This window comes from Phragmites australis, chromosome 1, assembly GCF_958298935.1.
Source record: "Phragmites australis chromosome 1, lpPhrAust1.1, whole genome shotgun sequence".
Taxonomy (NCBI): Eukaryota; Viridiplantae; Streptophyta; class Magnoliopsida; order Poales; family Poaceae; genus Phragmites; species Phragmites australis.
In genome coordinates this window covers 46,766,406-46,836,592 of record NC_084921.1, presented here as the reverse complement: position 1 = coordinate 46,836,592, position 70,187 = coordinate 46,766,406, and the positions used below count along the sequence as shown (strand labels likewise).

General features: G+C 43.5%; 7 protein-coding genes and 1 pseudogene across 7 annotated transcripts; 5 read left to right on the top strand and 3 right to left on the bottom strand.

Moving 5' to 3' along the window:
• Positions 1-6,730: 6,730 nt before the first annotated feature.
• On the top strand, positions 6,731-8,192 carry LOC133923101 (NAC domain-containing protein 68-like). Its single transcript, XM_062368552.1, has 3 exons — positions 6,731-7,062; positions 7,212-7,495; positions 7,595-8,192. Exons 1-3 carry the CDS (start codon positions 6,864-6,866, stop codon positions 8,036-8,038), a joined length of 927 nt encoding a protein of 308 aa, XP_062224536.1. The 5' UTR covers positions 6,731-6,863; the 3' UTR covers positions 8,039-8,192.
• Positions 8,193-9,347: 1,155 nt separating this feature from the next.
• On the bottom strand, positions 9,348-11,577 carry LOC133923092 (pentatricopeptide repeat-containing protein At5g15010, mitochondrial). Its single transcript, XM_062368546.1, has one exon. It carries the CDS (start codon positions 11,138-11,140, stop codon positions 9,590-9,592), a length of 1,551 nt encoding a protein of 516 aa, XP_062224530.1. The 5' UTR covers positions 11,141-11,577; the 3' UTR covers positions 9,348-9,589.
• A 1,330-nt stretch (positions 11,578-12,907) lies between these two features.
• On the top strand, positions 12,908-16,077 carry LOC133885404 (pentatricopeptide repeat-containing protein At5g08510-like; annotated as a pseudogene).
• Positions 16,078-16,383: 306 nt separating this feature from the next.
• Positions 16,384-20,249, bottom strand: LOC133923110 (large ribosomal subunit protein eL24-like). Its single transcript, XM_062368557.1, has 6 exons — positions 20,147-20,249; positions 19,124-19,169; positions 18,902-18,977; positions 18,716-18,817; positions 18,064-18,212; positions 16,384-16,768 (listed from the first exon to the last, which is right to left on the bottom strand). The coding sequence occupies exons 2-6, from the start codon at positions 19,132-19,134 to the stop codon at positions 16,618-16,620; spliced, it is 489 nt and encodes a 162-aa protein (XP_062224541.1). The 5' UTR covers positions 19,135-19,169; positions 20,147-20,249; the 3' UTR covers positions 16,384-16,617.
• Positions 20,250-20,596: 347 nt separating this feature from the next.
• LOC133923082 (zinc finger protein VAR3, chloroplastic-like) lies at positions 20,597-25,656 on the bottom strand. The gene is made up of 5 exons (XM_062368537.1): positions 25,188-25,656; positions 24,980-25,097; positions 23,819-24,093; positions 23,018-23,116; positions 20,597-22,844 (listed from the first exon to the last, which is right to left on the bottom strand). Exons 1-5 carry the CDS (start codon positions 25,601-25,603, stop codon positions 20,897-20,899), a joined length of 2,856 nt encoding a protein of 951 aa, XP_062224521.1. The 5' UTR covers positions 25,604-25,656; the 3' UTR covers positions 20,597-20,896.
• Positions 25,657-27,210: 1,554 nt separating this feature from the next.
• LOC133923073 (uncharacterized) lies at positions 27,211-28,829 on the top strand. The gene is made up of 3 exons (XM_062368529.1): positions 27,211-27,382; positions 27,496-27,545; positions 28,355-28,829. The coding sequence occupies exons 1-3, from the start codon at positions 27,289-27,291 to the stop codon at positions 28,484-28,486; spliced, it is 276 nt and encodes a 91-aa protein (XP_062224513.1). The 5' UTR covers positions 27,211-27,288; the 3' UTR covers positions 28,487-28,829.
• A 14,770-nt stretch (positions 28,830-43,599) lies between these two features.
• LOC133923063 (uncharacterized protein At5g19025-like) lies at positions 43,600-44,901 on the top strand. The gene has a single exon (XM_062368520.1). It carries the CDS (start codon positions 44,030-44,032, stop codon positions 44,678-44,680), a length of 651 nt encoding a protein of 216 aa, XP_062224504.1. The 5' UTR covers positions 43,600-44,029; the 3' UTR covers positions 44,681-44,901.
• Positions 44,902-56,546: 11,645 nt separating this feature from the next.
• On the top strand, positions 56,547-60,543 carry LOC133923054 (NADH--cytochrome b5 reductase 1-like). The gene is made up of 9 exons (XM_062368515.1): positions 56,547-56,771; positions 57,700-57,841; positions 57,929-58,019; positions 58,166-58,243; positions 58,361-58,441; positions 58,545-58,634; positions 59,348-59,413; positions 59,915-60,001; positions 60,135-60,543. Exons 1-9 carry the CDS (start codon positions 56,663-56,665, stop codon positions 60,225-60,227), a joined length of 837 nt encoding a protein of 278 aa, XP_062224499.1. The 5' UTR covers positions 56,547-56,662; the 3' UTR covers positions 60,228-60,543.
• Positions 60,544-70,187: the final 9,644 nt, after the last annotated feature.

Genomic DNA, 70,187 nt, shown 5'->3' with positions numbered 1-70,187 from the left:
AATATAAGATGCATAAAAGGTAGATTGAGGTGCATAGCCTTTTGGTTGCTTGGCTTGTGTGGTGAGATCATTTTGCTTGCCTCTCCTGATGAACTTGAGGCACTTCTTGTCATTTATCACTACACGCTCACTAGGCTTACTTATGTGCATCTCAAATCCAAGCCCTCTATCAAATCCACACGCTCACTAGCCTCACTAGGAATTGGATATTTAGAATGTTTAGAGTACAGTGGTTGAATTCGATTAAGTAGAAATATAGGATTACAATATTTAGAGGATTTTGGAAAATTATAGAAGAATATTTATAGTAGTAATTAGATTTATATGACAAATTATTGGTACAAAATTTAGAGAATATAAAAAATCTACGATATATTTAAAATTGGACTTGTTGGTTAGAATATTTAGAAACCTAATAAAAGAATAGTTAGCGTTTTATAGTGATATTAGAATAATTAGTGAGGTCATTAGAGTTATTTTAGCTAACGGAATATTAGTATTATATGTTGAATTAGGGATGTCGACTGTTGTGGGGTTCAAGGTTTGCCTCAATAGCATAAACATCTGTTATGCAGGTGTGGCAACCAAGCTCGGATGTCTACCACTTTCGATGTCTAGACTTTTGGAAGATGGTTCTTCATATGTTCTGACCTTATGACGATTTTATGATACATTCATCTTTTTCACTTTGTTCTCACAACACAAGCCTATGATACATTCATCTTTTTCACTTCGTTCTCACAACACAAGCCTTTAATACAAACAACTATCATAATGCCTTCGAGTTTTCTGTGGTGGCTACCACAGCCAGGTACTCACATATTACAAAACTAAATCATAATTCTCTTCTTTGCTAGTCTCCGCCACCACTATATAACTTCATACAGTGGATCGATATTGAGCAGAGTCAAGCAGATGTTGTCGGAGGGTGAACTCCTCAAGCGGGGATCCGGAGGGACCCCCTTTGAGATTCGGTCGGGGGATGATTCTGAATCCGCCTCCTATGTGAAATAAATGGAAGTAAATGAGATGCAGGTGGAGTGGATGATCGGATGCAGGAGGAACTAAATGCTCAGAGGATTTTTAGACAGGTTCGGGCCGCACTGAGCGTAATATCTTACTCCTGTGTGTATGCTATAAATGCTTTAAGGATGTCTCTCTAAGGATTTGCTGTGTTACAAGAATGTTTGTCTAAGTCTAGAGCTTCGTGCTTCTTCCGTCGTCGTCGTCCAGAGTTCGTCGGATGTGCCCCGGTGTTCTCAGAGCTCAGTCTCAGTGTTCTAAAAAAACCCCTTATCCGGGGAGCCCGCCCTTCTTTTATACCAGGTCAGGGCGGGTGACGTGCCCAGAAAGGATTGGCGCAAGTTCCAAGGCACCATAAATAGAAAGCAACCATCATGGACTGCTATGTGAGGTGACGGAGAGGGTTGAAAATGCGCCCTCGTCCGGTCTTCGTCGTCATCATTCCGCTTTCCAGCGGGCGCAACGGGGAGGGCCCGCCGGGCAGCCACCGAGCAGCCCCACGTGCCCGCCCGGTCAGAGCGTGCCGGACACATCAGGGCGGTAGGCATTGCACCTCGAGCCCTGCGACGTTATCCCGAGGTGCGCCGGATGACGCGCGATGGGACCCGCGTATTAAATGTCCCAACGCCTCTCTGTCAGGCCGTGGCAGGGACTGACAGCAAGCGTAGAGGGAATGGTTGTAAGTAACAGGCCACGCGCCCTCTTAAATGCAGCATCGAGTCTCTCACCAGTTGAGACCTCACCATGGAGCCCCTGTGGGGACCACCGGCGAAGGACTTCTCAGGCCCTCGGGGAACTGTGAGTGCTCGGGGACTACTGTTCATAGCCCCGAGTACTCTCTCCTGAATATGCCCTCTCTTGGTCCTCGTGGAACTCGGGTGCTCGGAGGCCACTGTTCACGGTCCTGAGCACTCTCTCCCGGAACTGACTTCTCTTGTCATCGGGGAACTCGGGTGCTCGGGGACCACTGTTCATGACCCCAAGCACCCTCTCCCAGAACTCGGCCTTTTCGGGTCATCGGGAAACTCGGGTACTCGGGGGCCACTGTTCATAGCCCCGAGCACTCTCTTCTGGGACTTGGTCTTCTCGGACCTCGGGAAGATAATCCCCGAGAAAGGGCGCCACGTGGCACTCTACTGTCCTGATCTCGGGACTCGGGGACCCCTGATTCTTATGTCACCGACAGATGTGTTCCTCCTGCACACGCAGCACCAAACGACATGGAGACGATTACATTAAAATGGAAGCCGATGAGAGGAGAGAGGCTACCCGCAAACGCTTACAGGAGGAGACGCATGAGGCAGATACGGAGCAGAAGTGTGAGAGAGCATGTTGGGCTCATGAAGCTAGACCTAAGGTGGTGAGGAAGGAAAAGTATCCATGCTGCACCCAGTAGAGTGCCCGTAGTAATCGGCTACTTTCAATTTCCTAAGTCATATTAGGATTAGAATCAGTACATGGTCGTTATTACAATTTGTATGTGCCTTCTTTAAATTCCGTAAGGCATGTTAGGTTCGTCATCGATATATGCCTATTGTAGCTTAAATGGTTCCATTAGGTCATGATTGTGATTTTGATTATTAATGATAACATAGTCAATGAGACTAACATGTTTGTCAAGAATATATGTTAGCAGGTCTAATGGATGCAATACATGAAGAAGTCACCGTTAACAGGACAAAATTGGACTGAATTGGAGAAGTCCTAGGAAGATTTGCCACACCGGATGGTTCGGTACTCCGGGTGTTTGAACTCACCAGAGTATATTTGTCAAATGGGAGAGAGGCCTGGAGACCTCACCGGAAGGTCCAGTGTTTGAGCAAAGTGCTCACCGGAGCAATTCCTTCAGAGAAGGTGCTGTGCTGAAGAATATGCCTCACCGTATAGTCCAGTGATGAGTGGGAGTTGCACCAATGCGTTATTACCAAAGAAGGATGCAACCGCTGAAGATCGAAGGTTCAACCCATCGGATAGTCTGGTGTAAATGGAATGAACACCGGATAATACACCGAACAATGAACGGTGCAAAGAAACAGAACGAAGTTCAACCCAACGGATGGTCCAGTGATGAAGGCTGTGAAACACCATAGCATTATTTTTAGAGAGAGTTGAATTGGCTCGGTTGACTGAAGATAACTCACCGGATAGTCCGATGATGAAGTGATGTGCACTGGATACATACACCAGAGTAATTTACACAGAAAAGAAGCAAAAGCTCAGATGGCTAAGGATAACTCACCGAATAGTCTGGTGATGGAGATAAAGTATATATCGTTGTGTCCGGTATTCACAGAGGTTTGAGTGGGGTTCCAACGGCTAGTTTATGATAGTGTAATCATCGGATAATCCGGTGTTAACAACTTTTCAGAGCCGTTGGGTTAACAGCTAGTGCGCGTGTTTGAGGCTATAAATACCCCTCCACTCAGTCATTTGAAGGTGTGGTGTGCTGCTGGAGTTTAGAGAAGTTCGTATACACCTGAGAAGACATCCAAGCCACCAAAGTGTTTAAAGTGACCATTCAAAACGATTAAGCACACCATTAGAGGGTAATTAGTACTTATAGACCTAGAGATAGTGTTGCTAGGTGATTGCTGCCTAGAGAGTGGATCAAAAAGTGATCTAACCTTGTATCAAGTGGTACGTCGACATCTTGAAGTCTTGGTGATTCACCGATAAGCTTGTTGACCATCCGACTTAGTGTGGTGCGGTGGTAAAGCAATTGTGTGGGAACGCGGAGGTGAGTGGTTGCAAGTTCGACTCTCATGAACAATATGTTCATGTTTCAGCTCGAAAAATCGCATAGGGGACTGATCTAGGTGGAAAAAAAATTAAAAAAATTTCAGCACTGAAGATATAGAATTTATGGACCAATTATCATTGCCGGTTCCAACGATTATCACTGTCGAGTTTGCAGTGCCGGTTCAAAAACTGATGGTGATGTTAATTATAAACTGATACTTATGAGATTTTCCTAGTAATATCCGTTGCTAAGCTTTATTAGATATTATAACTACATTTTAATAAAAAATAATGATCAAAATTGTGTCGAAGACTTAAAAAATAAAAACTTGATGTATTTTTAACGGAAGAAAGTATACTCTTTTTTTTCCAGACGGACAAGACAAGCATAGTGGGAATCGCTTTCTGGCCCTGTTTTACCTAGAAGCAGTCTGCACTCGGTCCTTTTCAGCTGCGATTTCATAGTGGCGTTGTCCACCACCGGAGGAACGAGAACATCGGGTGTCGTGGACGAACCCGCGGAGGATTTGTTCGCCACCGTTGCGGCTCGCAAGCACGCCGGCAAGGTTCAACGCATCCAGGCCATGTGTAGAAGGGGAACCTTTTTTTTCACTGACACGAGGAGATGAACCTACCCGTCGTCTACTGGCTGTCTGCCTGTCTGTTGCAATTAAGTGGACGGGGGCGATCGGTATGAACGGTCCACGATAGCTTGGAAAGTATGTATGCTTGTGAATCTTAAATATTCCAAGCATATCCTTTGTTGTCGGCACCTAAGCCTGTGCCTGTATAATCCGTGGAAACAGTTCATTGACACTTGGCTTGCATCACTCATCTTCAAGGCTAGCTGCCCATCGGGAAATTAGAGGATAGTCAGGCGTCGACTGGAAAGTGGTAATTCCTCACGAGAAACTAAGAAAACACTGTCACCTTTATGGCTTTATGGCATGGAGCGTGCATGATCTCAACTCGCAAGTGTCCATGCGAAATTTCTGGGTTGTCTTCAATTTCTTCCATAGACAAATCCAACGTACTGCCAAATATCCAGCTGGAAAGTACCCTGAAAATCTCAGATGACCTGCACATGACCAGACTAGAGCTCAGGATCTCCTTGAACGCCTGCCATGAGCACCAAACACATGCATGAACTCGATCCGCACGTGGTGCAAACCATAGTCCGGGTCAGGCGCGAAGCTAGGGTGCGGTACCTGGTGACTGCACCAGGTTAAATAAGATTTTATTAGTAATATTTATTGAGCTATGGAACTAATAGTTACCTTAGAGATTATGTACTTCCTCTGTTTTCATTTATTTGACAACTTTGACCATGACAAAAAAAACCAAAGCAATCATTGTTTTTACATGGAGCGACCAAAATGCCCCTGATAAAAAAGAGTACAAAACTATTAGTATTATATTATTTATAACATAAAACTATAAGTATTGTGTCTAGTGATATAAACTACAAGTATTATGCACTAATTTAACACAAAAACTAATTTTAATTAGATTTACCAAAAAATACTCTTATGTTTCTCCAAAAATCCTAGAAATTTTTATATGTGTTCCATAATCCATATGCAATCCATTTTAATTAGATTCACCTAAAAAATTATGTGTAAAATTTAAACTAAAATTCTTCAAAAAGGCTACTTTTATAACTCCTACTAATTGTTAAAATCATTAATATTCTTCTTCTTATATGATGGACTAATTTCTAAAGTTAATTCTAGCCCTATATTATATGGTAAAAAAGTGAGTTCCCTTTAAGTATATAAATAGAGCATTACAAATGAACTCACTTTTTCACCATATAATCTAAGGATAAAAATAATTTTATAAATCCGTCTATCATATAAGAAGAATATTAGTAAATTTTACTATATTTTGGGATTTTATTTGAGGTCATAACAACTGTTAGGAATTATAAAAGTAGTATTTTTGGAGAATTTTAGTTTAAATTATACATAGGATTTTTGAATGAGTCAAATTAAAATGGGTTGCACATGGATTATGGAATAAAAACAAAACATTTAGGATTATTGAGAAATATAAGACCATATTTTTAGTGAATCTAATTAAAATTGAATTTTATGTGAAATTAGTACACAATACCGGTAGTTTTGTGTTACTATTTATAATACTTTTAATTTTATATTACAAATAGTACGATATTTATAGTTTTGTGTAATTCACTCATAAAAAAATTGTCAAAGGTTGAAGCTGATGAAAATAATTCGTCCTGATACCAGAAATGGACCTTGTTGTGCTACTTTGATGCTACGTTGGGTTGTCCTAAAACGTTCTAGTCTTCACCATGAGCCTTCACAAAAAATAAAATCTCCTTTTATGCCCTTTTTCTTAATCAGGTCCTTGGATTTTTCTATCTATGTACTGCATGGCATAGTAGTTTGGGCCCACACAAATGAATGGAGAAGGGTAAAAATGGAAATGAAATCTCATGAAACCTAGAGATGACAAGTATTTGCAAATAAGAAAAATGGTCAAAGTTGCAAAATAAACGCAAACGGAGGGAGTATTTGATATCACCATCAATTGAATTCTAGCTTCGGCCGAGTACTGACTACTGAGTCGAGTGAGTCGACAAGGCATCAAACAACCGGAGGAGCGGCTCAGCTCCTCGCGCGCGGGCGCCGTGCAAACCAGTAAAAAACGTAGAGTTTCCACGGCGACCTTGGCGGCGTAGGCCGCGGACGCATCGCGTCCTGTTCGCCGAGATCGCAAAAAAAAACTACGTGGAAATTTCTCGAGTCCCGCGAACCTTTTTGACCCTTCTACTAGGTTGTTGCAGCCGTCGTCGGCCCTCGCCCGCATACCAACAGGTCCGACCCTTTTCCACGCGCGAACCTTCGGCGCAGCCACGCACGTCCTCATCCGAAGCCCACGAGGCGGGGAGGGGACAGCCCAAGCCGCGCAGGGCGCAGCGCAGCCCATATATACGCGCCGCGAGCGCTCACCCAACTTGGTCGCCAAGGAAACAGCTCAGCGGCAACGAGGCAGCGACGGGTTTCTCTGGAAGCTGGTCGAGCGTCCATCCAGCCGCTGGGGTCTTTAGGGTTGCTTTGAGGAGGAGCACGAGGATGGCAATGGTGGCGGCGGAGAGGAGCGGGCGGAGAGACGCGGAGGCGGACCTGAACCTGCCGCCGGGGTTCCGGTTCCACCCGACGGACGAGGAGCTGGTGGTGTACTACCTCTGCCGGCAGGTGGCACGGCAGCAGCTGCCGGTGCCCATCATCGCCGAGGTCGATCTTTACAAGTTCGATCCATGGGATCTGCCCGGTGCGTGCCCCTCGCCCTCCCCTGCTTCTTGCTTGCTCTGTCTTCCTCTGTTTTTCTCCTCTCTTTTTTTGGCATGACTCATGGCTTGAAAATCTGGTTCTTCTGCTCATGAATGGCGTTGCTGACCTCGCTGTGTTCTGTTCGTGCAGAGAAGGCGCTGTTCGGGCGCAAGGAGTGGTACTTCTTCACGCCGCGCGACCGTAAGTACCCGAACGGCTCGCGCCCCAACCGCGGCGCCGGGACGGGGTACTGGAAGGCCACCGGCGCCGACAAGCCGATCGTGCCCAAGGGCAGCGGCAGGACGGCGGGCATCAAGAAGGCGCTGGTGTTCTACTCCGGCAAGGCGCCGAGGAGCGTCAAGACCGACTGGATCATGCATGAGTATCGCCTCGCCAACCCCGACCGCGCCCCGGGCAAGAAGGGATCCCACAAGGTGTGCGACAGAGCATTCCGCCGGTCACATTCGATGGTCCAGTTCGCGCGCCGCGCAATCTGAGATGATACTGACGTTTCGTTTCTTGCATGCTTGCAGTTGGACGAGTGGGTGCTGTGCCGGCTGTACAACAAGAAGAACAACTGGGAAAAGGTGAAGGTGGAGGAGCAGGATGCGGCAGCGCACCACCACCGGCAGAACGGGGAGATCATGGACGCGCTTGTCGACACCATGTCCGACAGCTTCCAGACGCACGACTCGGACATCGACAACGCCTCGGGCATGCAGAACAACTTCGGTGGCATGGCGCAGGGGCAGGCCATGAGGAACGGTATTGGCAACGTGACGGTGAAGGAGGACAACGACTGGTTCACCGACCTGAATCTGGACGAGCTGCAGGCTTCTTACGTGAACCTGAGCCAGATGGTGAATCCAAACCTGGGACAGACGGTGAATCTGGCAGCTGGGCAAGACCATGACTACTTGCAGTCGATGAGCTCGCCGCAGATGAAGATGTGGCAGACAATCTTACCACCATTCTGAGAATTGAGATTGAGATGGAAGAGGAAAGAGATGTAAATAAGGGGGGAAGAGGAGTGACTAGACAGGACTAGACGGAACAAGTTTGAAATTTGGAGGATATGATTCTGCGACTGTTGCTGTAGGCTTGTAATGCTTAATTCTTTTGTTGGATCTATGCATTTAGTAACCTGCAAATTACCAAAAAAAAAAAATTCTCCCTTTGACCTTCTCGAGGAAACTGTAAACTTACTGTTGTCATATGGTCAGTCTGAACTGAAATTAGGGTACAGAGCATGCGTTTTTTTATCTGATATTGGAACAGCGGGGATGGTAACATGGTACACCACTCAGTGCAGGGATAAACAGATTGTAGTGTTTGAAATCTACATCAGGTCATCCTATGATTTCACAGTGGGATGACCTCATCTCTCATTTTTCTAATTGGCCAACCAATTCCGTTTCCCAAACGAGGAGTTAGGATCGGATTGTCCATTCACTGTTCCACTCCTCGAACCCAACACGCCTAATGCTAGTCTGGTCAATCGTCACCATGTCATGACCCGTATGAGTTAGTGACACTTGCAGCTAGATTAGACAGATACCATGACAATGGCACTGAACACAAAGTATGGCATATGCCTGTGAGTTGCACACAGAAAGTGGACCAATTTTCTCCAGAGATGCGTCTGTATCTATATCTATATTCCACATAGTTTAAAGCAACTTGCATCTGGTTGCGAGATAACGCCAATTCCTGGAGTACATATCAGAAGAGTTTAGGCGTGCGAGAAGATATTCAAATTAACGAGCCACTTGCAATTAGCATCGGTCCATCCTTCAGAATATGATAAAAAGGTCTTCAGACCGTACAAGGACCTAGAAGGTGGTATCGTAGTGTGATCTAAGGCACTAGCTCCTAGGCATTATTGAAGCCACAAGGTAGCAACGAAAAAGGGTACCTGATAGATTGGATTTGTTTAGACATCAGGTGAGCTATCGTCAGAACGAACTGATGCATAATCGCCATTGATTAATAGCAGGCTGGCGGCAACCAGTATTTGCAGCTTTGCTTTGAATACCCAGGAAACTAGAAATGGCAAAATCTGCAGATCAGAAAGTTATACCATATTGTCAATCTGTTGTTTGTTTTTCCCATCTCCTTTTCCCTGATTTCCTTTTGCAAAATCACCTGTACTGCCTCCTTGGATATTAATGGAAGTGTCAGGTGGGCGTAAGCCCTCCATGGCCCGGCAAAAATTTGTGCACCACTAACTGAACATGTAGTCAGTACAAACAATAAGGCTACAAGCTAGGAGTACATATGAAGAAATACAGCAAACCATGCGCATCCACCTATGTTTCAACAAGTTAAACATGGGTTGGCACTGTAAGATCTCTTAACTTATAAATCAAGTGACAAATAACTAGGCAAAAAATACAGTAGCCTCCATGTTCTGTGCAGCCAAAACGTGCCTCTTCAAAATTTTAGCAGTTGTTCAGGAATAACAATAAGCACCCTCCTGTCCTGTTTCATTTGTTTTTATGGATCGCCTTTCAGAGGTAACCTTAACCCTATCGGTTTCTGGGAAGTCTGAGAGACACTGAACCACCCTTAGAGCGAGCAGAAGCGGATACCTTGGCGAGCTCTCTGCCTGCGAGCCAAGCCTGTATCATTGCTTCAGTCTTTTGCTCTGGTGAAAAGCTCTTAGCTTTCATCTCTTCATAATACTTTGCAGCCTCCTCTAGTCTCCCATTTAGGAATAACCCATGTATCAAAACAATGTACGCACTCCGATCAGGGCTCAGCCCATTTGCTGGCATTGCACTCCACAGCTTCTCCACACTCTCATGCTGTCTCCACCGGCAGAATTTCCTGATCAACATAATGTAAGTGTCCATCTCTGGCTCACACCGCAACGCCTTCATCTTATCCAACAGATCAAACACCTCAACAGGGCTCCTAGCCACATTAAGCAACGCATGGAAGGTCCTTACTGACGGAGATAGCCCCCTCCCTAACATAGCATCAAACATTTCCATTGCCTCCTGAACCTGACGAGCCTTGCAGAGAGGCCCAATGAGGGAGTTAAAAGTGGCTGTGTCAGGGGCAGCCCCCTTGTCCTCCATACTCTGGACAAGCGCCTTTGCCTCGTCCACACACCGTCCTTTGGCGAGCGCATACACAATTGCATTGTACACCTTCCGGTCTGGTGCAATGCCAGCCTCCTTCATGCGGTTAAAGAGCTTCATGACAGAGTCCAAGCTCCCAGCTTTTGAGAAGCATGAGATCATGCTCCCATACGACACAACGTCCCTCTCAATACCCTTACTCTCCATGGCCTTCCAAAACCTCTTTGCCTCCCGCACGCTGCAGACAATGTTGCACCACCCGTTGAGCACAATGTTGAAGCTCTTGGTCTCGAAGGGGAACTCCGTCTGGCTGGACAGCAGCAATTGCTCCGCGTCCTGTACGTTCTTGTAGCGGCAAAGCGCGCTCAGGAGGCCGTGGAACTCAGCCATGCCAGGACGGAAGCCAAAGCTCGGGAGCGCGCGGAACGCGGCGACGGCGCCCGCGACGTCGCGTGCGGCGCAGTAGCGCCGGATGAGGAGGAGCACAGCAGCCGGGGACGCAGTCGACGCGCGGCGCATTTCGTCGAGCAGGGCGCGCGCGGCGTCGAAGCGGCGGTGCTTGGCTAGGATGGCGAGCATGGAGTGGCACGCGCGCCGCCCGGGCGCGTACCCGGGCTGCGCCGCGGCCCACCGGAACGCGGCGTGCGCGGCCGCGCAACTGTTGCGGAGGCGCGAGAGCGCGGACACCACGAGCGGCTCAGACGCCTTGGCGCCGCACCGCTCCAGGAGGCCCCCCGCCCGCGCCGCGTCCGCGGGGGAAGCCTCGACCGCCGCGACGACGGCGTCCACCCCTCGGGCGACGTCGGGCGGAAGCTGCTGCTGGTGCTCGTCCGGGAAGAAGAAGGGATCATCCTCGCCGCCGCCATCGGCGTCGGGGCCTCGGCAAGAGGTGGCGAGACGCGAGGCCTCGAGGAGGATAGCGCCTGGCGTTTTGGGGAACCCGGAGGCCGAGGGGGGGAGCGGGATCGCTCTCGCGAGGACTCTGCGCAACATGGAGGAGGAGCTGGGTGGCGAGTCGCGTTGGTCAGGGTCAGGCTACTGTTAGGTAGGAGTAGGTCGTCCCTAGCGAGAAGCAGAAACTCAAACTAACATTTGTTTCGTCTCTGGAGAAGGAAAGCTAATGGCGACCTCGAGTCTCTACACACCTTCAGCTTCAAGCCAAGGTACGCTTTGACATTGCTCTCTCAGGTGTCACCCTATGGTTTTGTAGAAGGGTAGATGACAACAGGTAGAGAGTATTATTGATAGGGGTTAGGGTTGGGGAAGCAGCTTTAAGGACTACTACCTCCATGACATGGTTCTATCCCTAACACTTCTTGGAGCAACGAAGCCCACCATTCCGTCCGGCCACCGGCCCTCACCACCTCCACCATCTAGTCGCCCTCGCCTTGAGGCACCAAAACAGGAGGCGCCGGCTCCTCCAAATCCACTCCCAGCTCGTTGCCCACCAGGTGTTCGACCAAAGTTCAAACCATGGCGTGCCCACCTCAAGGCCTACTCCTACGGTCCTTTCCTCCAGGAGGCCCTGCACCTCTTCAAGCACGCGCGTTGGCACCTGGCTGATGACAAATCGCCTTCGTGTTCGCACTCAAGGCTTGCGCGGGTCTAGGGTGGCCACGAGCCGGCGCACAGCTCCACGGGCTTGTGGTACGGGAGGGATTCGAGTTCCATGCCTACGTGCACACTGCCCTTGTCAACGAGTACGTTGTGTGCTGGCTATTGTTGGAAGCACGGACTGCGTTCTATGAGATGCCTGCGAAGAATGCCGTTTCCTGGAATGTGATGGTCACTGGCTTCGCCGGATGGGGTGAGGTCGCGTGTGCGAGGCTTTTGTTTGAGCGGATGCCCAGCAGGAATGTTGTCTCGTGGACCGGGCTGATTGATGGATATACGCGCGTGTCTTTATGCGGAGGCTGTTGCTCTTTTCCGCTGCATCATGGCAGGAGGTATTAGCCCGAGCGAGATAACTGTGTTAGCAGTCGCTCCTGCAATATCCAATCTTGGAGGGATCCTTACGGGTGAGATGCTGCATGGCTAGTGTGAGAAGAAGGGTCTTGTGTCAGATGTCCGGGTTGGGAATTCGCTCATAGACTTGTATGCTGAGATTGGCTCTATCCAAAGCTCGCTAAAGGTACTCAATGAAATGCTGGATAGAAGAAATTTGGTATCATGGACATCTATAATTTCAGCTTTTGCAATACATGGGTTTGCACGATATAACTACCATGTATGTAGTATGGACATCTAAACATTAAACCGATGAATTTGCACGATATAACTACCATGCTATTTCTTTTTAAAAAAAAATACCTTTATACTACATATATTCCTCTCATATACTACTCATACTACCTCTAAATAATGGGTAGTATTATAACTAATCTAGACCATCCGATCTAAAAATAGATAGCTCAAGTTCCTTCGAGACCACTGTAAAAATTTTCTTCAATTGAGGCAGTTGAGCTGTTTGCAGAGATGAGAAGAGCAGGGATTAGGCCCAATAGAATCAGCTTTCTGAGTGGCCTTAATGCTTGCAGCCATGGGGGACTGGTGGAGAAAGGATTAGCGGTTTTCAAAAGCATGGTTTATGAGTATAATATGAAGCCAGAGGTGAAGCATTTTGGGTGTATCATAGACATGCTAGGCAGAGCTGGACGGTTGTGTGCGGCTGAGCAAATAATAGGAGGGTTGCCTATGGCAGTTAATGTATTTGTATGGAGGATACTGTTGGGTTGCTGCAGTGAGTATGGAGAGGTTGAGATGGGGCAGAGGGCGATAAAGAAGATTCTAGACTTCGAAAGAGAATCAGGGGGTGATTTCGCAGTGTTATCCAATATGCTTAATGAGCTTGGTAGGTTCAGTGATGCTGAACAAGCACGAAAGCTAGTAGATGAGAGCAAAAGTGTTAAGGTTCCTGGGCTTGCTTTGGTTGGTGAGACTTTCTAGCTAACATCAATTGTTATGCCTGATAAGAACCAAATCTTGTGAAGAAGTTCTCTCAAACCTTATAATTCTCTCCGTGTAGTATACCAACTTTGATAAGATCTCCAGACTTAATGGTGGGTTATTGCACTCTTTTACCTTTTTATCTTGCATGCAACGAAACAAAATTAAAAGGTTCATTTCTTTCTTGTCTACTAAATTTATTGTACTCTTTTTACTTTTTTAAAGGAAAGGATGAAAGGAGGCAAGGTAATAAAGACCTATTAAGGTGTGAAGATGTCTTGGAGACATAGCGATAGTATGGCTAACTAACTCTTCAACCTAATTTTTTAGTTAAACAAGATGTCTGAAAAATGGAGAAGTATATTAGTACCAATCTTCAAGAATAAGGGAGACATTCAAAGTTGCACTAATTATCGTGGAATTTAGTTGATGAGCCATACCATGAAACTATGGGAGAGAGTTATTGAATATTGCCTAAGAAAAATGATAGGCATTACGAAAAACCAATTTGATTTTATGCCTGGGAAGTTACTATGGAAGCGATTTTCTTGATAAGGTAACTTATAGAGAGATATATGGAATAAAAGAAGGACTTGTATATGGTATTCATTGATTTGGAGAAAGCTTATGATAAAATGCCGAGAAATGTCATATGGTGGGTCTTAGAAACACAAAATCCCAATAAAGTATATTACCCTCATCAAGGATATGTACAATAACGTTGTGATAAATGTTCGGATAAGTGAATGTGTCACTGATGATTTTTCTTTTAAAATAGGACTACATCAAGGATCAATTTTGAGCTCTTATTTATTTGTTTTGGTGATGGATGAGGTCACAAGGGACATTCAGGGAGATCCTTTGGTGTATACTCTTTGCTGACGACGCGGTGCTAGTTGACGAGAGTATGATATGAGTTAATAAAAAAATTAGAATTATGGAGATATACTCTAGAATAGAAAGATTTTAGACTTAGTAGGACCAAAACCAAGTATATGAAGTGTGATTTGGTGCTACTAGGCATAAGGGAGAAGATATTAGTCTTGCTGGAGAGGTGGTTCCCAAGAAAGGCACCTTTCAATATTTAGGATCGATGCTATAGAAGAATGGTGATATCGATGAAGATGATAGTCATAGAATCAAAGTCGGATTGATAAAATAGCGTCAAACTTCTGACATCCTCTGTGAAAAGGAGATGTCATAAAAGTTGAAAGGTAAGTTTTATAAGATGACGATTCGATCTGTGATGTTGTATGGTGACGAATGTTGGCCTACTAAAAAGCGACATGTCTGAGATGCGTATGTTACGATGGATTTGTGGTTATACAAGAAAGTATCGGATCCGAAATAATGATATACATGATATGGTAAGGGTATCGTCAATTGAAAAAAAAAGCTTATCCAACATCGGTTGAGATAGTTTGGACGTATCAAATAGAGGTCTGCAAAGTCACCAGTGCATAGTAGGATACTGATGCATACTGATAATATGAAGAGAGGCAGGAGTCAACCAAACCTAACATAGAAGGAGTCTGTAAAAAGAGACTTGAATGAATGGAATATCTCTAAAGAACTATCAGCGGATAGAAGCGTGTAGAAGTTAGTACTCCACGTGACAGAACCATAACTTATGCATCAATCTTCTTATACCGTTATTACTTTTATTTTATTTTTACTATTATTAGCACCTTTATTATCATTATTATTTTCACATAATCTTTTTAGTTAAATCTTGTGGTTTTTATCTCTAGCCTATCTCAACTTACTTGGGATAAATGTTGTTGTTGTTGTTTGAATAGTACAAATCATAACTCAGTAATTACTCGTGAGCATTTGTTGCGTATACGGTGTTGACGGATAATCTTATAGTACAATTGATCTAGTACCTTTATTATCATTATTATTTTCTTATTATCTTTTTAGTTGAATTTTATGGGTTTTATCTCTAGTCTACCTAACTTGTTTGGGATAAAGACTTTGTTGTTGTTGTAATATGGCCTCAATATTTAAACTCAGTCCTCTCCTTGACACTGAATACAATGATCACCACATATGCAAAAGGAAGAGATCTGGTCTCAGCAAGGAAAATATTCAATCAGACTCCTAACAAAAATCTGATTTCATGGAGTTCTATGATATGCGGATACTCACTGGCTAGTCACTTCTCTGATGCTCTGGAGATCTTCAGGCAGATGCAAAGAGCCAAAGTGAAACCAGATGCCGTTGTGATTGCCAGTGTACTTTCTGCTTGCGCGCACTTGGGCGTACTTGATCTTGGTAAGTGGATTTATGACACTATGTGAAGAGAAACAAGATCAAAGCTGATATCATTATGGAGAACTCCCTGATTGGCATGTATTCAAAGTGTGGGAGTGCACAGGAAGCATTACGAGTGTTCAAAGAAATGAAAGAGAAGGACACCTTGTCATGGAACTCGATTATAATAGGACTAGCAAACAATGGGTTTGAAGATGCTGCTCTCAACATTTTCCGCGCTATGCTCGCAGAAGGTTTCGGACCAAACGAGGTTACATTCCTTGGCGTGCTGATCGCTTGCGCTAACAGGCAACTTATTCAGGGAGGGCTTGACCACTTTGAAAGCATGAAACCAATTCACAACTTAGAACCGCAAGTGAAGCACTATGGATGTGTCGTTGATCTGCTTGGCCGTGCTGGTCAGTTGGAGAAGGCATTGAGATTCATCACTGAGATGCCCATAGCTCCTGACCCTGTGGTTTGGAGGATACCGCTGGGAGCATGCAAGACACATGGTAATGTGGCTATTGCCGGCGTGGGCACCAAGAAGCTCAGTGACCTGGACCCTGGTAACAGCGGGGAGCTACTCGCTGCTAAGCAACACGTACGCTAGTGCTGATAAATGGAGCCACGCGCTTGCATTGGTATTGTTGATCCAGCTAGTTCGAGGAATAGTTCGGTGGCATCATATCGTCATGCTTATAAAATTATCAGGCCCAGTTTTGTGATAATCTCGCGATTGCCGTCCCAGTTACTCAGTAAAGGTTTAAGGATCATAATTCATAACTATGTGAATACATAGCATTGTCCCGAACTCGTCAACTTTTCTGATAGAATTTTCAAAATATTTCGTCCACTTCCAGTAATTCATCCGTTGCATACCATCAGTGATTACACACAGGCGTGGATGCGATATCTGATACCAGTTTTGCAACCAAAACAAAACGAAATGTCACAACGATTTCAGCATGAGAAAGCCATGATCGGTTGAAACAAGACATGTCATGCAGAAACATTTGCTACTCAAACAAAACGAGCTATTGTTGCCTGTCGGCAATCCATTCCATTGGTCATGAAAGAAAACTTGCTAAACAATAATAGACAGATAAGTGCCAATGTAAATCAACTCACGAAATAATCCAAAACATTCAGGACATGCCAATCTCATTGGGAAGGTGAAAATTCAAGACGACAGACTAACTTGACAAAGATAGGATCGGAGAGAACGCTAGATGGCAGAACTATATCTCTAAAGATGCAAACAACATTCAGCGCTTCCCACCACCGCCACCAATCTTAGGGCCTTTGGCTCCCTTAGGTGCAGCACCCCCCTTCGTTTGTGACTTCTGAGATTTCACCACCTCTGCCTTCTTTGCCTTTTTCTCATCCTTGGTTTTCTTGATGCGTTCCTTGATCTCACTGCAAATGTAGACACATCACATAAATGCCTTAGCATGGACATAACAGAAAAAAGGTGCAAATTACAGTAAGCTGGTTAGGGGCTGTTTGGATGTTACAGTTTTAAAAAACTACAGTATTTTGTAGTTTTATTAGCAAAAACCATGAAGTGTGTGATACTCAGTGTTTGATACAATATTTTTATTCAAAATATATGGGAAGCTCTGCAGTATGAGAATGCTTGCTAGCTGGGAATCAGCATGGATCTGTCATATTTTTTTTGTTCTTGTATTTTTTATGAGCCTAGTTTTCACATACATTGGCTAACACATTTATCAACTCAAAGAATTGGAGGATCAATTCTTTACAGCTCTAATTTCTTAACATATCTGAATTCATAATTTTATTTTTATGCATTAGCACTTGCTCATACCGGACACAAGCACTGCAGTATATGAGAATGTCACGATCAGAAGAAGCATGGATCCATATTTAAACAAACAAAACAACTGAAACATTGACCTCGTATAACACATGCAGTCAATGGTAATGAGAAGGCTACTGGCAGCATGCAATTAGACAGCGAAACAGATGCAGCCAGAAGCTTTGCATGGCCGTGCAGGAAAGCATTCTGTGTGATCAATTGGGCAATGGGGATTTGGGGAAGATCATGCATGTCTGTGCGGAACAGCAGCACTACGTGGTAAGGATAGCAGAGGAACATATATGAGGACCGTCATACAAATGGGAGATGGGGATGAGAGCACGCAGTCTCTCGGTTTCAGAAAAAAGAGGTCTGGAGTAGATTTTTAAAAACTCCAGAAATATCATGGTATTAGGCATACTATGGTTTTTGAAACCACTGTTTTTTTCACACCCAAAGGCCTTGCAGTTTTTAATATCATAGTATTTTTACAAAACCACAGTATTCTCTAAAAACAACAACAAAGCCTTTGTCCCAAGCAAGTTGGGGTAGGTAGAGATGAAACCCACAGGATCCAACTAAAAAGATGATGAGAAAACAATAATATTTTGTATTCAAATAGGCCCTTAGCTTTTGTGCACAATAGGCATAAGATATGGTAATAGATGTATTCACTAAACAAAACACGGAACAATCAAGTTCTGAAGCATTCAGCGAAAAGCGACCAGATAAAAAAAATCAATAAGACAACATAGCGAAAAGACAACAATTACAACTAAATTGATATATTTGTGCATACCAGCAATATCAGCTTTACCAATACAAATATTCCACATTAAAATTATGATATAAACTTGTACGGTATAGCTCTGTAGAAAGATGGAAAATTTACCGCAGAGCAGCCTCTCTAGCAGCATCACGAACTTCAGGCTTCTCACTTCTCTTCTTTTGGATAACTTCCAAAGTGGCACCAACAATTGACCGTGAGTATGGTTTCTTGGTGGTGCGACGCCTCTTCCTGACAGCTTCAGCATGAATGTCCTGCAGTTACACATTTAATTACAGCCTCGTAAGGAATAAAACAGCATGGTACAAATAAATCAATAATGGATATAAAAGGAGGTTTAGTGTGCCCATGGCAGCTAACTCGGCTAATTGCATATTGATGTGCCCGAGACCAACAAGATGGGTGAATTATAGCACAGGCATCAAATAAAAGTTAACCTGACCAAACTTCATATCTAAGTTAGTAACAAAAAATATATTTCACCTCATTTTTGACAATCAAATACATGTTTACTGGTAATCAACTATCTTTTTAAAACAGGGGAAACACCATATGATAAATGCTCAAACACTGTTTATATTGCCTATGAAGCTTACATTCTTTTGCTTCACACACAGAATAACTAATATCTCGACAAAATCATTATCTAAATGGTATTCCAGGAGTATAAATTGTACAACCAATTATCTTGCTAAATATACATGGGAAGTGAGTACGGCATGTACTAATGTAGAACTTGACAACTAAAATTAAATACCTTCTTGTGCTGCTTCCGGTACATAGCTGTCCAGGTAAGCTTTGCAGGCTTCAGGCGATTGTGGAAATAACGCTTGCATTTTGAGTTAGCGAAAAGGAAAACCTGCAGAGGGAAAAATCTAAATCTGTTAGATACACTTCCAAGTACTACTTGTATTAATGATCTCCAACATCAGAAGGGGATTACCTGGGAATCGGAACGAATGAACCTAATACCCTTCCCTGGATATATCTTCTGGCCACTAAAACGGCAAAGTTCAGTCCTGCAAACCAAGAAGGGAGCGTCTTGAGATCATCGGGTTCAAGTTGAGCAATACTATAATTAACATCAGGTACAAAAAAAAGGTGTTTAATTCACAAAAAGCATCAACAACACATTGCAACAACATAATCACATAAATTAACTTACTTCAGAACCATCTTGTCAGTCTTAGGGAACTTTCACAAGCTCCTGCCTGGATGCCATAAGCAAAAGACAACAGAGTAAATATGAGAAGCATGTTCGATCTTTAAACAACATAGTGAAAACACAAAAACATACAACAACCAAGACAATTAAGAAACCAACTAAAAGGACACAAAGTAGTGCTCAAATTGTTGTGAAGGCCATATAATTTTATATAAACAAAAGCATACAAATTGCAATCCTACATCAGCTGAACCATCACCAAATTCAGGATACAGACAGGTGAATGTTGGGCGACTACTGGCAGCAGAAACATGAATCAAATCTCTGCTGCAAAGCGGGTTCCCTTGTCATTCTAGCACACCAAGAAAATAGGCTACTATGCAATCCAAATAGCCATAGCGCCTCAGTACTTGTGCTATGATTTAAATAAGCCTAAAATAACTCAAAAAAAATCGTGATGACTATTCACGCAATAACATGAACCGCCTCAAGCCCATAAACTGGGTGACTGTTGGGTAACTACTGGCAGCTGAAACACGACGAAGCCACTGCTGCAAACTGCGTACCCATGTCTCTCTTGCACAACAATGATTAGACCAGCAAAGAATAGATCTCTATGTGGCGCCTCAGTAGTTGTGCAAGAGATCATGTACAGCGTACAGTCAGCTACAATTTCCCATATGGCGCTCTTCTGCTTAAGATCAGCAGCACATTTAGATCATGAAAAAACAAAAGCGCTACTCCAACAGTATAAGATTCATTGCAACAAACGAACGGCCTCATGCAAGTTAGCGTTTTTGGCTTGAAGGAACGCATCCCAATCAGAGAGAAATGCAACACGAACGTGTTAGCTGTGCAAGTTACCCGAACTACGATTCAAGAAACACGGTTGCTTAGCAGCAGATTAAACTAACAAGAAACTCACAGAAATAGCGGTAGGAGGAGATCGACTGGAACACTAACTAATCTACGAGCTCACGAAAGATGAGCGAGAGGGAGAGAACGAGAGCTAGAGGGAGATACCTTCAAGCGACGAGGTGGCGGCGGCGGCGGCTGGGGTGGGGAAGGATGGGTGCCGCTAGGGGTAGGGTTTTGATGCCCTCGCAAGTGGGCTGGGCGTGGAGCTTTTGGGCTAGTGGGCTGTCCGTGTCCGATAACAGGTTGAAGCCCACGGTTACTGAATTGGCCTGGCCTATAATTTTTTTAGGGTTTCTATTTAATTTGTTTGAGCCTTTTTTTATTTATCGCATAATGTTTTTTTTTTCAAACGCGATCAATAAGCCAATAACCTTATGCAGAGTTGCAGACTGCCAATCGTTTTTTCGTTCATCAAAGTACAGACCACTAAACGGTAAACAAGGCCAACTCAAGTAAAAAGGTGGGCATACGTTTCTGATTTTTTCCAAACAAAAGGCGTGGATTATAAGAGTATCTGAATTTGACGAACAAATTCTTTGTACGAATACAGGTACATATGAAAACTCAGACAAGCCCAAACTTTGATTATGTAATGAACGCCTTCAGTATTGAAGGTTTTAGGTTACAACACATTCGTACACTGGTACACGTAACAAGTGAAATCCAGCAAACCCCTGATCGTTGAGAACAAAATTTTACCACGCAGAAAACTGTCGTGGCATGTTATTTCTGACGATGTGAAAATTCCGGGTGCTAGGTTATTGTCACAATCTGGATTCAAGAATGCCCTTGCCTAGAACCGCATAGTTGAACAGCAGCGATGATTGTGCTTTGATCGCAGTCATGCCTCTGTTTTCAGCTTGCATCTTTCTCCGGTTCAGAACTTATAATTGGCAGGTTCCTTCTGTACTGCGGAGATGTTAATCTCCTCTCCAGTGGCGTCTTCCTCTTGCTGACGACAAATCTGTTCACCCCCTTCCTCATCGGCATTATCTCAGGAAAATCCTCGTCTGGAATGTTGGCAAGCTCAGAGATGTCCTTTATCTGGGCTGCCCTCCTAAACCATCTCTCAGCTTTAGCTTCCTCAGACATGTCCAGAGGATCAGGATCCTTCACAGCAGATCCTTCTAAACCCTTTCCAGTATAACCTCTATTTGAGCTTCCTCCAAAACTTGAGTTGCGAACTGTCTGATCAGAGTTCATGGTACCGCTGCTACTAGAGGCACTGCTGTTATCAGCAAATGAGCCACTCTGATTATTGCTGCTGTAGCTGCTCCATGCATCATTGTTATTGTTGCTATCGTTGCTCCAAGTATTGTTGTTATAGCGGCTATTGCCCTTCAAGGTACTGTTGTTATTGTAGGTATTGTTACTGTTCCAAGCATTATTGTTGTTATGATTGCTGTTGCTGCTCCAAGCATTCTTGCTGTTACTGTTGCCACTGCTCCAAGAATTATCACTGTTGTTATGACCCGATGTATAAGGTGGCTGGCGAGAATAGTTAGTTACATTGTAAGTAGATCCACCTCTGCTCTCATTTAAGGTCCCTTGAGAGTAGTCTGTGTTCCATGTGCCTGTATTTGAAGTACTGCTAGAGCGAGAGGGCACCTCATGAGATTGTGGTTGATGCTGACAGCTGTTCCTATCATCATAAGCATAACCACCCGAACTAGAGTTTTGCTGAGAGTAATTTCTGTTCCAGTTCTCATTTTCCATGTTGCATTTTGGCTGACTACCCACCATCTGTGAGGTGTTTGAGCTATTTCCTGGTTTTCCTGATGAAGCATTTGTTTCCGGATGCTTTTCAGCTCCTGGAGACCCTTCTGACACAATTCCTGCATCTGGAGTACTCTCCGTCGGCTTATCTTTCTTGGCAAAGTAACCAGGAGGAAATGGAACAAATGGGACAAGATTGGAATCATCTGCCTGCTCAACCACACTGCGCCTTTTGTATTGCGGTGAAGTCAGTGAACGGTCTTTCTTCTTACTAATAACAAATCGATTTTCACCTTTCCTCATTGGCATAATCTCAGGAAAGTTTTCGTCAGAAATCGCACTTGGGAGGTCCTTTACATTGCCAAGGTCAGATACTTTGTTGGACCATTTCTCTGCAGTATCTAATAATTCATTGCCATCTCGCCTCTTAGGTAGGGGCATTGGGCTATTCGTTGTGGAACTGTTAGCTTCTGTTTGTATTTGGCCATTCTCATTTGTCTGTCCATTACTACTATGTGGCTTAGAAAATATATCTGCAGACAGTGGCACAAATGGAACAGGATCAGTGCCACCACGATGGTCCATTGATTTCTTTGGAGCCTCCGTTTTTGCAGCTTCAGCACCAGATTGATTGTTTGGGGCTGCAGTAGATGTCGAACGCCCAAGTATCCTGTCCAAAGTTTGGCTGATCTTTGAGTCAGATGATGCAGCTTGAGGGCTATTGTTACTGATGTACTGTGCATTTGCCAATCTTCTCTCCAGAGATGTCTTGCGTGTGCTAACCACAAATTTATTCACCCCCTTGCGCATAGGCATAATCTCAGGGAAGTCCTCATCTTCAGCTAGACTACTTAAATCAGCAGAATCGTCAAGTTGAGATACTTTGCTCAACCATCTTTCTGCCTTCTCATCATTTTCGGCAAGTTTTCTCTCAATTTCAGATTTGCCAACGTCGGTTACATTGAGAAGCCGTGCCACACCACCTAAACCAGCACCAGCAGATGCAGGATTTGGTGGGATTGTTGCTGGTCTTTTGCAAGTACATCGTAAGCATTCCATGTTCCTTCCATAATTATAGAATTCACACCTTAGCAAAAGGACAAAATAAAGTCAGCTATGTCAAAAGTTTGCAATAAAAAAACAAAGCCGTCATGCCCCAAGCAAGTTGGGGTAGGCTCAAGAGCCACTAACAAAAAGGATGTCAAAAGCATACGGTAGAACAAAAAAAAAAATCTTAGAAGTTAGCATATCAGATCTTACTGAGGGCACTCCCACTCTCCACCAGTCAACATCTTCTTTGGCCGATGCTCATTGCACTCAAGGCACCTCACATTTCTTGCGAAGTTCATGAAGCTACATCTGCAAGTTGCAGAGAAAATATTCACTAAAAAATGCGGAAATGGCACATAAGGAAGTGTTTTGAATGAGGGGGATTGCTCTAGGATTTTAATTTGAACTAAATCTAAGGATTTGGATACTAATCCCAGAACAAATACTTCACTGATACTGGTTTTTTGAATAACAACATATCATGTTTAGTCAATTTTTTATTAAAATTGTAGTTGAAAAATAACATATTAAGGCAGAAAAGTCAAAGTTGTAAGTTTGTTTGACAGCAGTGGCAGGGTACAAAAAGAAACACAGTTGATCATATAGATGCCAACTTGTGGAGGCAACTTAGCAGCAATGGAAGGAAACATCTGAGTACACTTTTCGGTAAGTACATCTAGCAATAACTAAATAACTACTCCCTCTGGTCACAGAAACTTGTCGTTTAGGACATACATCCAGTCAAACTTTTGAAATTTTGACTATTGATATAGTTTTAACTATGTAGGCTGGAAACATGATAATCATACGCGTAGATTTGTCTCAAATGATACTTTCATAGTATTATAATTGTACTGAGTTTCATAAATATATCATAGTAGAAATTAGTTGTCTTTTGGAGACTGTGTCACTGTTAAAAACAGCAACTATTTGTGACCAGAGGGGGTAATAGGTAGTTGATGCTTTAAAGCAACGCACAATCTGGAATTGAGGATTTCAGAATTAACATACCTTGTGCAAATCCAGTCACCTCGCTTCATTTCAATAGTTTGTCCTGGAGGCCTAGAAATTCGCTCATGTTGACTCGAGGAAGTTTGCCTGGGTGTTGATTCCACAAAACTGGAAGATTGGGAAAGGCCACTAAAACTTACTAACTCAGCCAAGATATTTCTCACAGCTGAATCAGTAAGTTCCTTATCTTCTGAATTGCTGTCTGAAGAACTGTATATGTAACTTAACATATATCGAACAATATCAACAGTTTCAGCTCTCTCTGAAACAATATCCTGGCAAAATTTTCATATATTCAGTGTGTTGACCAATACTTTCTAGTCTCTATTAATAAATTAGATTGGACATCGTAGGCACTAAACATAAGTAGTTAACCATTTATATATAAAGTAAATTATTGGGCCCATTGTACTTGCATTAGCCGGTAAAGATCTCCATACTGTTATTAAATATGTGGCAAGCTCTAGGTCCCTTTAAACTAGACTTCAATTTGGTTGGTTGGCTGTAATGATAGATATACCAATAGCCCGATTAAAATATACTCTAGTTTGCATGTCTTCAACTTGCAAAATTAAGTGTATGAAGCAAAATGTTATTTCACCCTTGCAATCTGGTCGGCTGAGTAGCCCTAATGGACTGACGATAGCAGCTTAACTAAGTTTGCTTTCTAGACAAGGAACAAAGAAGAGAAAAAAGGAATTCTATTTCGGGACCAGGCAGAACTGGATTGCTGTACCACTTAATTTGAAAGCCATATTTTGACCCAGACAATTTCAACGCTATTGAAGCTCGAACAGAAGTAAAAATAGCATCTTAGTGCCTTCACCTAACAGAAGAACAAGGTGCAACAAAAATGCAGCAAAAACATGAGAAATAGAAAAGCAAAGAAACTTTTCTCCAAGATTTTTCTTTCGACTATGTCCAGGGTCTGTCCGAGAATGTATGAACTGAACATGCATCTCAGTGTCTCACTGGTAACGTAGTGCTGGCGACACAAACTATACCTCCAGCAGCTCATAAGCAGCAGGTTAGGTAGTTACTTGAGCTCAGCAAGATCATAATATTTCTGATAAATGAGCACGTTGATGATTGAAATAAGATTTACTACACCCAACCAACCATGAAGCAATGCAACCAACTTACGAAAGAGAAATAACTCACATCGCTTTCTTCCCCGGCAAGGTACCGCAGCAGGCGCTGCGCTGATGCCTCCCCGTCTTTGAACAGAGCCGGCGCCGCGTTGGCCACCAAGACCTCCACATCCTTCCTCGGAAGCGACCTGGAATCCCACTCTTAATCAATCAGCAACGCATAGACCTTCCATTTCGACGAAACCCAATCAACCAGCCGGCCAAGCGATTCACTTCACCTGAGGAGGTCGGGCCGGTCGCGCGCGAAGGCGAGGCAGGAGAAGACAGCGGCCTCCGCCCCGTCCGACAGGCCGCATCCGGAGGCGAGGGCGAGCTCGTCGGAGGGGCAGAGCGCGCGGGAGGCGTACCCGGCGGCGGCGAGGCGGTCAACGAAGCGGGACCACTCGGGGAAAGGAGCTCGGGGCGGTGGCGCCGGGGAGGCGTAGCTGGAGCCGTGCGGAAGGGAGGAGGCGGCAGCGGCGGATGATGAGGTGGAGAGGGTGCGAAGTGGGGAGGGGGAGGAGAGCAGGAGCAGGCGGCGGGAGGCCGCGGTGGGCGGGGAGAGGAAGAGCGCGGCGGCGGCGGCGGAGGGGCGGAGGCGGAGCGGGGAGGATGTGAGGAGGATGGAGGAGAGCAGCTTGGAGGCGCCGCCCATGGCTCGAGAAGGTTTTGCGTTGCGCCTCCGGTCCTGGCAGGCTTCGGGATGGGGTGCAGCGAACGGCCGGGTTTAGCCGAGCGGCGTAGTTATCGCGAAGTGATCGGACGGCTAGGATTCTGCGCTCGCCGCTCACTGGACGGCCAAACTGTGTAGATGGGCTTGGCCTGTAGGCTTTGCGGTACAGGTGCAAATTAGTGAACTAAAAATACTTATTAAATCTTTTTAAATTAATTAATTACACTGGTTTTTTATAAATTTGCTCAGCTTAAAAAATAATATTATCAATTAAACTAAAGAAAATCGGTAGCTTTAGATTTACTACTAATTTGCACCCCTCTTTGCGGTGAGGTTTTGAAAGGTGTAGGCCATTGCAAGTCTATTGGGCTTGGTATGGACGGCCCATACACATACGTTCGAGTAATTTTTTACAGGCTTACAGCCCATCTACTTTGTTTGTGAGCCAGGCCTGTTATTCGGAAATGGACTAATGCTTCACGGACCACCCTTTACGAGCATTCTAACAGGTCGATGGTACAACGATTGGTGCATGGATACAAAGCTGGCTACTCATGGCGCTGTCAACGACGAGCCTCTGAATGCCGGTGCGATGTGTGGGTAGGCTAACAGATTCTTTCAGCGAGGCAAAGGGACGTCGATGCCGCATTGCACCTTCTGGCGAAACGAGGTCAGCAGTCGTGCCAAAAGACCGAAAGGATCCCCGTTTCCGTCTCGTTTTCAGATAGCCTTTGCTGCAATGGCCAATCAGAAACCGCTCGCCAGGATTCGGGATGACCGAGCATCCACCAGACCACCACGACCAAGAGAAGGTGCGGTCCGCGCCTCCGAGGTGTCGGACGGGCTCCGTCGGCAACCGCGCGCACGCGTCAGTCGTCGTCCACTCGTCGCCGCAACCCACTCGAGGCCTCGTGCCGTGCTGGCGTACCGTCCTGCCCGTACGCCAGCCGAGTTCGACGGAACTCGGCAGATGTCAGGTCGCCGAGGTGCCAGGACACCATGATCGTACTGGCAGTACTTGTAGTACGTAATCGCTTTGAAGGGGCTTTCATCGAACTCGAACGTCGCTGTTCGTTCTTTCTGCCCAAAAAATGCTACGGTTCAACATGTGACTGATCTCACAGCTTGTGCGCCTAGCGGCGAAAAGAATATTCCTTCCCAACCACAGTGTTGGAGAGCTCGGTTAGGTGCGTGCACTGCGCCGCCCGGGATAAAAGGAAGTGGAATTCCGCAGTGGATAACACGATCTTCTTCCGTGTTCACTCTCATTTCCATCTCCTTTTCCCCGTGCTCACCGGCGAGCGTATATGCTTGCAGTCCAATTGATCCTTATTTTCGAGTGGCATGCACCCAGATACCTAACTAAGCCAACGGTTGCGTCACAGCTGGTTCCCAGTGCACAACGCCGTCCTTCGTGTCCATCGAGTTGTTCAAATTGCCAAAAGACAAACTACGTACATACTCAGATTTCCACCATGTTCGTTTTGAAAAAAGAAGAAGATTCCCTCCAGTGTCAAGTTGACTTTGAGAGAGAGAGAGAGAGAGAGAGAGAGAGCATATCCTAGCTCGACCGTATAAAACCCCCCACCACCGGACCACCCAAGGCCATTGGTCATTCCGCTGCATGTCTATCAGATTGGCGCGAGGGTATTAGCCAGTTTGCGGTGATGATGAAGCATACTTCGAAGAGGAAGCCTCTTCTTGTAGTCCTCATGTTATCTTGCCTTCTTCTTCCCCTGGTTTCCTCTGTGCCTCTGTCCAGTAAGCCATCAATCCTTGCCTTTCGAGTTCTTCGTCTTCCTTCTTGGCTATCTATTCCATGCATGTGTTCCTAGCTGCTCGCATTCATCAGTGTTCTTGTTCTTGTTTTGTAGGAAGCCTGTCCTTGAGGAACCACCGGCAGACGTCCGACTCTGGTCTGGAGGTGCCTCCCTCCCTCCCTCCCCCCCCCCCCCCCTCTCTCTCTCTCTCTCTCTCTCTCTCTCTCTCTCTCTCTCACACACACACACACACACACACACACACACACACACACACATACACATACACACACACCACTCTGCCGTATGACATGTGTTGTCAGTTTGATGGGTTTCATCACATACCCGACATATCACCATGCAAGATTGTGCCTCTAAACTATGAAGCACGAACAGCTTGCTTTGTTCGTGGTGATCTCTCAAAGCTAGCTAGCTGCCGCGTCCGATGTGCCATTTAACTATGCGCACTCGCAGTCTGAGTGCTCTCCCTGTAGCTGCCGTCCAGTCCATACTCCATACCACTCGGCGCTCATCACATACCAGGGCTACTGCGCATGCGCACGGCTGGTGACCTGAGTACTCACCCAACGACATAAACCATCCGCAGGTTTACAAGCTTCTAGGCTCTAACAGCTTTACCCACACAACTGCATGTGAGTTGGACTTTTTGGATGCGGCAAGAGCAGAGCAGGTCAGCAGAAGATGCTGGTTGCAGCTGGGCGCTGGGGCACCTCCACTCACATGCGCGGCTATTTAGCTAGGCCGGCCATAGTGCAGCTCACATAGTCACATGCATGGCCACTTGTACAGTTGCATTGCCCCCACTAACGACGCCGTTTCCCAAAGGACAAAAAGCTCGATCGATTACATCGTTCGTGCAGAGCGCGTTCTCAATTTTACTAAGTTGTCAGTTGTTTTCATACATAAACTTCGACGCACTTGCAACTCGTAAAACTTTGCAAATTCTATACAGGGTGTGGTAGGCGCTGCGGATCAAGGGCGAAACCTCGGCGAGGTGGCGGCGAGGATGGCCATCGAGGTCAATGACTACCCTGGATCCGGCGCCAACAACCGCCATGAACCAAAGAGCCCTGGGAGAGCATGACGTCTCTGCAGCTCGGAGGAAAGGATCAGGGCGTCAAGTCTTCAGAACCTTTGTAGGAGAGTGTCGTTACTCGTTAGGTATAAATTGTAGAGACTAATGAGTCTTGTCTAGTACTTACGTAATCGTCGTCAGTGGCGGTCCAGCCTAAGCTAGCATATTAGGGTCATCACCTACGCACTGTCGGATCGATCGAGTGGACGTACGAGCTACCATAGCTGCTACCTGCACCGGCCTCTCGATTAAAAAGAAAGAAGCTTTTCAAGCCTTTTCTATATGTATGTCAAGTCAATATCTGTAACTCGGTTCCCCCCATACATTTTAATTTCGTACTACGCAATGTCAACAGCAGATCTACTGCAGTTAGCTTTAAGCCTTTTTGATCTAGCTACATTAGAATAGTTGTGTCAAGAACGCTTGATTGTTCGTCTGTTGTTTTCAACATTGACTGTGCTGACAACCTCGCTATCCGATATCTGCTCAGTTATCATACTGTCCCTGGCCGAGTCGCATTCTCCAGCATTGAACTCGACCGAGATCTTGTGTCGCGTGTGCCGATTTGGCGCGCGCGTTAGCACTTGACACTGCAAGATGGTGTCTTGTTAACAGCCCCTGCTGTCGCCCTATGGTAGAAAGCACGGGAAGCAGTCTCTATAGTTCCACGCAGGGCGCGAAGCCAGCGTCTTACACAGGGGGTGTAGGGCTTTTACTGTTCATCAGAGCTACAGTATTTTACTGTTTATCAAAACTAATTTTAGTAGCATTTTTGATAGGAGGGGTGCATGTGCACCCATGCTTCGTAACCTAAGTTTCGTCCCTAGTTACACAGCAGCTAGGACATCACTGTTACTCTGTTTGGGCAGTTTTTTTGGTTTTTTTCTTAAAAAACTAGAAGCTATCTAAATGGTTAGTTTTTATCTCGATTTTTAATGGTTTTGGCTGATTGGAAAAATGACTGTTGTTGAAATAAATTAAAAGCTGAAAAATAGATTTTGGCTGATTTTTTTAACTTTTAGTGTGCTAAGAAGCTAAAAATTATTATAAAAATCAGCAACTAAAAGTGAATAATCATATCTCCTACCTTAGGTAGCCAGAAGTTTTAAAAACACAGCCTATTTAAACAGTCTCTTAATATGTTTCCATGGGCAGAACGCCATTTCAACTGTGGACTCACGAGTGAGGAATGGCGCAGCTGTAAACTTCCCTGGCCATGTTGATCGATAGCAGACCAGCAGCAAATGCGAAAGTGATGGGTCCATAATTCGATATATATGTGTGGGACGGACCGGTGCTAGTTAAAACTTCAGGATCATTGTTCGGAAAAAGAAGTTAATTTTCAGGATCATCAAGAGGGGCAAGGAACTTGAATAATCGCGATCCCTTTCGGTGAAAATAGGCAGATTGGTCATTTAGTTTAAAATTAAATAAAGAGATATATTGCTTCAAAGAGGTTTTAGATTGAGATTCAATGTACTTAAATTTTACTTTAAGCTTATTATACTCTTTTTTAGCAAATTTAATTTGTTTACTAATTATTCATAATTAGAAATAAAAATAGCATGAATGTCATTAAATTTCTTAAGTTCCTTAGATTATTTCTTAAGGGTCCTTTGTTGCTTATTGATCAATCAAAGGAGAGAGAGTCGTCATCGAATTCATCATCACTTACACCGTTTTCATACCTTTGGCTATAAGACACTAGTGTGATGATGACATTGAGGAAGAGCTTTTTTAGATGAGTAGGTGACGAAGCTCTCATCACTTGAGCTTAAATCTTTATTTTCACTCATCCATCTTCCTATGGTTGCAAATATTTAAGCTCTTCCCCTTGTCTCACTCTTGCTCTTGATCTTCTTCTCTTTCTTGATATGATCAATAATTTTGATCAAGTCTTTCATGGAGATTCGTTGATTAATCTTGGTATTGATCTTCTTGATATTCTTCTCCACTTGAGAGATGAGCTTGGCGACTTCAGCGTCTATTTATTCATCACTTGATGTGTTTTATTCATCATCTTCATTGCTCTCTTCATTTTCATCTTCATCTCTATCATTTTCGCGTGAGCTCAACTCTTGCTCTTGCCTCCTCATCTCCGCCTTCATGTGTGGGAATAGTGCTTGCTTGCATGTGAGAGTAAGGTTCTTATCATCGGGTGAGGTAGAGACTTTTACCCCCATATTCATGATTATCTCATGAGCGGTGATCTTACTAAGCACTTGACTTAAAGTCATCTTCTTAATGTCGTTGTTGTCATAGAAGATGGAGACTATCAACTTGTATTTTAAAAGAAGAGCTTGAAGTATTTTTCTTACCACTTGATCATCGTCAATTAATGTCAAACCTAGCACATTGATATTATTAGCAAAAATATTCAAACGTGAGTATATGTTATTAGCATTTTCATGAGGTAGTTGTTTGATACCATTGAGCCTAGTAACATACACATGATATTTCTTATTGCGCACATCCTTTGTGTCTTCATGTGTTTCAATGAGACTATTCCAAATATTATATGCATTGGTGAGAGAATAAACACGATTAAATGCATCAATATTTAAAGATGATAAAAATATATTCTTCGTCAATGCATCTAATTGCCTCTCCTTATTGGTGATGCGAGATCTCATCTCTTCCTTGATGACTCTCTAAACATCTAGACCATTTGCTTATAAAAACAAGACATTAGAATTTTTCAACAGGGGAAATTTGTGTCATCAAAAAGTGGAGCACTATGGGTATCCATCCTAACCCCGAACGTCACAACTCTAGAATGTTAAGCCTATCAAGAGCACGAGGCTCTGATACCAATTGTGAGAAACAGTGACATCCTAAGATGAGGGTGAATTAGGATACTTAGAAAACTAAACCAAATTAGCTCCGAAAACTTTACAAGATAAACATATCTCAATTCCTATCTAAATATGTTTTAGGTTTATCTAGTGTGTCTACTCTACCGTTCAAGAGGATTTGCAACCTACTCTAGCAAATTAAATTGCAAGTATGTAAATACGGAAATATAAATAAGGTAAAGAGACAAACTCGACACAAGAAATTTTTATACCATGGTATCGATGACATGAATATCACCCCTGATCCATGTTGGAGCTCCATAAAGAATATGCTCTCGGTTGCCAAGTCTCTTCCGGTCACAGCTCTTAAGCTACCAAATCACCAAGATAAAATCTTAAGCACGATAAGCTACTAAGCCATCAAAGCAAGGTCTCACCACTAGCATCTCTTCCGGTCACTTACCGCCGTGATCGCTTCGGAACTTGAGCCACTAAGGCAATGGTCTCTACGTCCCCGTACACGTGACTTGTTGTCACTCCACACCAAGTCGGAGGGTCAGTAAGCTTAAGCCACTAAAGATCAAGATACTGGTGCGTCACTAAGACTCTAAGGCACTGACATACCACTCGGTACAAGTTAGAATCACTCCTTGATCCCTTCTTCAAGCTGCAGCACCTAGCTACAAGTCACTCTAGGCCTATAAGCACTGAACACTCTCAAATCTTGTGCTTAATCATCTTGAATGATTACTTTAAGAACTTTTGTGGCTTGGATGTATTCTCAATTGTATATGAGCTTCCTCTAGATTCTAATAACATGTCACACTTTAAATGACTGAGTGGATGGGTATTTATAGCCTCAAACCCGCTAACTAGCCATTTTTCCAACGACTCAGAAAAGCTGTTAACATCGGATGATCCAATGAGAACAGTAGTACTAACACCGGATCATCCAATGAGTACAAACTCATAAAATAGCCGTTAGAATTCCACTCACAACCTTTGTGAACATTGTACAATCCGGTGTGGCTTCAAATCCATCAATATACCTTCTGGTGAGTTATCTTGAGTCATCCGAGTCTTTGCACTCTCTCTGTGTAAAATACTCCGGTGCATTCATCTGGTGTTCATTCAATTCACACCGGACCATCCGGTGAGTTGAACATTTTCTTCTTTTCCCTAGAAATGCTCCGGTGCAACCATCTGTGTGATCACCAGACTATCCGATGAGTTAATCTTCATTCTTCAGCAATTATAGTCGCCTCTGCAAGAAATGCTCCGGTGCCATACTCTGGTGTGCACAAACCAAGCACCAGACCTTCCGGTGGGTTGATCTTTAATTTTCTGCACTCGTATTCTTCTTTGCAAGAAATGCTCCGGTGTTACCCAATGCAAATCACCGAATTATCTGGTGAGGTCATTAGCTTTCTCCCCTTTGTTAGAAATACTCTAATGAGTTCAACACACGAGCATTAGACTATCCAGTGAGGCTATCAGCCTCTGTGCATAATAATCTGGTGAGTACAAACTCCTCTGCACCGGACCTTCCGGTCAGGTTAATTCTCTTGGGACTTCTCTAATTCAATCAAACTTTATCCTAACTGCGGTGGCTTCTTGATGTAGTGAATCCATGAGACCTACTAACATATATTCTTGATAAACATGTTAGTTCCAATGACTATGTTGTCATTAATCACCAAAATCACAATCATGGTCTAATAGGGTCATTTTCGCTACAAAGACGATCGATGCAATTTGACGATCGATGGCAAGATGATCAGGGTTAAGCGGGATGTTCTGTGCCAGATGATCAATGAGACCGAATGGAGTCAAGGGTGATCCTAGTTGTACACATGGAGAGCGAGCAAAACTTGAGAAGGTGGATAAAGACGGTATGTTGACAAAGTCAAACAAAAGAGATACCGGTGCAAGTGACAAGGTGGCTAGAGGGATTGGGGGCAGGATAGACTTTTCTGGTGGTCGAGATCGCAAGATGAAGTACATGTGTTGACATCAGGTGGCTTATTTAAGGTGTAAGCAAGTGATGGTGAGTCACACTTTGAGAAGTGTGAAATGTAGTTTTACGGTTTGGCATCAAAATCGTGGGAAGTTTGGAAGTGCACGTAGCATCATCGTGAAACTTACGTCAAAATGAAGCTACGACGAAGGCACCACATGCTTTCGATGGATGAAGAAAAAGTTAGACGAAAATACCCTCGATGATAGGTAGTAGTAGTGTATTGAAAGATAGAGGTATTTTGGGAATCTAGAAAATTTAGGGGCTAAGGGACCTCCTTAGGTATATAAATAGAGGGGGATGTGTGAGTTCCTTGAGCCAACCATTTTGAGAGTTGTGTGCTAGGGTTTTAAAAGTGAGAGAGATGAGTGCTTAGTTTATGTGTTAGGTGAGAGTTTTGTGAGCAAAATACTTTATATTCCGTCAAAATTAGAGCGTTCCTCTGCAAGTATTGAAGATGTTGTTTACTATTATGCTTGTGTTTATCTCTTTCTAATTTTACTCTCTTGGCTCTCTTTAAATTTGTGAGTTTTTTGATTTTATTGTGATCTTCGTTTTTATTGAAGAACTGAAATTTTCTAACATGTTAGAGTTGTTCTTCTAGTTGCTAGATGTATAAGAATCATATATGGATTGATCTTTAACCATCTTTCACATCTAGATCTATCAACTTAGCGATTTTCTCTACCCAGTGTCTAGATTTTTGAATCTAAGTGTTTTCACATCTTTTTTGAGTTCTTGAGAGTTATGGTATTTGAATTGATCTTATATGGAGCCTAGAGTTTATATCTATTCATTGGAGCGAGATGTTTGATGTGAGTTATATCTCTCAATCTTTAGTTTCACGGTTTTATTTCGATATGTATTAGGTGAAAGACTTTATAAACCAACTAGAAATTGATGACACTCATATTCACCCTACTCTAATCGTCTTTCTTGATCATACGTATTCTTACCGAAATATTGCCGTGCAACTGTGCAAGTCTGGTTTCTTCAGTTCCGAATACACTAGCTACCAACATCATCGTGTACATGAAGCTCTAAATTAACGTCTAAATCATCGGTACACTACTGCCGTTTGCAAATTATCAATTGTTAAAAATGGATGCATGGATCACGGGCTGGAGTGAATAGCTACCGACCACAAAACCAGCTCTGTCTCGGGGTCGTGAGACACTGTTTCCTGATTTCGACAGAGACGCCAGAAAGATTCTTCTAGTTCCTTCATCCGGCGCAGGAGAAATCACATGATCGGATCGGAATAGACTTTTATACTAGCACTATTGTACTACTCGTGTCTTGTCCTTAACTATGCAATGTAATTCTCTAGCTTTTCTTGTGAAATTCCAAGTATAAGGTTTTTTTTAAAAAAAATGCTTAATTTTTTTCACTACCTCGATCTTTATCTGTATTGGAAACTATATAGGTTGACTCTGCCATTGGAGCAGAACCAATTTTTTTTATCACCGGCTCGGCTCCACCCTAAACCTTTGCCACAGCGCATGAGAACGCCCGACCCGACCGCTCGTAACAAACAAAGTGAGCGAACCACCGAGCTAACAGAAATTCCACGTATAAGTAGCGTAGCATCTACAGTTCTATCAATCCCTTGATAGCTGGAATATTATTTACGTTACAAAGACAATCTAACAAGTCACGAGCTGCTAATCTTTGACACGGGACCGACGAGACAAGAGTCGTAACATTAATAGTAATGTCACAACAGCTCCTGTTGCCATCCGCGACTCAGCAGCTCGTCGGAGGTGATGAAAAATTTGGCGGCTAACACTAGCTTGCCATCAAAACTGTCGTGTACGAAGTAAGACGAAGGTCACAGCTGGGACAAGGGAGATCTGTCATGAACTTCACTTTCGCTCGTGTAGCTGCACCAAAACCGTGGTCCGTGCTCGATTCAGGGGGCCTTGAGAGCTACCAGAGGCTGACGCCAAACCAAATGATAGATGGAGCTGATTATACAAGGAACTCGCCCTCGAATGGTCATCGTCATACCAAGAGCGAAAAGGCAGGTCTTCTGATTTACTTTTGGTAGGGCATTTGGAAGGAACGCAAACGAAGAATATTCCAGCAAGCAGAAAATTCCAACAAAGAAGTAACAACACTGATTATGGAGGAAATGTATGAGTACAAGTTGGCAAGGAACCTCCTGACTGCTCAAGGCACCTAGACCTTAGTCTTCTTCAGTCTTCTCTCTTCTGTTTGTTGGGTTGAGTGCTGAGTTGTAATTTTCTGTTTCCCTCCTGTAGGGGCTTCTGTGCTCGGGTTGTAACTTTGGTACTCTGTTGTTTTGTGTTGCCTTCTTAATCAACTGGCAGTTCTCCTGCCTCCTTTAAAAAAACTCACCCTACAATGATTATATGTGAAATTGGGTTGGATCGATCGATATGTACGCTGTGACAGCTTGCTTCCTAACCACGTGGAGTCGGGTACGCCAACTCACCATTCTCGTTGTCTAAAGTTGTGCTAGACCGGCGGTGTCCAAGTCGACGAGTTTTAGTTCAGATCCGTTTCAGTCGCGGAAGCTGGAGCCCTGCCAGACGCCGTAACTAAACTCACTCGCCCGTGTGTAGTGTGAACTGACTAGTGACCAAACAATTGAACGGCTCGGCAAAGCAACTTGTTCTTCCACGCGCCGATTTGTCCGCCATGCCGTCGTCTCGTGACCTCATGGTCTCCGACGCACGACGCACGTCACGGTTCCGCAAAGGTAGCAGGCGCTGTGCGTAGGGCTGAAAAAAAGCTCGCGGCTTACAATTTAGCTCAGGCTCTCGAAGGCTCGGTTCAGCTCGACTCGGCTCGTTGCCCAAACGAGTTGAGTCCGAGTCACACTGCTAGCTCGTTCCAGCAATCGAGCCGAATCGAACTAGCTCACAAGCCGCTCGCGAGCCAAACTGAGCCATGGACGACATGCACTAATACCTGATCAGCCCGGCCATAGCCCGCAGGGTCTACCATCCGCATGATCCATGCATGAGTACACGAACCAGCAATCACCTTGAAGCTTGAGCCTTGCCTTTTTTTAATGCCACCGAGAGCACTAACCGCATGATCCATACATTCACGCACGTTTTTCCTTTGTTTATTCAGGAGCCACATGCATGTGACAGTCGCCACCAGCCATGCAAAACCGCATGCATGCGTGCAAAACCAGCCCGACTTGCATGGTTCTGGCACCCAGTTTTGGCAAGCTCGTGAGCCAGCTCGAGCCAACAACCAAGCCGAGCCGAGCCGAGCCTACAGTTCACCGAGTTTCTACGAGCCGAGCCGAGCCTTCCAGCCCTAGCTGTGCGTCAAGGATATGCTCCCGGGACCGTGCCACAAGCGTCAGTCGAATGTTTCACTTTTTGCAAGGTTGCAGGGCCAACGTCGATGGGTCCACTCGGCCCAGTGTTTTTCTAATCCATGAAAAATGTTGGTGGAAAATTCTATAAATAAAGTGGGGTGAGAGCCTCTTTTAAAAAGTAGGTTTAAGCTTGGAGAATAAGTGAAGAAAAATGAGAACCAATAATGTGTTGATAATAAAAAAGATTTGTCCTCTAACATGATGGTCATGAATCTATATTTATATTGCCGTTGAGGGTGTAAATGTGCAAGCATGACTTTACAGAGATAACGATACAAACTATCATTATACTACAGAGATATATGGTCGATCAAATCGCATAATATGGGTCTAGGTATGATGCAATTACCCCTAAAATATATTATCTACTATGGCAATACAGCGGTGCAAGTGGCCCTAAAGGCGTAGTACTCAGCCGGTAGCCTATTGCGGCGTTGCACTGTCCCGGGTGTCAAAGTGGCAACCAATTGCAACGGTATTAACTGCTGGTCACTTCATGTCAGGCCAATTACCTTTGGTGTTCTCATTTTTCTGATATTCTCTCTGAAGGCCAGCTTATTCCCTTGTCTCTAGAGGCGACGACCTTAGGGGTTCACAGCCTCTGGAAGCCTCAGCTTCTGCGGAGAGTCTAGAGCCTGAGAGCTTCGGAGAAGCTCTTGATGATGCCCCCTTAGTATTATCTATAGGCTGGGATATTTCAACCCAACAGTACCCCCTCATCTACTGGCCCTAAGGTGTGTGTGGGGGGGGGGGGGAGGGGTTGAGCAGATATAGAAGGAACTAGCTTTAGCCCAGCCTCATAGTCAGGATATCCTAATATAACTTCTAGCCGTTGAAGAGCTTCTCGGTGATGACCGTAAGCGGTGGTGATGAAGCCAGATAGAGATGGCGTAACCTAGAAAAAACTTTGTGGTCCAAAGCCCAATGACGAGAGTCAGAGATATCGACTTGGTTTATCTGAAGCTCGGTGGGGATGATTTAGTCCGGAGCCCAACATGGTTCGTCTGAGGTTGAGCCGATGTCAGAGCCAAGGACTGTGGGGGCTTGCTCGGATCTACATGCACCAGAGCCTATGCTAAGGCCGAATGTGTAGAGGCGTTAGAGCCGAAGGCCGTTGAGGTTTGAACGGAGGCAATACACTCTGGAGCCTGTGCTAAGGCCATAGGCGTAGATATGTGGGAGCTAAAGGTCGTCGATGTTCGAACGGAGGCAATGTGCTCTGGAACCCATGCTGAGGCTAGAGGTGTAGAGGCATTGGAGCCGAAGGTCGTCGAGGTTTGAATGGAGGCAATGCACTTTAGAGCCCATGCTGAGGCCTGAACCGTAGAGGCATTGGAGCCGAAGGCCGTCAAAGTTTGAACAGATGCAATACACTCTAGAGCCCATGCTAAGGCCGAAGGCGTTAGAGCCGAAGGCCGTTGAGGTTCGAACGGAGGCAATGCTGAGATTGGAGGCAGAGGCGTAGAGGCATTGGAGCAGAAGGTCATCGAGGTTCAAACAGAGGCAATACGCTTCGAAGCCCATGCTAAGACTAGAGGCGTAGAGGCGTTGGAGCCGTAGGCCATTGAGGTTTGAACAGAGGCAATGCGCTTCGGAGCATATGCAAAGGCTGGAGGTGTAGAGGCGTTGGAGTTGAAGGATGTTTGAAGCCTTGCGGTGGTCAGAGCAAGCTCTTTAGCTTCTCTGATGGCGAGCCTTTTCAACATCTGAATCATCGTAATAAAGATCATATGTAGAGGTAAGATATTCTCCCCATTTTTTTCATAAGTACTTAATGACACGTGGTAACATCAGTGTGTCTGATGGGGTAATACGCTGGTTCTTGTGGGGTCTTGTGTCGGTTGCCCTTGCATGCACCGAAAGGGATTCAAATAATAAATGTGGCGGGACGTGTATGCAAAAAAAACTAGGGTGCTACCGTAGGGAGTTGTCGTGTGTGTACGGATTTAACGGGGATGTGGCCACGACCCCTCATAATAATAATTGGGAAGGCTGTGGGACGACACCCGTGGTGGTTCCGTTTTATTCCCTAGGCGTACGCAAATGATTGGCCTATAAAAGCTAGGGTCTACCTAGTTGATCTTTCATTGCTGTGCAAGGGAGTGATTCTTCTTTAGCTTGAACATGGCGTCCTTCTCCTCCTTATCGTCAGAGATGTCGATGATTTCGACTGGTTTGATTGGGGCGGTGTGAGAAACCATCCAAACAGTATTCTAATCAATCATTAAGTTAATCATTTACATAATTATGACTATAATAATTAATCAGAATAACGCTCTAATAGTCCCGACACGTGTTTTGTGCCTAAAATCGGAACATATGTCTTTCCAACATATAACATCACAACAAAGCTTAAGAAGAGCGAGTAATTAACATTATATTACAAATACTTAAGCATTCAACTATTTACAATAATTTATATCAAAAGAGATAAACTACGCAACAGAAGAATTAAAACCCAACAACAACAAAAAGATCGATAGAGCCATATGCCCTTAGGCTCCAACCAAAACCTCACCACACGAGTAGACAACACTACTCTTGCCTACCACCGGCATCGGTGAATATGAAGTAGCCAGAAGCTAATCTTTCCTCATCTACAACCTGAAAGGGCAGCGTGAGTATGAAGGTAGCCGCAAGACTTAATCCATATATAGTACATATAATAACTCGACTCCAAGAATTATGCATTTGGGTATTTAGCAAGAATAAGCCACAAGGTTAAGTAATTCCATATACGGTAGCAATCTTAAGACCTATGTGTGAGCACCTATACTTAACCAAACAATCCCTTTATTTTTTGGTAAACACCAACTGAAGCATAAATTTAACTGGAAGCATAATAAACATATATATCAAAACAGAACCATCTCAATCGCAACCCAACATACCAAATCATCACCCCTCATTCGTGACTCTACGACCGATGTGGATGGACGAAAGCATGCTCATAACCGAGAGCGTGGTAATTCAAATTGATTTTACACCCTACAGGGGAGTACTCCTGGACTCACATGAAAAGAGACCATCGCCCACACAACTTGTCAGTTGCGAGTGATGATTCATGTGTCAACTGTTCATGTACCCACCCTGAACCTTGTTCCCATATCGAGTAATGTGGAGGCCACCTAGATCCTGTGCTTACCATGACTTACCAACACAATCTCAGGCACCCCTAACAATATTCTCGCTCACATCTCTACGCATAGGTTAAATGAACGTGGAGACTTACAGTACTTGGCTTACCCGTCCTATATCCAGGTATGTGGTAAGGAAAAGTGCCAAAACCAACGACACCGACGGGTAGTGCTTAACTGATGCAAGCGGTCTACGGCATCCAGGTTTCTCTCCCGAACTACACCTAGCACCGCCCACATCTTGTCTTATCCTCACATCTCATATATCTCAAAATCATTGTATTTATGAACAATAAGTAATTCCTAATCTCGCGAACAATGGTTGGACTATTGCTCGACTTCTACCGATGATATATGCATTGCTAAGCATATCGAACAGACTTGTAACTAGACATCAAAAATGTTATCAAGGCTATAAGTATATGGATAAAACAACAACTCAAGTTAGAGGTGATGCAATCAACATAGGTTCTACCCATATAAGCCCGACATCGACTTATTGAATATGCAATATGCTTAGATGCTTGCTTTACTGCTTTTCTTCAATTCGGGATCAAACATCAAACCCCTTCAAAAAACCCGTTACACTCCGGTTTGACGATCACTAAAGAAAAGAATGCATAGCAATAAGCATATGATGAAATGCTAGAAAATATGCTTTATAATGCATGAAAATATTTTTTCTAGTTAGAATAAATCATAAAAAGACTAGCAAAATTAGTTTCACCAATTCTGGACTTGTAAAGAATTAATGGTGGATTAATGAAGCCTAAATCTAATTAATTTATCTTAGAAAGTTAATTAATTATTTTACAGATGGGGATATTTTAAATGGTATAAGAGTTTATTATAAAACAAAAAATTAGTTTTATAATTTTTGAAGCTACATAGAATTTATTATGAATTTTAAAAGTTTTAGCAAATAAAAAAAGCCTAATGAACAATACAATTTGGAGGTTCTAGTGGACCTCCGGGTGGGGGTCCTCAGGTATATTTAGCTAGGATCACCCGAAACCTCCAAGTTGTGACCCAGAACCTTCGGGTGGGGTTAGAAATGCTGATTCTCGCCGAGGATCTCTCCAACAACGACTTCGGTGACTTTTGGGGTAGGGATTTTGGGCCTAGAGCATCATCTTAATCTCCTCTATCGCGTAGGATAACATGCATAAGCAAAAAATGGCCGAAACTTGACTATTGCCTCCAATAGTGGTGACAACCATTGTTGAACTCTTTTGAGCTCGATGAAGTTTTTTTTATGTTATTGTGCTCATCTGCTTCTAATTTCTCTCTATTGATTTTCTTGCAAGTTTACAAGTTTTTAATTTCCAGATTTGATTTTTTTTGTCTTTTGGCTGAAATTTCAGCATCTTGTGAAGTCATTTTTCTTATTGTTAGAGATATAAAATTTATATACACACGCTTATATGATAAGATCTTGAATTCTTTTACCTCTAGATAATCAACTTAGATTGTTTCGTTACTCGGTGTTAATCTTTTCTTGTTTCTTTGTAAATTGTGATTTTTTTATGCTAAGACATATAGATTGATCTTAAATAGAAGTTATGATTCATATATCATACGTAGAGTCGTGTTGTCTCGATTTTATTTTATTAAAAAAAATCTCTATTTTTACTTCTGTTTAAATTAAGGTGCGTTAGATGATATAAATAAAAAAAAATATTGGGACGCTTACCCTATGCGTCCCTAATCTCGTTCGTACCGTATTGATGAGCAAGTTAGAGGACACGATCCTCGCCCATTTCTTCCTGTTCGGTCCAGCCGACATCTCTCGTTGAACATGTAGCCCAGTTCACGGCCTTCCTCAGCCGGCAGGCAGCCCAGTGGTACGAGAGCACTTCGTCTTATCTTTTCAGGAACTTACAAGAGCACATTTCAAACCTGAACATCAAGTGAAAGGCTTTCTTTTATCTCGATCGTCTTATGATGAGACTCAGACCTAGTAACTGCACTGGCCAAGCTCAATCCGGTCTAGTCAATACTTCTGAGTTCTCCCCAATTGGCTGCTCGCCGAGTGCCCAGCCCTTTTTGACCCCCATTTCTTATCTGTCTGTCTGTCTGTGCAGGCACGTTCCGGCCGTTAACGAATTGGTCATGGGTCTGGACCAAATGTCCCTGTAAACATTACCAGAAAAAAAAGGATCTCGTCTCACAGGGGTGTCAAGCTTGGAAAGTCAAGCAAGAAACTTAATTCCTTGGACTTGTGATCAACCTAGAACTCCATTTGTCCCCCCATGTGAGCTCACATGTCCAAGAACAGGATCATATAAAACGGAGCTCCCGGTATTGAAATCCTTGCAGCCATGGCCTGGTACCTGGTCACGGATCAAGAGGTGTTTTCGGTTTGATTCGGCCATGCTGCGAGACAGGGTGTAGCCATCAGTGTGTTAGGAAATCAAGAGCAGAGGGCGCAAGGTAGGACGACTGTGATGGTTGCGTTGCACCTCTTCCGTCTGTTTCATCCGCTTGGTAGGCATGTTTTTATCTTGTTGGACCATCTGATGGATGGAACATGTAGCCGGTAATGAGGGCGAGGGCCGGAGCAGTTGTGATCTAGCCAGATGTGAACATGTAGCCTGGTACAGAGATAAAAGAAAATGGTCACATACATAAAGAGATAAATGTTCATATCAGGGTGACTAGATTCAGTCGCCTTCTTCATCGTCTTATCCTCCTCTCTTACGTTGGTGTTCGTGCCTTCAGGATACCACTGTAACGTGTCAACCATGGCTTACTTTTGTGAAGGACAAGCTTCATTTTCTTTTTGTCGCTCTCAGGTGATAGCCCGTGTAGGGTTCGTCAACTTCACTAACAATCTTGACGGCAGGTTATGCTAATCTATTAACCCTTTTCTGACTGATTCTTCAGGAGTCGGTTTCACCACGAACTCCAGCGCAGATAATATACAAACGATAGGTTTCGAGTTCAGAGACCACGTCTCCCAAAGTTCCAACTCCATTTTGGAACCATACATGCGCTCGCGTGATCGCCGGAGATCCGAGATGTTGTCCAGAATCATTGTTTGCCGATGGATTATTAGTTTGTGACATCCCTAAGTGACAATCAAAGGGGTCCAAACGCCCAATATTTACCAGGCTTGATTGTCTTTAGCGTACAAGCACGTCCCATGTGAAGTCGTGGAAAAACTTTCTTTGTTTGAGATGGCATGCGGTCGCCAGGTGGTGGCTCCACTAATCAATCTGCTTGGCCATGCTTCCGCATGCCAGATCACGCGTCCGTTGACTTCACGTCTACGAGTACTGGGTCTGGTATCTTCCATTTCCTCATTTCGATCGATGAGGCACGTGATCGTGGAGTGTCACCGAGATAATGCCTCAAGTTCAAGTTAGCATTGCATCGACGTCTAGCCGGCTAATTGCTTGTCAGATGGGAGAACGCGCCAAAGCAACACGGAAAGGTTTCATCGAAAGCTGAAAAATGGAAATGCCACAGCAGGACGACACCACACAGGGCAAAAGAAAAGAAAGAGCCGAAAGTCGCTAGCCATTCTTAATGGCTCAAATTCTTCCTGGCAGGGACGTGTACTACGACGCCTTTTCCTGTAATCGGTGCGCAGGAAGACGGAAACCTCGGTGCACAAAAAAAGGGTGGAGTACGACTGGAGCCGAACCATTTTTTTTTTCAACCAAGTGGAGCCGGACAATTAGCAGCAGCAGCACGTCGCCATGACGCATCCGGTTGCCGTGACGTGCTCAGCGGGGTTGACATTTCTGACACGGCGCCGTTCATTTATTCACAGCGATTGTGCCTGTGCCTCGTCGTGTCGTGTCACCTGTGGCCTGTGGGTGGCGCCTCTGCTTCAGTCACCGCTCCCACACGTCAGCCGGACGTGCCCACCTCACCCGCCGCCGGCTCGCTCCCTTCCTTCCTTCCACGGCCTTGGCATCACGCCACAGGGTGCGTGAGTGCGTCGCGCCCCGGGGGCGGCGGGGGGACCCGCGCAGTACGCGACGGAACGAGGCGCCGACCGAGCCAGCGCCCCCCAGAACCACCCGTCCGCACGCGAGCGAAAACGCACGGCGCGGTGCCGAGTCCCCAACCCCACGATCCGATCGGCAAATCCCCCCACCAGTTCCCCACAGATCCCGGCGCCCCCCACCGGGCACAGCGCTCGCGCCTCCTTCCTTCCCTCCCTCCCGAACTCGCACCGGAATTGGTGGCGAATTACTCGGCCCCGAGCCGTTTCCGTTCCGGACCCTTGCGATGGCCGAGTGCCGCAGCCTCATCGAGTTCCTCCGCGCGTTCGAGCACCACCGCAGGGCGGCGGACAGCTCTGCCTCCGCCTGCTCCCGATCCAAGCGGGTTTCCTCGCCCAGGCCCACCACCGGCTCCCTCTGCGACAACTCCCCGATGGCCGCGGTCGACGCGCTCGTGCTCCTCGCCGTCCTCGCCGCGCTCGGCTTTCTCGTCATCCCGTACGTGAAGCTGCTGCTCCTCGAAATGGGCACGTTGCTCCACCCCGCCGCGTCGTGCCTCTCGGCCGCCGCCTTCTTCGGGGCCGCGGTCGCCGTGGCCGCGGCGATCGTCGCGTGGGAGCTGCTGGGCCACCACGCGCGCAAGTGCGGGAAGCCGAGGTGTAGGGGCCTGAAGAAGGCCGTGGAGTTCGACATCCAGCTCGAGACGGAGGAGTGCGTTCGCGGCCGCCCCTTGCCCGCGGCGCGATCGGCGCTACTCGCGGCGGCGGGGGCGCGCCCCGTGGAGCTCGGGGACGAGCACCGGGAGCTGGAGGCCGAGCTCCGCAAGATGGCGCCGCCCAACGGCCGCACCGTCCTCATTTTCCGCGCGCCATGCGGCTGCCCCAAGAGCCGCATAGAGGTCTGGGGCGCCAAGAAGGTGCGCCGGATCAAGAAGTGAAATGGGAGAAGGATCAGATGGTTACTAGTTACTAGTCCACTGCTGTTCCTTCCTAATAAGTAGCTAGAAAAATATATAATTTACGCCCTTAGTAATAAGTATAGGGAGAGGAAATAAATGGATGATACAACTAGTTATATCACAGATAGATTATAGACATACTCCTTGTATTATGATCCACTGGGGATTTCGGACATAAATATATGCTATTTACTTGTTCATTCTCTAATTTTTTGTGCGATTCTTGGTAATTAATCATAACATAGACACTATCTCATTGGATCGCTGGTTTCTCTTTTGGTTAATTTCAGTCTATAATTATTGGACGGTAAGTTTCTTGATTCTGCTGGGTTTAGTTCATAGTTATGTCTTACATGAATATTTTTCGTTGTTGATTCAGTGACTTCTTGAGGTGAAGTTTTAGCTCCTTGATGGCAGGTTGACAACTCAATTTCATTGGTGTTGAGGTCCAGTATTACAGTTGAGATTGCAAAGTTCTTGAAGCTTCAGGACTTTCCTACTGTGAGTGCGGTAGAATATGCGTTATCCACTGGCTCCTAAATTGGCAATCCAATACACTCTACGAAGTTTTAATATGAATTCTCTGAAATGCGACTATAGATTGGTTCCTACTATGCTACTATTTCAGTGGAAATAGGAAAATCAATCACCAAACTGAAATTTGAAATAAATATCTCCCTGAAAAGAAACCTTTACATTTGATATTCATTGATTACAAATTGAACCAACTTTCTATAAATTCACATAGAAATGTTGAGTGTGTACATGAGTACAATATGATTTATCCCTGAAGAGTCCTGACAGTGTTTTTTTCTCCCCTACTCACGCCTAAATAGTTGCAATTCCAAATGTTAGTACATGTGCCATAGTTAGTTTCTTTTCTTACGCAATAGGCTGACTCACTTTATCTTGATTATGATTAGGACAACCAAACTCTTGCATTTCTGTTCCAGATGATCTCCTTTATCTCTCCTGTGACATGCTTGTGCCATATCAACCAGTTATAGTGGTGCGATCCTCATGACGGGGTTGTACCAGTCATATTTCATAATCTCCCTTAACACCTTAAGGAAAACCACATTCTTTTAGTTATTTGTCTCCCCTTTTGTCCCGTTAATTTTACATGGTTCATTCTTTGTTTCTTCGGCAGTGATTCTGTAACATATTGCGCCCATTTTACCATTCCATTCTATTGCCTCATGTAATATAACAATCTAACAGTACCTTCTTTTTCTGTATATTTACCATGAGTCATATTTATGTAAATTCCATGTACTTTTGCTATGTTCCGGGTGTTTTCGGTGAGAGTACGCACCTTTTGAGTTTTGAGTGCCCTTTCATTTTTTTGGCTTATCTGCTTTTCAACCGTATTTTCCTCATTTGATCCTTTGGAACTTGGATCATGGATAGCTACTTCCCAGTCTAAAATATACTTTTAGTCTAGTTGCTCCAGTTCCATAAACAGAGTAGCAGACCTTTGCAAACGACTTCTTTTTTTTGTGGACTATATACATGTAACTGTACATTTCTTTACTTCTTGTTTTCCCATCCTAATCATAATTTTAGTCTTGTCAGTTTCATAAACAGGACTATTGACATGTCATATTTATCTGGCTTTCACTCCCATTGAGTGTTCATGAATACTGACTTCAGTCTTATGAACAAACTGCTAGGGCACGGCACTTCCTTGTCTTCTGCACCCTATGAAAAGAACTCTGATGTGCCAATATTGTACCATGTAATCTTCTAGTAAAAGTGATGCAAACGTCTACAGGTAATCATTTTTTGGGTTCCTTTTTTTGTCTACCTGGATCATCTTGCATATTTTTTCAGCTGTAACTGAAGTTATTCTAGTCAAAATGCTTGTAACCTGATTAGCATTACTGATAAAACTCCCTTGCTTGAATTTCTTTGCATTTTACTGATAGAGAACTGCTGCTGTTGCCGGCGCCACAATCTTTTTGAAGTCTAATATATTGGGTTTCAGTACGGTATTGCTTTCAGTTCCAAAGTTTGCTGTCCGTGCTCTTTCACATTGTGCAGATGAGAAGAGACATCCTATTCTCAGTTCCCGCTCGAGCTTCTTTGCAGGAAAAAATGGTAATTCTGATCATGATGATCCTGACTTGTGCGAATTAATGAGCTATCAGGTATGCTTTTGGTCCTCCATGGTTATGAATTCGTCAGTAGTGTTGTAAATATTGTCATAATGTGAGCAAAGATTTCACCCCGCGTATAAAATATTAAGAAACAAAGTAGTACATTTACACGTAACATGAACATACATAAAAGTGTATGTAGTATAGAAGCAAAAACACCTTCCATTAAACAGGATGAGGAACTGAACATCTTCTTAATGATATAATAAATAGTGCTCTCAGATGAAATTCAACAATTGGCCCCATGACTATTGATATCTTGCTCCTGATGAGTTAGTCATACTAGAACTTTGTAACAAGGTGTTAACCAAGTCACAAATCGTTTAGTTCTTTCTCTCGACTACTTCGTTGGCCTGTGGTGAGTATGGTGGCGTAAACTCATGAATTATGTTATTTTCTTCATAGAATTCGGAGAAATCTTTGGGAATATATTTCTCACCTCTGTCAGACCTCAGTCGCTTTATTGTCTTCCCCAGCTGGTTTTTCACCTCGGCCTTATAGATCTTAATGTAGTCTAACGTTTCATATTTTATTCTAAGCAAGTAGATATAGCAAAACTTAGTAGCATCATCTATAAGAGTAAAGAAGTATCTTTTATCACCCTTAATTAAAATATCATTCATCTCATACAGGTCAGAATGGATCAGCTCAAGTGGCGAAGTGTGTGCTTCTCCCCATGGCCGAATGAAACGGGTTACGGGGCTACTTAGCTTGCACACATACCTCGCACTTATGGCTCTTGTCATAATTATATGAGGAAATAAGATACATCTTACCCAAACGTATAATTGTTTTCATTATTAACATGACAAAGCCGTGAATGTCAAATATTAGTGTTCTTATTAGAATATGAAGAATAGAAGATATTTGTAGAACTATAAAGAATAGAAATGTAGAACATGTCTCTGCAATCATAGCCTTTTCCTATAAACAACTCACACTTGGTCAACACTACTTTATTTGACTCGAAAACTAACTTTATTCCTTACCGGCACAACATTGACCCGTTGAGTAGATTATGGATCATGACGGGCACAAACAATACGTCCTTAAGGATAAGAGTCTTGTCAGAAGTCAGCTTCAGGCTCACTTATCCTACTCCGCGTACTGCTGCCGAAACCCCGTTCCCCATTAGAACGGATTCACCATCTGCACCCTGGAGAGAAGTAAAACACGTCTGGTCAGCATAAATATGCCTTGTAGCACATGTATCAATACACCAACTTGCTGAATTTGCCATAAAGACCTCAGATACATACCCACTAGTGGAGTCGCCTTTGTCAATATCATCGGCTGTTGTAACTGCCACATGCACTTGGGCTTTGGCTGCCTTCTACTGCTCAGGTGTTGGCCCTTTCCCTTATGATCGCGACATCTGTTGTCCTTGTGATCCAACCTGCTGCAAATGTAGCAGACAATCTCGGGCTTCTTCTTCATAGCATTAGCCTTAGCCTTCAGTCCCGAAAATCCATGCTTGGTCTTCTCTTTCTTCACATTCCTCCCAGACTGGTTCTTATGCTCGACAAGGTTAGCTTGAGCGGGCGCCTTCACCCCACCATAGCCTGTCTTAGACTTCTCGATATTTATAGCAGCAATGGGCTCATTAAAAGTCAATCACTTCTTTAAGTGTCGACGTGCAGTAACAAAGTCACGCCAAGAAGTAGACGGCTTGGTCAGAATGGCATTAACCTGAAAATTCTCAGGGAGAACACAGCCGTACTGGCCGAAGTCTCGCACGATCAGCTGCAACTCATGGATTTGTTCCACAACTGATCTGCTATCTCCCATACGAAAGTTCAAATAGCTTGCCACCATGAAAGACTTTTTGTCGTTGTCGCTATCAGCATACTTGTCATTTAGCTTCGTGCATACATTTCGTGCTTCCCCGAACCCTAAGTAGACGTCGAAGAGCCTGTTCGATAGGATGGCCAAGAGGCGTGCTAGGGCTAAAGCATTAGCCTTCTCCCAACGGGCCCTTAATGCGTCGAGACGCGTTCTTTCAACCTCGTTCTGCACGTCTTCCCCTGAAGGGGTGGGCGGCTCTTCGTTTAGGACCTAGACAAGTCTGAGCTCCATCAACCATAGTCTCGTCCGGGTTTGCTAACGCTTAAAGCCGATCCCATCAAAGCTTTCAGGCTTAATCGCATCCGAGGACGGCTGTGGTAGGGCAGAGGAGCTAGGACTAGCCATCATAGAAGCAGTTGGATTTCTGGATTGTTGCAAATATTGCCATAATGTGAGCAAGGTGTATGACGGTATTTTGTCGCATAGATTTGCTAACCCCGTATTCATTCACATATACAAAAGAAAAATAAAAAAGAGAGAGAGAGAAAGAGAGTGGCCCGGCCGGCCTCTCTCCTTTTGGGCCGGCCCGCTCTCTTTCCTTTCTCCCGGACCGAGCCGGCCCGGACCACCTCCTCCTTATCCCATCCGATCCTCTCGCCCTAGGACGCCCGGCCGCCCCTGTTACTCTTCCTCCCCCCTCCCTCGCGCCGCCTCTCTCCCTGGCATGCGCGCCGCCTCTCTCGCGCTCGTTGGCTTGGCTGCGCCCGCGCCGCTCGAACCGCGCCCTCTCTCCTCTCCCATCTCCCCTCTCTCTACCCCCGGGCCCTCACACCCGAGCGCTCACGCGCCTCGGCTGCGTCGCCCAAGCCGGGCCGCCGCTGTAACTGAGCTCGGCCGCCCGAGCTGCGTCCGCCCCTCTCTCCTTTCCCCCTCCTCTGCTCCCTGGGCCAGTGCGCCCCGCGCCACCCCGTGCTTATCCTCTCCTCCCCTCCTTATCCTTTCACCAACAAACTCAATCCGATTTCCCCGGCCGGACGGGAGCCCCGCCGCCGCTATAAAGGCCGGGAGAGGGTGCCCCGGTGGAGGGGGGCCGGATCTGCGAGAAAGAGAGAGATAGAGAGAAGAGAGAAAGAGATTGCCGCTTCTAGCCATCGCTTTGCCATCGCCGTCCTGTTCGCCGGAGCGCCATGGCTCTCATCGCCTGTGCTGGTGGGTCTTGGCGATGATCTATCTTCCCCCTCCCTCCATCTATGCTACAGGCTAGGCCGGCCGGCCTCCGTGCCGTGCCGTGCGCACAGGTGCTTTGGGTTGTGATTTTGCCGAGGTGTTTGTAATTGAACCCATCATTTTGCTTTGTGGTTCGACGATGGTGGAGTTTTGTGCCGTGTTTTGGCCGGCGGTGGCGATGGCGGAGTTTGTGCCGTGTTTTGACCGGCGGTGGAGATGGTGGTGCTGTGATGTTGCCGTGTCTTGGTTGGCTGTACTGTGTTGACCGGCGGTGGTTCGTTGTGGTGCCCGGCCGGCATTTGTTGCTGCGCCCGTGGCGTAGAGGTGTTGATTTGGTCCGGCTGTTCTTGTGTTCTGTGGTTGGAGCCGACTGGTGTTTCGCGCCATGTCCGTGCGACAAGCAGGTGGTCTTTGTGTTCTGGCGCGTGTGTGTTTCTCGATGTTCGCCGCCGTGAGGAGATTATGTGCTCCGGCCGGCTCCGTGCCGTGACCGTGAGGAGATGATGTGCTCCGGCCGGCTCCGTGCCGTGACCGTGAGGAGATGATGTGCTCCGGCCGGCTCCGTGCCGTGATTGTGAGGAGATGATGAGCTGCAACATGCGTGCTCCTCGGTGCTCGCTGTTGTGAGGTGATGCAGGTGCTCTGGCGCATAGGTGCGTTGTTGCTGTCAAGTCGATGGGGTTTTGATCTCTGGTCTCGGCTGGCACTTGTGCCATGGCCATGGAGGTGGATATGTGCCATGCTGTAGTTTGTCTTGACCGGCTGTTCTTTGTTCTATGGTGAAAGCCGGCTGGCTTCGTGCCGCGACCATCTAGGTGATGGGTGTTTTGTTCTGTCTGACCGTGGTGCCGTGATGGCATTGATGTACTTGGGGCTATGGTCGGTTCTGCATTGCTGTCGTCAAGAGTTGTTGGCTGTTCTCTTTGGGATTATTGATTGATGGTGAATCTCATGCTATGATGGTTGAGGCGTCCTTGTTGCCGGTTGGGAGTCAGAAAGCCATCGGGTTGCGAGTTCCACTGGTTGGGGGTCTGAGCGCCATCGTACATATGTGCTTCTGCTGTAGTTTGGGGTAGATGAGAGGCAATTGACGGGTGCCCTCTGATGATGTCTGTGAAGATCGCGTACATATATTGGTTGCCGCATATGCGAGCAAGGCTCTGTCCTGCGGCTGGTCCTATGTCTTTGCTGTTGAGATATTTGCACTCTGTTGAGTTGTATTTGTTCAGGCCTTTGTTGCCATTGGGATGAGGCTGCCTCTCTGATGTTGGTCACGGCTTGATACACCCACGTAGCTATTTTGTTTCCTGTCAGCAGTGATAACTCAGTGTGTTGGCCGCTTATATCTTTCTATTGCTTGTTGCTCATCTATGCTGGTTGATGAAACTGGTGGGATGGCCTGGCTTCCCTGTAGTGGTTGCCCCTATTGTCGGCCCTACTTCTCTATTGTCGGTAGTGTCATTCTAGGATGGTTGAGGCTATGATATCTACTACGGCTTGTTACCCTTTTGCTTATGCAGCGTCACTGCCTTTATGGGGTTTAGCCTTTGTGGTTCAGTTTGCTATGGGATGAGGTTAGAGGTCGTAGATAGGAGTTTAGAAACACCGCAGTTCACCAGGCTCCCGCGAGGTTGTAGCTGGTGATCTGCCGTGTAAGCTAGACTCTCTTTCCCTCTATTCTTTTGTAATGCCTGAGGCTACGGCCGATGATGAGGGGCTGCCATGTCTGAGGCCTGTGTGGCCGATGATGACCCGGGATGTATAAACAGTCCATAAAGCTCATGCCAGACTGTTTGTCCCGTCTTCTACTTTTATTGTCTAACGCTCACTTTGTTTTATCTGTGATGTGTGTGACTATAGCCTTGCAGACTCGGAGATGACCTTTACACGACGACCAGCAGTGCAGCTTAATCGGAGGTATTCTGCAGTTCGGCGCTGCAGATGTAATTAACCGGAGGCTTCACGAAGCCACGGGAACCAGGACACAATCGCAGGAAGTTTAGTCAGATAGCGCGTGTGTTTGTACTAGGGAATGACATCGTAATCATATGAAACTGTACTTTATGATTTCGGTAATGAATGAATAAAGTTATGTGTTTCAATTACAGTTGTCTCCTGTTCTTTCGTATACGACAGTATACTGGCACGCCCGCGATACAGATACAATTACAATATACAGCAATTCAAGCATACGAAGCGGAGTGTATTTCGAATCCGCGAAACACAAGGATTTCATCTCGTGTATAAAAATTGAGAAACAAAATAGTACATTTAACTTCATGAACATACATGAAAGTGCCAACAATACAAAAGCAAAAATACCTCCTATTAAGCAGGATAAAGAACTGAACATCTTCTAAATGATATAATAAACAGTGCTCTCAGATGAAATTCAACAATTGGCCCCAGGACTATTGATATTATGCTCCATAATTGTCCATTTGACATATCATAAGCTGGGCTAGAAACTAAGATCACAACTAGATGCAAGACTGAAAAGTGTTCTCTAAAATTGAACTTTCTTCATGGACAAGCTACTGTACACGAAAACTAAAAGGTAGAAGGTTGCTCTTAGAGGAACAAATCACTAACCAAACAGCAATACACTAGAGCAATGCCTATGGATAGCATGTTCTTTCATAATTCAATAAAATAAATTGAATCAACAATTACAATAGCTCCTTGTCTAGGAATTAAGTCTAAAGAGCAATGAACAGAACACTAATAGTTAACACAGGGACTAAACAAAGAGGAATACACCACAAAGTTCAGAACTAACTGTGCCGATTCAACAACAGAGAATAAACAGATCGACACCTATTGTACTTAGACATCTAGCCCAACCCCAGTGTAGATAGTCATCACAGAGCATGTTACATCTCAAGCCATCCAGAAAGTAGAGATGTAAAGGAGAAGTAAACCGAAATACTCACAATGCAATTCAGTTAAAGGCTAACTCAATCGAGGTAAGGCACGATTCAGTTGTCGTTGTCCCAAAAATCCAATCATCTGCCAATGTCTGCCGGCAAGAGGGAGACAGAGATCAATACCTCACCGCACCGCGTCGACGCGTGTGGGTGAGCCTCGGCACACACAACACTGACAAGCACCAACACAAGGGCTTCGTCACGCAATCTCTTGCTGCTGAGAACCACCAACCAAAGATCGAGCTCCACTCAGCTCCAGCACGTGAGGCAATTCCAAGCACTAAAAGAGAGAACAAGTGATAAAGCCAAGAGAATAGAGAGTATATCCAAATCTGCAACTAAGAGAAGGGAGAGCCGGGCTACATATATGCACAACAACACCCTCTAGCATCCCATGAGCCCCGAAGGGATCGGGGATGCGATTACACCGCTGTCGTCACCCAACAGCCGCCACCGTCTCCTCTCTTCTCTGTCCTCTATCTATTTCCCACCGTAAACCCTTGCTAAGCCAAGTCCTGGTCACATATATGCCACCGCATAGATTGGGCTACTACAATCCAGATGGGCTAGCTGGTCCAGAAATAAACATTAAAATTTCATACTTTTCTCAACAAGTAGTACTCGAGCAGTCATTCACTGATGTGTCAATAAACTGGATTTGCTTCGGCCCAACATTATAGGATTTTTTTTAATTTTCCTTTACATATATAACGATGCGAAATTATTGAGCAGAAACTTGTCGGACCAGAGATCACTTCTGAAATTATTAATTTTTCATCTTCCAGGCTTGTGGAACCCCAAATTTGTTTTGCAAGGATCACCCGTACTTGCTCAACGAATTGCTTTTAGGTATTCCCCTTGGGCCTCTGTGAGTTGTAGATGCCATTGTACCTGTTATCTTCATGTTTCTGGCTAAAATCTGTAACCATTGCATAAATACACCTGGAAAATGTTACTAATAAACAATAAAATAGTTAGCCAGCGTGTACCATAAACTTCTAAGGGAACTTATGATTATCCAATGCTATTTGACTTGCTCACCAAATTTTCGTACCCACTGGCGAAAGACAATACAGTTTCCTCGGGCTTAATTGAACTGAACTGAACTGTACTGTACTGTAGTAGTTATTCAGAATCTCATGCAACGTTAGGGTAGTTCAGACTTCAGTCAAAAAGTGCGAGATGATATTTGAGAGGGCCTAATTCACGGTCCAGACAAGGTAATGGGCCTTCCTTTCCAGGCCCAAAGAACATGTTTGTTTCAGGGCCCCTTGTTCGTTATTCAATTTCAGTTGCTCGATAGTACCAGTCTACTAGTGTCACGGCTGAGTACTACCCTACTACTCCTGTACCGGCTACTGGCTATATGCTACTACTGTACACCTGGTGAGGAGGCGATTCGGCCACCCGTAGTCGACGAGCAAAGATGGCAGAAGGCGATGAATGGCCTGGCCTGCCTGGCTGCTACTGCTGCCACTTGCTGCTCCACATATGCTGAGGTCGGAAGAAGCTTTTCTCTTGTAAGGAGCATTTTTAGCAGACCAATTAAATTTCATCATTTATATTTTTATTTGGCATCTACTCTAAAATATTCTCTTTTTATATTTCTGCACACTCCAGCAGACTAACAAATCACACTCTGCATATCCATTTTATCTATATTTTATTCATAATGGTTAGTTTTTTTTAAACGGCTATAAATTAGTACATTAGTTTAGATGAATATTCATGATTTTTTTTTCTGATTTTTAGGAATTAAATTTATGCTATAATATTGTGTGGTAATGTATGTAATTTTAATATTGTATGGTAATATCTGTAGTTTTAATATAATATGGCAATATATGCAGTTTTAAAACTGTACAGCTTCGTACTCACATGCATTTCATAAGCCTTTATGGACATTTGGATGAATTTTGTATATGTTTGAATTAAAAAAATAATATCACATAAAATGATAAAAATACGTATAAATAAAGCATTACAAAGAAACTCATATTTTCACCATATAATCTAGTGCTGAAAATAATTTTAGAAATTAGTACATCACATAAGAAGAGTACTAGAAAAATTTTCCAAATTTTTAAAAATTTATTTGAAGTCCTAACAATTGTTATAAGTTATAAAAGTAACATTTCTTAGATAATTTTAGTTTAAATTATACACAGTCTTGTTAGGTGAATTCAATTAAAATAAGTTGCATATGTATTATGAAACATGTAAAAAAATTATGATTTTTAAGTAACAAAAGATCACTGTTTTAATTTGCATAAAGTGTCCGTCTAGATGAGGAACTGTACCTCAAATTATATGATTTTTTTTTTTAAAAATGCAATCCAAGTAGATCAGTGCATATAGCGATCCTAGAACCATCGCTACACTTGATGGGCGAGGCGGATAGATAGTGAGCGCTATTGGGATAGCGAGAGCTATAGCCAGTTCGTTGGAGCGGTGTTTTTTCATCCGCTCGGTTTTAACGATGGCGAGTGAGATGTTAATCATGTTGGAGCTACTCTACCACTGTCTGGATGGCAATTAGCTATTCTTTATATGGATCTCAAAATATTAGACGAGATCCCTTCGACACTAATCGTATATGTTAAATAATAAACATCTAAAATAATTTTTTTATTTAAATAAGATCTACCTTAGGACATGTAGTAATTATCAAGACAGTGCTGCACTGCAGAAGGAGTTTGCAGCACCGTATATAATTTTTTTCCCCTCGGGCCCAGGACCGTGCTGCATACCACTAACCCGCCGCCGGTGATCCGTGTTCCGACCACGGGAAAGGGAAAGCGAAGTTAAACAACTGACTCATGTCACCTACCGCAGAGTCAGGGCACATGTAATGACCGATACAAGGCTTCAGACTTGACAGTGAACCAGTGATTGGCCCGTCCGAACGAATCTACCCTCCTACCGCAGATTGTATTTAGTGTATAGAATACGTTCTGGTGGCGTGCGATCGATAAGTAGATCAAGAAACAGCCTATATTTCCTACCCAACAGACTATTGCACATCGCACTTGGTAGGAATATCATTCGGTGTAAGGCTATAAGCTGCGAAATGGGGTGGTTCGTATTTCAACTTACGATTTTGTGACCTCGTGTGAGATTTGCAATTAGAGTCTCGCACTGGAGAAACTCTTGCGGGTGCAAATGGTATGGTTTCATAGCAGAGGTCTCGCCTAGCACACCCAAGTTTGATAATCTCATCTCTTAACGAAGAGCCGAGGATGCTTCTCCGCACGCTCATTCATTTTTTTTCATTTTTTCAAGAGGATGCACATAGGCAAAGTTTTAGGTGAGTGGTACACGGCTACTACAGTAAAAGTTATCCGTATAATGCAATACTCTTTTGGTTATAAATACACGTTTTTTTATTTGTCTCGTCTACTAGCTTTAACCAGTATTTTATACTAGACTATATTTATAAAATCTATTGAATTTATGATATTATAAAATTATTTTTTAAAATAAAACTACACGTATGATTTTAAAATTTTCAAACTAAATATTTAAAAACTATTATTAGTTAAATTTTTTAAAAATTTGGCTAATTTTGTTCTAAAACAATATATATTTATGACGAGAGGAATATCTTCCTAGCAGTGCCGTCAATTTCGTTTCAAAATTCAGTACAAACATTGTGTTCTAAGTTTTTGACGAGGGCAAAACAGGAAATACGAAAACATCGCGATCTCCGCCGCCAGCCACTTTCCCGTCTTCCCTCCCGCAGCCACCTACCCCCCTCGCCACCTCTAAAATCCCCCCACCGAACCCCGCGCACCATCGCAAGCGCCCAACCAAACCCGCCCACTGATTCCCCAGGCGTGGTCGCGAGGGGGGAGGCCGCAGCCATGGATTTCCTGCAGGGGCAGAGCTTCGAGACCACGGTGGCCGTCGCTGTCGCCGTCGTCGCGGTCGCCGCGGCCGGCGCCTTCCTCCTCCGATCCAAGAAGCCCAAGGGTATGCACATGTAAACATCCGCACGTGTTTAGTGTAAGCGTGCGTACGCGAGATGCCTCTGATTCGTGTAAGATCTGGTTGCCGACGAGTTCTGTGCCTTTCCATTTTACGTTAGTCTTGGCAGCTCTAGTGTGCTAGTTCTTATGTGAGTAAGGAGGTGACTAGAGCATCGGTTTCTGTGCGCCTTACTGTGAATCATTCCTGAGTTGATGTGATGTTTTCCTCTTGATCTAATTAAGTAATCATTAGTGGGACAGTTACACTCGATCTGCAGAGTTACCATTTGCAGCCTCCAATCTATTTGTTGTAACGAAAAAAGTGGAATTTATTTCGATAAAAATGAACCATTGAATTGAAGTTTTAGTTCTGCTTGGAGTAGACCGTCAAACGATTAGCTATTCTGCTTGGAAGTATTTCGATATAAATTCTTGGTAGTTTTTACTTGTTTTCACGTGTTGGTGAGAGCTCCTCCGTCACTGGATACTGCGTTTGTTTTGGCTGACTGTTCCATTTCTCAATGGCCGAGTTGGAGCTTTCAGCTGAATTTCCCTATTTTGTTTTGTTAACTATTATCTTAGCATGTTATGTGAGAAAAGCACCTATGAAAAACTGTTGCCTAACAGCCCTAACTACAGGATCTAAACAAATTGATCTGTTTTACCCGCCTAGTGGGAAATGCCTGCTTTTCTTATTGACATTTTAGTACCGATATGATTTAATGACTGAGAATCTGATGCTCTGCAATATTGTTGTCATTCCATTGTTAGTAATGCTTTTGAATTACCTGTAAGTATTAGTTTTGCAGGACTCGGTAATTCATCCTAGCATCCATTACATATTTTGTTTATCACCAAAAAGTTATTTGTGTTTTAGCGTGCTTTCTGTAATTGAAGTTCAATTTGATAATTGTGCTGTTATTTCCCCTCAGTCTGCTTGCATCCTGAGAACTTCAAGGAGTTCAAACTTGTTGAAAAGAAGCAAATAAGTCATAACGTGGCCAAGTTCAAATTTGCTCTTCCAACTCCAACTTCTGTATTGGGCCTTCCAATCGGCCAACATATCAGCTGCAGGTTTCGATTCTGTCTTTTTGTCCTCAAATTCTGCTTTTATAGGGCATTGTTTTTTAACCACCTCTGTGTTCCCTTGTGTCAATGCAGAGGACAAGATGCTACTGGCGAAGAAGTTATCAAGCCTTATACCCCTACTACATTGGACTCTGATATCGGATATTTTGAGCTTGTTATAAAGGTTAATATTCATATTGATTTTCTTTGTTCGGATGCTTTCTATTGTGTGGACACACTATTGGACAACCATGGTCAGTTGCTTTTTGTGCTTTGCAAGCATGCGTCTAATCATGAGACATGAGTTCTTCATTTCTTTCCGTAATGCAGATGTATCCTCAAGGAAGAATGTCCCATCATTTCCGTGAGATGAAAGTTGGTGATTATTTGTCCGTGAAGGGACCTAAGGTGATTATCATGTTATTAGCTTCTGATTTAGCCAGCCTACGAGGAGCCCCACATTTTCTGTCATGCACAATTGGCTTCAATTAGGAGGCTAACAGTTTAACACCTTCTCTTATTTAGGGTCGTTTCAAGTACCAAGTTGGCCAAGTGAGGGCATTTGGAATGCTGGCTGGTGGATCAGGCATCACTCCAATGTACCAAGTACGCACCTAGCAGAACATTTCTTGAATTCTGTATTGCGATTGATAATGCTACAAATCACTTCCTATTGTACTGATCCATGTTCTTTTCTCTGTTCTCACAGGTTGCAAGAGCAATTCTTGAGAACCCTAACGACAGCACAAAGGTTCATTTAATCTACGCTAATGTCACATACGAAGACATTCTTCTGAAGGTAGAATCACTTTGTGGTGGTTTTCAATTTTTGAGACAGTATAGTCAAACAAAACTTTTAAGATATGGTATTTGTTGTTGACTGATGACCATAAGTATTCCATCAAACTGTGCTTTCTATGCTGTTCCTGATTTAAGTTAGCTGTTTTGAGACATGTTTACTGTTCTATGTATACATTTAATTTAGTTGCTGTTGAGAAGTTGAGGACTGGTGGCATTCAAATATTCAATTATACTTGTTTCTCTTTCTGCTATGCTTAGGATATTCTTCAGCATAAACATCTGATGTGTTTACTTCTTTATGTTATTATAGAACCTTTGTAAATTATTCTGCACAAAATAGCTAAGAGTCACACACAGGGATTCAGGATCTGAATCTTAACAGTTATCACACAGCTTTCTGAGAATTTTCTTCGACAATATGTTTAAGCTTCCATAGCCGATCTATAATGATATATTGTCATTAATCCTTCGGAACAACATATACTTGAAAATGGACTTATTGTCATTAATCCTTGAGAACAACATATACTTGAAAATGGACTTACATTGCCTGTTAATGTTATATAAGACAACCCATTGTTCAATTTGGGATAATGATTTTTGTTATGTTGTTATTATGCATTCTTTTCTTTAATCTGTCAGATTGATTGCACATGCTCTTTACGATGTGCTGTCATGCTGAATTCAATAGTTTCTATCCAATTCATGCAGGAAGAGCTGGACAACATGGCAAAAACCTATCCTGATCGCTTTAAGATCTACTATGTCTTGAATCAGGTTTACATAATTTGCTTTTTGATTTTTAAAGAGATTAGTGTACAACATTCTGAATTTCTTGAGTAGGTACTAGGTACACATCAAAAGCTTATTGCAAAACAGAGGGATTCACTATTCCAGAGTCTCCATTATCTTGGGAATTTTTAGAAATGACTGCAGAATTTCTGTTATGACTAAAACAAGGGCTGGATTGTCGAACAGCACAGATAATTGCATGGCAGAGCTAAACATACATAAAGATGGTCAAATAAATTAGTTTCAAAGATTGCTGGACTATTAAAAAGTATAAGATTGCAGGGGTTAAAAAAAATATTTTGGTTGGATATATCGTATTCAAACGTACTTCCTTTACAATTTTGATTCTTGGCCACTACAAAATAACTCCCCTTATGAATCCCAATGCACAGAGTTATACTGAGAATTCTGACTTGCAGAGTACTACTTAGGCATTATTTCCAGAGACATTTGTGATAGAATCTCATTCTGTTTCTACATGTGCAGCCTCCTGAAATCTGGAACGGTGGTGTTGGGTTTGTGTCAAAGGAAATGATTAAAGCTCATTGTCCAGCGCCTGCTGAGGACATTCAGGTAAATCTCGAGTCTTAGCTGTTTTTTCCCCCTTTTTCTGGTTCACAATCATGTGATTGCTTCCGGTATACTCTTTTCTGTATTCATGCATCCAACCTGGAGGCTTACGGAGATATGAGTTTGCTTATTTCAGATCCTGAGATGTGGCCCTCCTCCGATGAACAAGGCCATGGCGGCAAACCTTGAGGAGCTCGAATACACAAAGGAGATGCAATTCCAGTTCTAAGTTTTCCTAATAGAGGAGTACAATAATAAGGCCTCGTGGATCACATAGTTCATCGGCCACGGAAACGGTGTCCGACCCTGTTTGTTAGTTAACACCAGGAATTCAGAATTAGATTGATTAATCGTGCGCCAACAATTTGTGTGAAATCCATTTTTGGGGGCAAAAATGTTATGTCCCTCGACGGAACACCACTTTTCCAGTGACTCCCATTATTATTACTGACCTGAAATGTGGAACACTGTAATTTGCTTACGATGGTCAGTATCATAGTATCATCAAATACCAATGCAAGGAACCAGAAATGTGTGTGTGTTTTAATTTTCGGCACATCGTAATTTGAGGCCTAAGAATGCCACTGTTTAAGAAGTGGAGTAGACATTTTTGTTCAGCACAGTTTGTTGTCGTTAACTAGCTAATATTTTTTGAAAAATTGCAAATACCCTTCTAAGTCATTTGAAGTTGCAAAAATCTTCTCTAAAGTAAAATAGTTATGTGTACCCCTACAGGTCTAGTCTCATAGCAAAATTCTCTCTCAGGGTTCTAACTGGATGACATGATAAAATATTTGTTGTGATGTAATCTAGAGTGCTTTAGGTAGACTACCGGCGTGGAAAGTTAGGGCACGGGAATGATCTAATAGTGCACTAAAGTCTAATGAATCAAATATGTTATTATAGTTTCCTTCACAAATCAGACTAAAGGAGAATCTTAGTGGACCGTAACATACAGTTAAACCCTTCGTTATCATTTACTATATATGCTATCAACCTAAGTGAGCATTTGAGGTCACATTATGGCAAATATTTTAATATGGCCTCAATTGAGATCACTGTGGGGGAATTTTACAACAGCTTAGACGTGTAGGAGAGTAAATGTAACTATATTATTGTAGAGAGATATTTGCAACTTAAAGTGACTTGTACAGAGTTATGTGTAATTTTTTAAATTGATCTTGGTCTAAAAAACTTGGCAAAATGTTTCTTTTAAAAAAAATGCGGCATAGTGCTGACAGAGTGACAGTTTGAACGATGATTTTTTATTTGCAATTGGGATTTGGGTTTTGGGACTCTTGCATCTGACCATGCTTCTGTACCGATCCAGCTAACCCCAGTGGGTGCGGATCCGAACTGGGCTGGACAACCCGAAACCCGGTAACCCAATCCCTGCTTCTCTTATCCTGAAAACAACTCCCCTTTCGCCTCCCTAAAACCCCCAGGCAGCTGACACACAAACACAAGTGCACGGCTAGCTCCACCGGCGAATAGACGCGGCCATTGCGATGGTGCCACCGCCCGCCTGCTCACTCCTCCTCCGTGTCGCCGCTGCTGCGCCCATTTACAGTGCCTCCACCTCCATTTCCGTCCCACGCGGTTCCTGTTTCCTCCCTTCCACTTGTGTCGCTTCCGCTCGCTGCCCCCTAACCGCGGGGTCGTCTCCGAAGGCCGCGGCCCCCGCTGTCATCGATATCCCAGATGAGTACGTGGACGAGATGGACGCGGTGAACCTAGCCATACAATCCAAGGGGTATTTGAGTTTAGCTCGATGAATGATATCTAAGCGAGTGAAGGTGATGCCAACCTTCTAGAGTTTTACGAGTGTTGAGCGAAAAGTATCAGACAAACTCTAGAGTAGCAAGTCAAGTATCTAAGGATATTGCACCATTTTGATTTGAATTGTGGAGTCTAAAATTGATAAAATATGCTCTATGTAAGTTTACATATTCAATGAGTCGATGTCGGGCTTCTATGGGTAGAATCTATGTGATGCATTGTCCTAACTTTGTTATTTGATGATCTATATCCTTGTAGCCTTGATAACATTGTTGATGTTTAACTTAAAAATTATTCAAAATACTTAGCAATACATAGGTCCTCAGTAGAAGTCGAGCGATGGTGAAACCATTGTTTGCGAGCTTAGGGCTTACTTATTGTTCATGAATATTAATTATGATGTCGATGGTTAGATGAGATGTGAGGATGAGACGAGATGTGAGCTGTATTAGGAGTGTCTTCTGCTCCGAAGGAGTTCCTCAGGGTAGTCCGGGAGAGGAGCCAATCACCATAAACTGCTTTGCATCGGTTAAGCACCGTCCGTTAGTGCAATTGACTTTAGCACTTTTCGTGCTTACTACATGTGACATATAAGAACGATAAGCTGAATACCTTTTTAGCTGTGGCCTTTTGGCGTACGAGTCGATGGTGTGAGCGGGCGGGCTTGTAAGGGTATCCAGTTCGCTTCGGGAGTAGTTCTGGATGACCCCCGCACCTCTCAGCGTATGATCAAACGGTTGTAGCTTATTGGGAAAGGTTGACACATTTACCCTCTCCCGTGGGCTCCAGAGCGGGTATGTTGGTTCTGTTTAGATGCTCACACATATGTGTCTAGGTTGTGAGCGATATGTTTTAATCAACCTTGTGACATTTTTCCTTGCTAATGGCCCAATGCATAATCTTTGGAGTTAGGTTATTTATATGTATCCTATATGTATTAAGTTTTGCGAGTACCTTCGTACTCAACTGCATTACATGTTTTGCAGGTGAGGAAGAGGCGTTGTTTGGCTACTTTACGCTCGTCGATGCTAGCAGAAACTATGAGCAGTGAATTTGAGATGTTGATGATGGGCGAGCTCAACTTCTTTCTTGGATTGCAAATCAAATAATGCAAGCAAGGTATGTTCGTCCACCAGACGAAGTACACCAAGGATTTTCTAAAGAAGTTCGACATGGGTGATGCAAAGCCTATGGTGACACCGATGGCTACCTCGATCGTACTTGATTCGAATGAAGATGGTGAGGAGGTGGACCAATGGGAGTACATGAGTATGATTAGCTCCCTTCTGTACTTGACTGTGACAAGACCCTACATCCACTTCGTCGTCCGCTTGTATGCCCGCTTCCAAGCGTCACCAAGGACATCTCACCACTATGCGGTGAAGTGCATATTAAGGTATCTCAAACACACCCTTGAGTATGGTCTTTAGTTTTCTGCATCTTCTTCTCTCTCTTTGTGGTTTTTTGGATGCGGATTTTGCTGATTGTAGAATTGACAGGAAGAGTATCTCAGATACTTACCAATTTTTAGGTACCTCTCTTGTTTGTTGGTCTTCTCCCAAACAGTGTAGTGTTGTGTAGTCAACTACTGAAGCTGAATATGTTGCTGTCGCTAACTGTTGTTCTTAGATTTTGTGGCTGGTTGCTACCTTGAGTAATTTTAGGTTAGATTTCAAGAGTGTGCCACTTTTGTATGACTGCACCAGTGCTATCAGCTTTGCTAATAACCTAGTCTAACACTCCAGAACCAAACACATAGACATGAGATTCCACTTCCTGAGAGACCATAATAAGAAGGGAGATATTGACTTGAGATACATTGATACCTAACACTAGCTTGTCGATATTTTCACCAAGCCTCTAGATGCAACAAGATTTTCCTATTTGAGGGGAGAGGTCGGAGCGCGTCATCCCCATAGCATTGTGTGAGAGGGAGTTATCATTGTATATACTCTATCTTACTTTTGTTGCACTTGTATTGCATAGCATCATGTAAGATAATCATGGTAGTTGAGCTTGACCTGTATGCCTTTAGAATTTTCTTTTGCTAGTCTAGAATTTGGACTAATTTGAGTAGTTGTGCGAAGCAAGCTTTTAATCTTAGGCTTATTTTGATACTTTGACATGAAATATTTCAAGCAAGTTAGCTATCATAAAGATAAAATTTAGTAATTTTATGAATCATGTAGACTATTAAATACTACATTTTTTATCACCATATTTGTAATTGCTTTGATTTAGTCAATGCTTGTGTTAAGGCTAGTTTGATAAATATCTTGTTCGAAGCTTCTTGGTTCAAGATAGTGTATTGGAGAATATTGTATTATATTTTCTATCTTTGTCAAATATTTAGCTCGTGATAGAACCTTGAGGAAACATGTGTTCCTTGTGTCACAACGACACTACTTGACTTGATCATATGAAAAGATAGTGTATGCAAATTAGAATAATTTTGAGAAATCAAGTTTCTTGTGTTAAAATATAATCCAATACGGTTGTCTCGAAGTCTCGAGGTATTTACTGTAACGAGTCATGTGATACTTCGCTTAGATAAGAGGCAACTTGAGGATAAAAAGAAAAACAAAGAAATGTGCCTCAATGTTACATCTATTAGTCATTTGATCTAACTAAGTCTTGGTTTCATATACGAGCGTTTGCAAAGCCTATTATTATTAATCCTTGTTTACCTAGTTTGAGATTGAAGTTAGCTAGTTCTTAATGCTTGTATTTTCTCAGCACGAGTTGAAGATTATGTGGTGGTCACTTTTAACATGATTTAGCTATGTGAACTTAAATGCGCTAATAATTCTTCTGTTTAGCTTATCTAGCTTTATGTTCCTGTGACACTGTATTTTTTTGAGCCTTTGTGCACTTGTGAGTGAAAGTGCATCTAGACCTTGGGTTTTGGTGGTTGAATGACAAAACAATTAAATGACTAATAAGTTTGTTGAGCTTGAATATGTTTTTACTTGCAAATGACAAAGTCAAGCTCATGTCATATGAAGTATGCAAAAGTAAAGAAATGACGAGCAAAGATTAAAAGGGGCAAAAGAGACAAGAATGCAAGTACAATTATATGGTCTCATTGGTTGTTTGCTTGCATAATCAAAGGAAAATTGAAAGTGCATAAAGATTGATCAAGATTGTAACACTAGAATACATGAGTGTATATTGATGATGAAGAGATATGTGATCAAGAACAATGGTAATTTGGATAACCTTTTGATATTTGTCTTTCATTTGGCATTTTCAAGTTTCATATGCTATTTTTGTCCAAATTATATCTTCATCGGATCTTGAAAGTGACAAGCATGCTTGTTTGACTTAAATATTAATATCTATAGCATGTTTGCTTTCTTTGATCCTACATTTAGAGTAAGTCTCTCTCAAATGCTTTTATTATCTAAAATGTGCATAAAGCTTTCATTTGACTCCAACTGGTATATACCTTCATGTGGTATATATTTTCAATTAGTTTCTATCTATTGGTATGAACTTCAATTATTATCATCTCCATGTCATATCAATATGCACATATCTATGAGAGAGCGTGCTCTTTGTGATGAGTTCACTAACCTCTTCGGACCCAATGAGTTTGGGAATCAAATTGTACTTGAATGAGTTTAGGTACAATGAAGATGCATCGGATGCTTGAATTAATCATAATGAAGGTCCTTTCAAGTAGAAGCTCATTTCAATTGAAATTCATGAAGATGATTCTGTCCTTTCAATTGGATTTTTCATGAAGAAGGTCTTTATCTTTCAATTGGTATCTACAAAGAAGACCATCTCCTTCAATTTCAATTGGAATCAAGCGAAGGACTATATCAAAGTGAGCAATTCAATATCATTCCAAGTAATTGTTTTTGATTTATGCATTTAATTTCAAAGATTCAATCTTATGTAGATTGCATCATATCATGAAAATGTCTTGCAAAAATATGTTTTTCTTGCAAGTGCTTAAAACCTCTTTATTGCAAATATGAGCAATTTGAAGTAGCATATTTTTGTGGAAACTCTATAGTCATGTTTATGATTATCCAATCCCAAATATGCAAAAGATTTCATATCAAATGCTTGAGTTGCTCCTATATGCAATATTGATGAAAATTGCAAAATCTTTTGCTTGAGGTTTGTAGTCCGCTTTAAATTGCTCTTTTGGACATATATGCTCATGTGATGTTGACACTTTGTGATAAACGAGAAATTCGTTATATTGTCAACAATTTTGCTATGTTCAACTTTGAGCATAATCCATTGCACTTGTGCTTTAGATATTTATTTCGGACTCATGCTTGTTTTGCCTTTAATTGAATTAGTTTCAATTAGAATTGGTATCTCTTTCAATTGTTTCAATTGGTATGCTTTGAATTTTCAATTGATATCTCTTATAGGTATTCAATTGATATCCTTTGGAATTTTAATTGGTATCTTTTTCAATTGGTATCTTTTGTAGGTATCTAATTGATATCTTTTGAAGTATTAATTGATACTTCCTTTTGAAATCTCTTTTGGCATCTCTTTGAACCCCTTTGACCTATTATATAGCTTGTTCTCCTCACATAGCTCGTAATTAGATAAGTGTATTTGGTTTAACTCAAACTATGAAAAATACACATATCATGAGGAGTTTACACTATACATGGTTTTTCACTAGCTTTCAATGATTCCCTCTTGTGGGATAGGGCTAATGGTGTTTTGGAGAAAGATTTCTCTTTTAGCAAGTCCTACTTAATTCTTACCAATTTGATGTAAATTGGGGGAGAATTTGTTTCGATGATTCCATTTTGGCATTGATATCAATTGGGGGAGAATTTGGACTAGATGTTATATTTTGTAAGAGGACTTTGCTTATGGAGGATAATTTGCTTATATGGGGAAGATGTCAATTAGGGGAGAATTTGAATGATTGCATTTGAAAGGTTTGCTTTGCATGAGCATATTCATCTTCATACATACTTTGTCATGCTTGCTTGATATGTATAAAGAAAACTCCGTCCAAAATTTGAGATAGACAATATATGCAATGATATTCAAAATTCATTCACGCATGCATAGATTGTGGGGGAGTTTACTATATACATATGTTGGTTTTTTACTAACATCAAAACCTTTGTGGTGTTTGATGCTAGTAAAATTAGTTTTGGCAATCTCAAATATCTTTGTGATATTTGGTATTTCCAAAACTTGTTCTTTGTATACATTCATCTTCGGACTATATGTATACTTAGAACTTTAATTTTTATCAAATATAATTATCTAGTGAGATTGTCATCAATTACCAAAATGGGGAGATTGAAAGTGCATCTAGCCCCTATGTGTGATTTTGGTAATTAATGACAATACATATGGACTAATAATGTTGTTGAGATTGTTAGTAGGTTGTTCAATAGGTGATGCATGGAGAAGAGACATGCATGAACTCTAGGTGAATGGGAAGATTGAAAGTACATCAAGATGAATGAGCTTTTAGTGATGCTCATAAGAAGAAGAAGAAGAAGCTCAATAAAATTAGCAATAAGCTTGAAGGCTAAGTTACTTGTGGAGATCAAGTAACTAAAGGTATGACCTGTCAATAGAGTTTTATAGACTAACCCGTGGGCTATGTGTTTAAGAATGAGTGGGGTTAGGTTCTATATGAAGATTGACAATATGCATGAAGGCTAATAAGTTACTTGTGGAGACCAAGTAACTTAAGGTATAAATGTTGTCATTTAGGTTTTATGGACTAACCCATGTGCTTTGTGCTTGAGAGTGAGTTGGGGTTAGGATCCATATGAAGGCATAAGTTGAATTGAAATCACATATGCCAAGAGTGAAGAACAAAAGTGGACTCCATATATGAAAAAGTGAATTCTCTGAAGATGTCGAATACAAAATGGTTTTCTATGGCAAAACGGTGAAGGGCAAGCAAGACTCGGCTGCGATGGACCATCCGTGGTGAAGGGCAAGCAAATGGCTTGGCGCCGAAGGACCAAGGCGGTGGTGAAAAGCGAGTGAAGGCTTTGCGCCGATGGACCGTGCGAGGCTATGGGAAGCTATGGATGATTCACATAAATCATATGAAGAATCAAGAAGAGATGGAGTGAAGATTTTATGGAAGTTAGCAACCCTCAAGATTTGAAAGAAAAGAAGCGGTACTTGAAAGTTTTCAAATGCTCAAAGTGGTTCAAACGAGTTTTATCTTTGAATTTGAGTATAGGTATGCCACACTATTAAGAGGGATGCAACGTGAGCTAATTGTCGTATCTCAGTGCTCAAGAGTTCCCAACCAAACCCAAAGTGAGAGTTTGTTGTTAAGAGTCCGGAGCGGAAAGTGCGGAAGTGTTCAAAATGGGTTTTGGAGTGTTCCTAATTTGATCCTATGTGTTTTAGGTCATGAATTCAGTTGGGATGTGTAGCCCTCTGAATAAGCTTTCCATAGAGTCCAAAATCGTCGAAATCGGACTCCGGAATCAAAAGTTATCGCCGTTTTTCGGAGGTCAGCTGTGCTATGGCCGGAGACTCCGGTGTAGGTCGGATACTCCGGTACCTGGAAAGGCCGGAGACTCCGGTGAAGTCCGGATACTCCGGTACCTGGAGTGGCCGGAGACTCCGGGAAGTCTCTGGGGCTGTTTTCTGGGTTAAGTGCCGACCGGAGACTCCGGTGTAGGCCGGATACTCCGGTAAAAGTCCAGAAAAGAGCGTAACGGCTAGTTCTGACACATTCTGTGACCGTTCTGACGCCGTATTTGGATTTAGGGCCGGATACTCCGGAGTTCACCGGATACTCCGGTCAGTTCTGTCAAAAACAGTAACGACTAGTTGTTTGGAGTGGGCTATTTATACCCCACTCACCCCATCCTTTGGGGCTGCTGGAAGGGGCACGAAAGAACACATTTTAGAGCCAAAAGAACCTCTCCCACTCCATTCTAGTGTGTGATTTGAGAAGAAAAGTGAGTTGGGTTGAGAGATTGGAAGATTGAGTGCAAGTGAGCTAAATCCATTCTTGAGCACTTGAGTTCTTGACAAGAAGTTCTCGAAGCGTTTGTTACTCTTGGAGGTGACGCCTCCTAGCCGGCTAGGTGCCGCCTCCTAGCCGGCTAGGTGTCGCCGGTGAGCTCCCGTGCTTGTGGTGAGCCGCGGAAAGTTTGTGAAGGTCGATCTCGCCTCCGGAAGGAAAGAGATCAAGTTAGTGGAAACCGAGCTCAAGTGTGACCAAGCTTGGAGAGGAAAGCGGTTGAAAGAGACCCGGCTCGTTGGAGCTTCCTCAACGGAGACGTAGGATTCACGGTGATGAATCCGAACTTCGGGAAACAATTCTTTGCATCTCCTCTCTTGTTTCCTTACTTTTATGTTCTTACTCAAATCTTTGTGCATATTGCTCGATCTACTTGTTTGTGTGTATTTGAGTGTAGGTTCTTCGTGAATCTACTTGGAATCATCTCCGGGAACACACGACATCACTTGGTTTGAGCTAGAACTCTCTACTCATTTATTTCATTCAGTTTCGGGCTCAGTTCTGTACAGAACCCGGAGAATCCGGCCTTTACCGGAGTTTCCGGACCTGTACACACCGGAGTATCCGGTCAACACCGGAGTCTCCGGCGAACAGTAATTTCAGGCATATAAACAGTGTTTTCAGCCTTTTTTCAATTTAAGTTTTATTGCATATCTCTTGCTAGAATTGAGTAATTTTTGTCACCTTAGGATTGTAATTTCCACACTTCTTTAGGGTGATTGTGCACTAGTTGAGCCTAGCATATTTAGGTTTTTCTCTTGTGAAAAACTCGTTAGTTTATATTCCGCTGCAAGTTTAGGCCAATGGTAGAAATGGTTGAATTTTTGTAAAAACGCCTATTCACCCCCTCTCTAGGCGACATCATTGTCCTTTCAGAAGGGAGCGCAAAAGGCTTGGCATTGGGGGACCCATGTGATGGAGAAGGAGCAAGTATTGGCCTAACACCGAGGGACCGATCAAGGTCATAAGCAGTCATATGCTATCAAGCATCAAAATATTGTTGAATCATAGGGTTTAAGGTGGCTTGAGGATGTCAAGTTGATTCTTGACCATATGTGTTTAAGAATCACAAGTCGCAAGCTCAAGGAGGATGTGCTCAAGAAGAAGAGACAAGAAAATTTTGCACCCTCATGAAGTGAAATTGAAAAGAAGTGGCAAGTTGAAGTTGACCAAGCTCAAAAGGTTGAAATAGATTTCATATTTAACCTTGAGTATAGGTATGCCGCTCTATCAAGAGGGATGTGGCATAGAATTGTTTGATAAGTCTTGGTGCTCAAACTAATCAAACTCAAGTACTAACTTGAGATAAACACATGGCACAACACTTGCACCTGGTGATCTTAGAGCTTGTTTTTAGTTGGGATGGATAGCCTTACGAATAAGCTTTCTGTAGAGTCTAAGATCATCAAA

Coding starts and splice junctions, on each gene's coding strand:
- LOC133923082 (XM_062368537.1), bottom strand. CDS start 25,603: ATGGGCGGCGCCTCCAAGCTGCTCTCCTCCATCCTCCTCACATCCTCC. Junction 25,098..25,187: donor GACCGGCCCGACCTCCTCAG/GTGAAGTGAATC, acceptor GTGGGATTCCAG/GTCGCTTCCGAGGAAGGATG. Junction 23,117..23,818: donor GGTGACTGGATTTGCACAAG/GTATGTTAATTC, acceptor TGCAACTTGCAG/ATGTAGCTTCATGAACTTCG.
- LOC133923110 (XM_062368557.1), bottom strand. Junction 18,818..18,901: donor TCATTCGTTCCGATTCCCAG/GTAATCCCCTTC, acceptor TTCCCTCTGCAG/GTTTTCCTTTTCGCTAACTC. Junction 16,769..18,063: donor GCTAGAGAGGCTGCTCTGCG/GTAAATTTTCCA, acceptor CTACATTTGCAG/TGAGATCAAGGAACGCATCA.
- LOC133923101 (XM_062368552.1), top strand. CDS start 6,864: ATGGCAATGGTGGCGGCGGAGAGGAGCGGGCGGAGAGACGCGGAGGCG. Junction 7,063..7,211: donor CGATCCATGGGATCTGCCCG/GTGCGTGCCCCT, acceptor CTGTTCGTGCAG/AGAAGGCGCTGTTCGGGCGC. Junction 7,496..7,594: donor GCAAGAAGGGATCCCACAAG/GTGTGCGACAGA, acceptor GCATGCTTGCAG/TTGGACGAGTGGGTGCTGTG.
- LOC133923054 (XM_062368515.1), top strand. CDS start 56,663: ATGGATTTCCTGCAGGGGCAGAGCTTCGAGACCACGGTGGCCGTCGCT. Junction 58,635..59,347: donor ACGAAGACATTCTTCTGAAG/GTAGAATCACTT, acceptor CAATTCATGCAG/GAAGAGCTGGACAACATGGC. Junction 59,414..59,914: donor TCTACTATGTCTTGAATCAG/GTTTACATAATT, acceptor CTACATGTGCAG/CCTCCTGAAATCTGGAACGG.
- LOC133923092 (XM_062368546.1), bottom strand. CDS start 11,140: ATGTTGCGCAGAGTCCTCGCGAGAGCGATCCCGCTCCCCCCCTCGGCC.
- LOC133923073 (XM_062368529.1), top strand. CDS start 27,289: ATGATGAAGCATACTTCGAAGAGGAAGCCTCTTCTTGTAGTCCTCATG. Junction 27,383..27,495: donor TTCCTCTGTGCCTCTGTCCA/GTAAGCCATCAA, acceptor CTTGTTTTGTAG/GAAGCCTGTCCTTGAGGAAC. Junction 27,546..28,354: donor CGTCCGACTCTGGTCTGGAG/GTGCCTCCCTCC, acceptor AATTCTATACAG/GGTGTGGTAGGCGCTGCGGA.
- LOC133923063 (XM_062368520.1), top strand. CDS start 44,030: ATGGCCGAGTGCCGCAGCCTCATCGAGTTCCTCCGCGCGTTCGAGCAC.